This window comes from Elaeis guineensis, chromosome 5 (assembly GCF_000442705.2).
Source record: "Elaeis guineensis isolate ETL-2024a chromosome 5, EG11, whole genome shotgun sequence".
NCBI lineage: Eukaryota > Viridiplantae > Streptophyta > Magnoliopsida > Arecales > Arecaceae > Elaeis > Elaeis guineensis.
Genome location: NC_025997.2, coordinates 79,250,088 through 79,322,176, shown reverse-complemented (window position 1 = coordinate 79,322,176; position 72,089 = coordinate 79,250,088). Strand labels below are relative to the sequence as shown.

Here is a 72,089-nt window from a genome sequence, read left to right as displayed (position 1 = left end):
GGGACCCAACTTTGTTAATTAGTATCGAAAGTTGAATTTGGTTTAGCAGTACGAATGGGTTCATATTGGAGCTTCTTAGTCCAGTCAAAATAATTAATCCAAAATTGATCCAAATTAGGCATGTTGCTTCTACTGTAAGAAGTAGGGTCATAGGAAGAAGAATTGTCTTGCTTCTCTTGACCATAATAGGCTGAACAAGAGAAAAGAGTAAGAGTTGCTCATCAAGGATGTTATATAATAACACCTTGAAGTTTCTCTATGAAATTCTACTACCTAGGTATTAGATACCGATAGTCTTATGCAATTTATTACTAAGACTATAAGTAAGTGGAATGTTTGAAAATAGTGAGAAATTCTTGAATGTTAGGAATGGAAGTCTTATTCCAATCCTAACTTTAAGAATTGTAGAACTTATTTTCAAATATTATCATTTATAGTAATTGTTACTATTGTCCATTGTTTATGGTGAATGTAATTTTTATTGGCCTTTTGGCCAAAGATGATCATCATTCATTAATAAAGGAAGATTATTATGATATTATTATGAATAATGTTACAATAATACATGGACAATAAGAAAATGACATTTAACATTTACACAGCCTATTAAGTGTAATGTACACACCCAAGTTAGATAATGTCATGAATGTCTATCTTTGGCTTAGTCACCTTGACAAGAATAGGATAAATGGATTAGCTTGAGAGAAAAACCTCACATCAATGATTGTGAATCATTGATCGCCTGTGAGTCTTATCTTCTTGGAAAGATGACAAAGTCACCTTTTAATGGAAAAGGTGAAGGAGCTGATAAAGTTCTAAGCCTCATATATAGTGATGTATGTGGACCTGTGAACTTAAGTACCAGAAAAAGATATTAATATTTCATTACAGACGATCTATCTGGGCATGGGTGCATTTGGCTTGAATCATTTGAAATGTTCAAATGATTCAATAATGAAAGATTGAAACAAACTGGATAAGGTGTTAGAACTCTTCGATCAGATCGAGGAGGCGAATACTTATCCAGTGAGTTTATGACATATCTAGGAGAGAATTGGATTCTCTCTCAGTGGATTTCTTTTCGGAACAAAGTGTATCTGAAAGGAGAAGTTGAACTTTGTTAGACATGGTTCAATCCACGATAGGGTTCACTTCTCTGCCTGTTTCAAGATTATGCTCTTTATGATTACCTATTTTACTCTGAAAATATACTGAGTAAGTCTGTTGTATAGATTCTATATGAGATATGCATCGAACATAGACCTAGACTCTCTCACCTTTGGGTTTGGAGTTGATCGGCCTATTTCAAAGGTTTGCATACAAATAAACTTGGTTCTTAGTCCAATAAGTGTTTGAGGGTTACTAATTCTATCATGCTAAAGAACATAAGATGCTCATCAGCAGTAGGGCATTCTTTTTGAAAAGAAGTTCCTTAGAGAAAGAACTGATGCCTATCAAGTTGAACTTGGAAGTTTGATTGGCAGAAAATAAACCGACATAATCTAGTAAACCTATAGAACCGAATTTGATTAGATCAAACTCGGAGCTCATTAAAGTAACACCTTTAAGGAGATCTGGTAGAGTATCGCATTAGCTGGACAGACACTTTAGTGTCTAGGTCTGGGACGGCGATCCTATTGAGCTCGATGAGATTAACAAGGATCCGATCAGCTATAGGGATGCAATGCAGTGGCCTAACTCTGAGAAGTGGCTTGGAGCCATTAAATCCAAATTGAAGTCTATGAAAATCAATAGTGTATAGACACTAGATGATTCACCTGAAGGGATAAAACCCATTAGGTGTGAATGGATTTTTCAAAAGGATCAGAGTAGCGCAAACGGGAAGGTAGAGACCTATAAAGCCCGTTTTCGCTATTATCCCAGAGTTGGAACATACGTTTTGAACATATGTCTTTGTTATGAACAAAGAGGAACCCTGCATTTATAAGTCGGCAAAATGTTCTGTAGTGTTATTCCTTGTGTTGTCTATGGATGAAATTCTCTTAATCGAAAATGGCATTCTAGCATTGCAAAGAATAAAGATTTGGGTGTCATCTAATTTCTCCATGTTCAAGATCAGATATGGTATACTCACTAATGGTAGTGAGCAGATACCAGTCTGATCTAAGTAAGAACCACTGAAAGATTGTATGGACAATCTTTAAATATTTGAGAAATACTAAAGTCCAGTGACTCAATTATGGAAATACTGACTTTAAACATGTGGATGTTTCGATTTCAGTCAGATCAAGATGACAACAAGAAAATATCGGATCATACCCTAATTATAGGAGCAATCTACTGGAAAGGTTTCAAGTAAGATACTTTAGCCTACTAAGTTAGTGATGTAGAGTACATCATAGCATATGATGCTGCCATGTAATTGCTGAGCTTCATTAGCAGGTTGGGAGTGGCACCCTCCACCGATGGTCCAGTCCTATCGTAGTACTGGAGCCATAAATCTGGCTAAAGAACCGAAGGACCAGCATACTCTGTATTGCTATCACTTTTGATTTTAGATCAGGGTGACATCGATTTTTTGAAGATCGATGAAAAAGGAGAACTTGACCGACCCATTTGCTGAGGCCTCGAAACTAAGAAGTTCTACGAACTCAAGTAGAAGATAGGATATTTGATATCGTTCTGATTGGCTTTAGTACAAATGGAAGTTGTTAAGAAATATGTCCTAAAGCCTATCATCTAAGTGGTAGATGATTGAAATTAGTATATGAATTATCTAATAATAATAGTGTTACCCAGCTATACAACCCAAGAGGGAGAGTGAATTGGGTTTCTAAAAAATTTAAGCTTAACTTAAGACTTATGAAAAATGTTTGACAAAAGCTAAATAAATAGGGAGAGTAAAATTAACTCAAGGCTAATGGTTAAAAGCTAGAATGCAAGAGAATAATGAAGAGTTAAAGAAGAGCAATTAGGCACACCACAAACAAAAGGATTTATAGTGGTTCGGTGCCAACCTTGCACCTACATCCACTCCCCAAGCTCCTACTTGGGAATTCCAATCCACTAATCTTGTATTCAACCCGAATACAAACGTTGGAAACTCTGACTCTAGCTATCCCAAGCTAGTCCACTTATTTTTTGGGTACAAGCCAATCCAATACACTCCGATTCAAGGTTCGGATCAACCTTCCCTTGTTTTGAAACCCTTCCAAAACAAAAACAATAACTCAAGCAAAGTATAACAATGAATAGCACAAGTAAGTACAAAGAAAGCTCCTTTAATGAGCGAATGAGACTTTAAATACATTTACTCAAAGAGAAGAAGACCCTTTTTGATTTTCTCAAGGTGGTTGGAGACTTGAATGTGCACTTGAGGAGTTGGTGAGCTTGGATTAAAGGCTTCTTGAATACTTTGAGTGAGCTTTTGCTTAGGCCTGAAAAGTTTGCTTGAAATCTCTTTTTCAAAATCTCTCTTCTTTATTCTCCTTTTTGATTCCCACCTTTTTGTCCCTTTTATAGCTTTAAGAAATGGTAGAAAATATTCTGGACTGAAATAGAGCCGTTAGATCACATTAAATGAGTATTAAAAGCACTTAAAATGGGTTAAAAACTAGCCGTTGCGGAACAATCCCGTCATAGGGGTCGACTCATGCTTGGGGGTCGACTCATGGGTCGACCTCTGTGGAAAAATATCAGAAAACAACCAGAAGATAAGGTTTTGTGATTTTTGGCCTACAAACAGCAGGGGTCAACTCATGGGTCGACTCACAGGTTGTGCCAAGCCAAAAAATCTGCGTGCCAAACAGCTCATTGTGCCATGAGTTAACTCATGGGTCGACTCATGATTTTCAAACATACATATCTTTCAAAATATAAGTCCAAAAATAATAAAATTTTTATCAATGAATCACAAATATTTTGTTCTATTATTTGATGCTTTCAAATCAGGATTTTGGTAAAATTACAATTTTGCCCCTGAAGAGCAATAAGTCTTTTTCAAGCGAAAATTATTAGTACCCCTTCAAATGCTTTGTAATCATCAAAATCAATCCAAGGAGCAACAATCTCTCCCTTTTTGATGATGACAAAACACTTTGAACAAAAGCATATATATGAAACAATGAGCATGAATTTCAAAGGAATGAAATGCATTATAGGTAGTTTGAAGATAAATAAAAAATTTACAACCAACTTGAAAATTACTTATAAATGTATTTGCTTGAAAAGAAGATTGATTCTTTTGGCATGCGATATATGTACCCATAACAATTTGCCTATTGCTTAATAATTTGAAAATTTGCTCATTTGATTATGTGATTTTGGTATCAGAGCAGAAAATTTATTTTTGTTATCGGAGCAAAGCAGAATTTACCTAAGGATTTTGAAAATTGCTCATTTGAAAATATCTCATTTGCTCATTTGCTTGTTTTTCAAGTTGCTTAGTATCTTGAAAATTTGCTCATTCTCATTTGATTATTTAATTTTGGTACCAGAGCATGTCTAAAAATTAATTTTAAAGTTTGCTCATTTGCTTTTGCTTAGACAATTTACTCATTTTGCTTTTAATTCTTTTATTAATCTGCTTTTGATTCTTTCATCAATTTGCTTTTGATTCTTTCATTTTGGTATAGCATTTCTCCCCCTTTTTGACATCATCAACAAAAGATTGTTTACTCCCCCTTTTTCTTTGAATATATTTTCTCTTTTTCTTTCTTTTGATGGAAATAATTTTACTAATATTACTTTTGTTTACTCCCCCTGAATACAACAAACATAAAAGATATACCATTGGATATCATGGATAGCATATATTACAATTCATAATATCTTAAGCATGCACATAATTGAAAGCAACTAAATTTGAAGGTCATACATTAAAAGTCAAAGAGTAGATATATAATCAAAAAGTGACTGATACCACATAATGGTTCCAATACAAACACCAAAATATAAAAGTTAATCAGTCAACATCATTACATGGCCCAAAAGATAGATCCTAGAAAAAGATAAAAGACAAGACTAACTACAAGGATCTAGTAGAGCTCATGACTGGATGGATCGGAATCAGATGTATCGGAGATAGGGTGGGGAGATGAAGGATCACGACCAAGAACTCGTCCTCTACCCCGTCTGCCTCTGCCACGAGTGGAGGTGCTGGCACGAGTAGGTGGACGAGATGATCCTGAAGGCTGAGAAGCAATAGACTGAACTGCAAGAGAGAGCCTGATGGTGTCTAGAAGGTTCAGAGCTCTCGAAACAGACTGTAGCAGTGCAGTGAACTGGGTGGAAGCATGCTCACTAGAGCCTCTGATCTCTCTCCTCAGGAAATCAAATTCACTCTCCAATACTCCTCTAAGTCTGGCTGCCTCCATAGATAGGTCTGAGACCTTAGTAGTGCACTCCTGTGGCTGTGGATGGGTCAGAGCTAACACTTGCCCCTGCAAGTCAAGTACCCTCCCAGTCAGTCTCAAAATGTAACCCTCGAGCTGCTGAATCTGAACTGACTGATCTGAGGTCATCTGAAATACAGTGGAGATGTGAGGGATCAAAGTCTGATCAGATGCATCTAATGATGTGGATCCCCGAGCAAAAGCTGAAGTGCCCCACTATCGAGAAAGCAAGGAAGCCACACGCTGTGAGATCATCTCAATCTGGTCATCAGCCAATCTGATCTCTGAGGGAAATGCTCTGCTGTCTGGCTGCTGAACTGGAGTGTGCCTCCTAGTGGACTCTGAAGGGCCAGCCTCTGGATCTGAAACAAACTGGATGTCTGGAGATGCTACCCTGATGTCATGGAGAGGTGATGAAGGACCTTTTTCCTCAACTCTGTCCTCAGCTCTGTCCTCAACTCTGTCCTCAACTCTCTCTTCTGCACCCTTAATCCAACCACTATCAGTCCTAGTGAATCCCATGCGGTGCAAAGTGTGTTGGTTGATGGTGTCAGAGTGAGAGAGCCTAGCTGATGCCTCCCCCTCAAAACTAACTCCAAACCTCCTGAATACCAAGGTGAGGGCCATACCAAAAGGCAGATGAGCCTTGGATCTATTCAGGGTTTCCCTCATGGCTTCTAGTTTATTTAGGCTTCCCGAGTAGGTTCCTCCTAAAATCACATTGATTCCTTCTTCCTTCACTGGGAGTTCCATGTTTGAATATCCCTCACAGGGCAAATGAAGAATCTCTCCCAAAATAACAGGATCTAAACAGATATCAATACCCTTAACAGTGGATGTTACTGTTCCATTGCCATAGCATAGATTCAAATAAAACTCTCTAACCAAATCCACATATGTAACTTCTTTAAGTGAACAGTAAAATCTCCAACCCTGGTTTTTGATCTTTGAACCAATGGAGAACCCCTCTTTTTCAAAAAATCTGAAGTCAACATTTTTCCCGGGTTCTATCTTTCTGACAGATAGAGGAATTTTACTAGGGCTTAGAGGAGACTGAGAGAAACCTGAAGCAGATGCCGAAGCAGGAATGGAAGTAGAAGAGATCTGAGAAGCTTGTCTTTTCCTGCGCACGCCTTCTTCCAACTCACGGACCGATTTCCTTCTTTGAGGGAGTTTCATTTTTGGAGCCATACTCTCCACCAGAACAAGCAAGGAGACTTGGAAGATCAAATGTGTGAGGAGATAGAGGGTTATTAGGGGAAGGAAAAGGATTTTTGAAGGAGAGAAACCTCGATTTGGAGGAGAATGGAGGAAGCTAGGGCACGCTCCAACCGCTCCAATCAAGGGAGAAGAATGGGAATGGCTCCTTTCCCAAGGGGCGATTTGAGGTGGAGAGGTGATGGGAGAAAGATCTTGGGCTTAGACCTTGGATTTGGAGTGAAAGAAGAAGAGGACTATGGGTTTTGGAGGGAGGAAGACGAAGATGGAGAGGGTCGGCTCATGAACAGGGTTTTAACCAAAAAGAGAGGAATCCGTGCGATTTTGGCCGAAAATTACAAGTATGCCATTGGGTCGACCCTAGGGGGTCGACTCATGATTCACAAAATTTCAGGAAAAATATGAATAAATTTCGAAAAAATTCAGAATTCTGGGAGAAGAATTTTTGCTCTATGAAAAGTTGAGAGAATGATAATCTTGAGCTTTTAGATCCAAGAGAGATGATGGAAATTGAGCTCAAAGAAATTTTGACATTGATTCCTTGGAATTAGAGAGATATTTAAGCAAATGGATCAAGAATTCCTAGATCTCTCCTAATTTCACAGAATCTATCTTCACTTAGGGCCTTTATAAAAATATCAGCTAATTATTTTTCAGTACAAATATAGTCAAAAATTATATCTTTATTTTGAACATGTTCTCTTATAAAATGATGTCTGATTTCATTATGTTTAGACCTAGAATATTGAATTGAATTTTTAGTAAGATTTATGGCACTAGTGTTATCACATCTTATGGGTGTTTCATTAAGTTTGATATCAAAATCTTTGAGTTGTTGCTTAATCCACAAGATTTGAGCACAACAACTTCCAGCTGCAATATATTCAGCCTCGGCCGTAGACAGTGCTACCGAATTTTGTTTCTTGCTAAACCAAAAGGTTAGGTTAACTCCGAGAAATTGGCAAGTTTCACTAGTGCTTTTTCTATCTAATCTACATCCAGCAAAGTCAGCATCTGAATATCCTAATAAATCAATTAGTGAGTCCTTAGAGTACCATAATCCTAGAGTTTGAGTACCATTTAAATATCTAAGGATTCTTTTAACAGCATTCAAATGAGATTCTTTATGATTAGATTGAAATCTAGCACACAGACAAACACTAAACATGATATCAGGTCTACTTACAGTTAAATATAGTAGAGAGCCAATCATACCTCTATAATATTTTAAGTCTACACTTTTATCTTCTTCATCCTTGTCAAGCTTACATGAAGGGCTCATGGGTGTGCCAATTGCTTTGGAGTTCTCCATTCCAAATCTTTTGAGTAATTTTCTTTGTGTACTTGCTTTAGGTGATGGAGATTCCTTCTTTTGTTTGTTTGATTTGGAGTCTGAGGAAGAATGTAAGTTCTCCCATCATGCTCATCTCGAACTCCCCCTACATGAGCTTTGCAAAATCTTGACAAAGAGATTCATTAGTAGACCCAAAGATAATGTCATCTACATATATTTGTATAATTAACATATCATTTTGATTTCTTTTAATGAAAAGGGTTGTGTCTACATTACCTCTTGAAAAATCATTATTTAAAAAAAATTTGCTTAGCCTATCATACCAAGCCCTAGGTACTTGTTTCAAACCATATAGAGCTTTATTTAATTTAAAAACATGATTAGGAAAAGCATGATTTTCAAAACCTGGGGGTTGTTCTACATAGACTTCTTCAGCAATATATCCATTCAAAAATGCACTTTTGACATCCATTTGAAATAATTTAAATTTCATAAAGCAAGCATATGCAAGTAGAAGTCTGATGGCCTCTAATCTAGCAACAGGTGCAAAGGTCTCATCAAAATCAATTCCTTCTTCTTGATTATAGCCTTTAGCAACCAATCTTGCTTTATTTCTTATTACATTTTCATGTTCATCTAATTTATTCCTAAAGATCCATTCTGTGCCAATTATTGAATAATTTTTAGGTCTTGATACTAAAGTCCATACATTATTTCTTTCAAATTGATTAAGTTTCTCTTGCATTGCATTAATCCAATTATAATCATTTTCAGCTTCTTCAATAGTTTTTGGTTCAAGATGAGAGACAAAAGCACAATGATTAAATACATCTTTAAGTGAAGAACGAGTTTTTACCCCATACATAGGATCACCAATAATTAGCTCCTTAGGGTGATTGTGAACATACCTCCATTCTTTGGGTAGGTCATTTGTACCTTGAGGTTGTTCTTGATGTTCTTCACCTCCCTCATCCTGTTTGTCTTCATGTTCCTCATCATCTTGAATTGTTGAATCTTTCAGAGTGATCTCCTTCATTCCTTCTATAAGAGGATCTGCATCATCAACACCTTCATTCTTCCTTGAAGGAAGATCGTTAGATTCATCAAAGACAACATGTATCGACTCCTCTACTACTAAGGTTCTTTTGTTAAAAACTCTAAAAGCTTTACTAGTGGAGGAGTAACCAAGAAAAATTGCTTCATCTGATTTTGCATCAAATTTTTCAAGTCTTTTTTTACCATTATTTAATACAAAACATCGGCAACCAAAAATATGAAAATAAGCAATATTAGATTTTCTTTCTTTCCAAAGCTCATAAAGGGTTTTCTTTAAAATTTGTCTAATCAAAGCATGATTTAAAATGTAACATGCTGTGTTAATAGCTTCCGCCCAAAAGTATCTTGGAAGGTTGCTTTCACATAGCATGGTACGGACCATTTCTTCTAGGGTTCTATTTTTTCTTTCTACTATCCCATTTTGTTGGGGTGTCCTAGGTGCAGAAAAATTATGGCCTATTCCTTTTTCATCACAAAATTTTTCACAGTCTTGATTTTCAAATTCAGTTCCATGATCACTTCGAATATTTTGAATTGAAAATCTTTTCTCATTAGTGACTTTTCGGTAAAATTTAGTGAAAACTTGAAAAGTTTCATCTTTGTGTGCCAAAAAGAAAACCCAAGTAAAACGAGAGTAATCATCTATAATTACAAAACCATATCATTTTCCTCCCAGACTAGTAGTTCTAGTAGGTCCAAATAAGTCCATATGCAAAAGCTCTAAAGGTCTAGAGGTTAAAACAATATTTTTGGATTTAAATGAAACTTTTGTTTGTTTACCTAGTTGGCATGCATCACAAATTCTATCCTTTTCAAAATTCAATTTTGGCAAACCAAGAACTAATTCTTTCTTAATTAATTTTGAAAGTGAATGCATGCTAATATGTGCAAGCCTACGATGCCAAAGCCAACTAGTCTCATTAATTTTAGCATTCAAGGATACTAGACATTGCATGTTTATTTTGGATAGATCATTTAAATCTATCATATAAACATTACCATGTCTATATCCAATAAATTTAATGCCATCATTAATAGGACTAGTTACAATGCAAACAGAAGATTCAAAAACAACTTTATATCCTTTATCACAAAATTGACTAATGCTTAGTAAATTATACTTTAAACCATCTACTAACAAAATATTTTCAATGTATTTGGAGGGAGTGATACCAATGTTACCTATACCGATGATCTTTCCTTTGCCATTATCTCCAAAGGTGACCATCCCTCCATTCTTAGCATCAAAAGTGATGAATTGAGATTCATCACCAGTCATGTGTCTCGAGCATCCGCTGTCAAGATACCATTTTCTGTTTCCTTCTTGGGATGCTAGACACACCTGCAAGCAAAAGTCAAGTTTTTGTTTTAGGTACCCAAGCTCGCTTGGGTCCTTTTTGGTTAGTCATAATGGTTCCTTTTGAAACCCATATTTTCTTTATATTTGAGTTTGCAGATGTGTTAGAGAAGCAAGTGTATGACTTATGTCCTACTCTACCATATTTGAAATATGTAATATTAGAAGACTTGTTACTTAAAGAGTTTACATAGATGTTTTTCAGATACTTTTGTTTCTTCAAGGGGTTATAGCCAAGTCCAGCCTTATCATACATGGCTTTTTGATTTTCAAGAATCATATTAAGTTTATTTGAACTCAAGGTGAATTTTTCAACTAATGATTTTAACTTGGCAATTTCATTCTTTAAACTTTGATTTTCTTGAAGCAGGGTGGATTTTTCAATTGAAATACTTTCATTTTATTTTAATAAAGATTGATTTTTCAATTTTAGATCTTTGTTCTTTATCCCTAGTTTCTTTAGTTCATCAACTAAATCACAAAAAGCTTCATGCAGTTCTTCAAATGTAAAGTCACTAGGAGTTTCGAAAATTACCTCATTTTCATGTGCCATAAGGCACAGGTTGGCTTGTTCAGTCGAGTCTTCCTCTTCGGAGCTTGAGTCATCACTCCCACTCCAAGTGGCCATCATGGCCTTCTTCTTGTACTTCTTGGGACCCTTCTTCAGTTGTGGACATTCGGACTTGAAGTGTCCCGATTTTTTGCATTCGTAGCAGATAAGGGGTTGGTCTTTCTCCTTTTCTTTGCTCTGTTCCCCTTTTGTGAATGGTCTCTTCCTCATCCCTTGTTTCCTTTTTCTCAAAAATTTTTTGAATCTTCGGGTAATGAGTGCCATCTCTTCATTCCGTTCTTCATCTTCAGTGTCATCAGTTTCTTCATCTGGTGGAGCTATGGATTTGAGGGCAATTGTTCTCTTCTTTTTGACTTCTTCCTCTTAATGTTGCTTCATGCTCAGCTCATGAGTCATCAATGATCCAAGAAGCTCTTCCAAGGGTAGAATGTTCAAGTCTTTGGCTTCTTGGATGGCGGTCACTTTGGCTTCCCAAGTTCTTGGTAAGGATCTGAGAATCTTTCTTACAAGCTCACTGTTAGTATAGGACTTACCAAGACTCTTTAAACTATTTATAATATCAGTAAAGCGAGTAAACATTTCAGTTATGGACTCATCATGCTCCATTTTAAACAATTCATATTTATACACAAGCATGTTAATTTTGGACTCCTTTACTTGATTGGTTCCTTCATGGGTTACTTCTAACCTATCCCATATTTCTTTAGCAGACGAGCAAGTAGAAATGTGATTAAATTCGTTAGCATCAAGAGCACAATAAAGAATATTCATAGCTTTAGCATTTAATTGGGCCATTTTCTTATCAACCTCATCCCATTCTTTCTCGGATTTGGCTGATTCCACACCATCTATAATTTTAGTGGGTGTGTGAGGACCGTTCACTATGATACTCCACATATCATAGTCAAGTGCTTGAATGAATATTTTCATCCGAGCTTTCCAATAGGTATAATTAGACCCATTGAAAAGTGGAAGTCGGTTAGTGGATTGCCCATCGGCTAGAGAAGTGCCGACTTGAGTTGCCATAGATCTTTGGCTCTTTAATTGATTAGATCAAAGTAGGATTAGAGCACCGGGCTCTGATACCACTTGTTGCCCAGCTATGTAACCCAAGAGGGGGGTGAATTGGGTTTCTAAAAAATTTAAGCTTAACTTAAGACTTATGAAAAATATTTGACAAAAGCTAAATAAATAGGGAGAGTAAAATTAACTCAAAGCTAATGGCTAAAAGCTAGAATGTAAGAGAATAATGAAGAGTTAAAAAAGAGCAATTAGGCACACCACAAACAAAAGGATTTATAGTGGTTCGGTGCCAACCTTGCACCTACATCCACTCCCCAAGCTCCTACTTGGGAATTTCAATCCACTAATCTTGTATTCAATCCGAATACAAACGTCGAAAACTCTGACTCTAGCTATCCCAAGCTAGTCCACTTATTTCTCGGGTACAAGCCAACCCAATACACTCCGATTCAAGGTTCGGATCAACCTTTCCTTGTTTTGGAACCCTTCCAAAACAAAAACAATAACTCAAGCAAAGTATAACAATGAATAGCACAAGTAAGTACAAAGAAAGCTCCTTTAATAAGCGAATGTGACTTTAAATATACTTTACTCAAAGAGAAGAAGACCCTTTTTGATTTTCTCAAGGTGGTTGGAGACTTGAATATGCACTTGAAGAGTTGGTGAGCTTGGATTAAAGGCTTCTTGAATGCTTTGAGTGAGCTTTTGCTTAGGGCTGAAAAGTTTGCTTGAAATCTCTTTTTCAAAATCTCTCTTCTTTATTCTCTTTTTTGATTCCCACCTTTTTGTCCCTTTTATAGCTTTAAGAAATGGTGAAAAATATTCTGGACTGAAATAGAGCCGTTAGACCATATTAAATGAGCATTAAAAATACTTAAAACAGGTTAAAAACTAGCCGTTACGGAACATTCCCGTCACAGGGGTCGACTCATGGGTCGACTCATGCCTGGGGGTCGACTCATGGGTCGACCTCTGTGGAAAAACATCAGAAAATAACCAGAAGACAAGGTTCTGTGATTTTTGGCCTAAAAACAGCAGGGGTCGACTCATGGGTCGACTCATGCCTTGGGGGTCGACTCATGGGTCGACTCACAGGTTGTGCCAAGCCAAAAAATCAGCATGCCAAACAGCTCATTGTGCCATGAGTTGACTCATAGGTCGACTCATGATTTTCAAACATGCATATCTTTCAAAATACAAGTCCAAAAATAATATAATTTTCATCAATGAATCACAAATTTTTTGTTCTATTATTTGATGCTTTCAAATCAGAGTTTTGATAAAATTATAATTTTGCCCCTGAAGAGCAATAAGTCTTTTTCAAGCAAAAATCATTAGTACCCCTTCAAATGCTTTGTAATCATCAAAATCAATCCAAAGAGCAACAAATAGTTATTTGGCAAGTTCATCATAAAAGTTCTATCTTCCTTAAATGAACTCCTAAATTTTGTTGAAGTCCTTAGAACCACAATCAATCGATAAAGGAGGATTTATCGGATGGTTCTTAAATTATTCATGACCAAATGATAAGTTATTAACAATGATGATAACTTATCAAGTGTAGATCGTTGTATGCTATATGCGTTGGTTGTCCTCATAATCAAGTGGTGTAAAAATACTAGTATGGCATCCAGGTGAGATGTAGGAGTACATCTGCATTGAACGTGACCAATGTAACACTCTACTATCAAAAGTAGTTAGCTAAGGTCAATGGGTATAAGTGTCCCTCTGACCTGAGATCACCACGTGACTTGCAAGCAACTCACTGTGCTTTGGTGCCGGACTGTCTGTATTTTTAATATAGGTTGAAAAAATTTTTAGATACAGTTAAGTACTTATGAAGTCGGTGTGTGAGTCAAGATGGGATTGACCACTCCTGATTAACTTCAGGAAGAGAATGTCTCATTGTGTTTCAATTTAGCAAAACCTAGGCCTAGGTAATCCTCGTGAGGAGTCACGGGATTTATAAAATTTTAAGATACAATAGAGATGACTTGTATAAGTGATTGACAGCATACTCGAAGCTTTTTTGAGTATTATTGGTCAAAAAGATGAATTATACGGTAACCATGGGTCAAGGTTCTCAGAATGTTGCTTTGCATACATTCGACCTATCTGGACGTCGAGAACCATTGCTAGATAGTCACTTCGACTGGTATAAAAATTGATTCCTGTGCTACCAACTTAGGTTCGAACCTATAGGGTCATATACATAAGAGGTTGTAATCTAATCAGATGGTTAATCGACGATTAAGAATCGTTCTTAGGTTAAACGATCAATGTGATTGATGTTTGACCTAATGCAAGTGTTGCAAGAGGATCGATTAGCAATTGGATTGCTAATTGGCTCAATCTGATTGAATAATTGGGCTGAGATCAAGCCTAATTGAATTTGATTCAATTAGAATTAGTTTGGATTTAATTGGATTAAGTCTAATTGATTTATTGGATAAGCCAATTGTAAGGAAGAATAAGTCCCTGTTTGACTAGGACTTGTATGCACCTAATTTTAATTAAGTTAGGATTTAAATCAGAATTAAATATGATTTAATCTGATTTAATTGGACTCTTAGTTGGAGTAGGATCACCATTAATTAGGTTGTAATTAATTTGGATTGGGTTCAAAGTGTTTGACCTAATCTACATAAGAATCCTAGTTAGATTAGGACTCCATCTCTTCTCTTGCGCCACCTAAGAAATCTCAAGCCCACGCCCACTAATTAATTTTCAGATATTTTTCTATGATATCCACATCCAAGGAATATTATCTCACACCACTTATTTTAGAGATTTGAATCAGATTTGATTTGATTCAATATGGAAAGTGGTTTAGATTTATCCTTTTTTTGAAAGAGTCCCTCTTCACAAGAACTCTTCTCTCCTCTCTTGCACCAACTTTTCCCAAGCTTATCCCTTCTTTTTGTAGCCCCTTTTGTGAGTTATTTTATGCTCTCCACAAAATTTATGAGGGAGGGGGCATCCAAGAGTTGGACACCCCATGGACTCCTTGTTGATTAGGTCTTTTGACCTAATCTGCCATATATAAAGTTGCCGCCCCATATGAGATGAAATTGTTGGAGCACGATCCCGGCTCCTCCCACGGACCTTGGGTGCAGCGGAACCAGCAACGAACAGATTTGGAGACTTCTTGACTCGATTGAAGGCCCTTGACAAAATCAGCCTGGTTGCTATTTTCTTCGTCAACCTTTTGTTCCAGATGAAGAACACCTCTGAAAACACCTCTAAAAAATCCAAGATCTAGTACCCAACCAGATCAGGCCTGGACCGAGGTCCTCCAATTCATAGATCTCAAATCAGGATATTCTAGATAGGGAAGAAGGTAGATGGAGATAGACCTCGCAGATCTGTCCTGCTGCAGCCTTTCCTGTAGATCTGTTGATGGAGATCTCACCCATGCCTCAAACGACCTCAGATCAACTCCAGATCTGAGAGAGACTTGTACCAACCTCTTCTCAAGAGATTCCAAATCCTGGATCTGATGCATGGGTGACTGCAAGAGAGGGAGAGAGGGATCTGGTTGGCGGCTGCAAGAGAGGAGGGGCTAGCGCCTCCTTTGCTTTTCTTTCCTTTTATGGACTGGCGGCAAGAAACCCTGGGGTTTCTTGCTCCTGGGGCATGGAGAAGAGCTGGAGAGAGAGAGAGACTTGGGAGAAATGGTTCTTGTATTTCTTTTGGCTTAATCAACCTATACAAGTACATGTATATATAAACACAGGGACAAGTGACCCAAACCCAAAACTCCCTTGACCAACTCTATGGGAGATTAGGTTAACCCAAGTCCATGTACACCCATGACTCGACCTAATCTCACCTATCCTGGGCCCAGACCTGGCCCATAAAGAGTTGGTCCCTTGAGGCCCACATAACCTAGACCTCAAGAACCCGAAAGGCCCACAGCCTTTCAACCTAGGGCCCAACTAGCCCTAGAGCCTCCATGAAGCCCTCATGAATGATGGACCTTGGCCTTAGCCTTGGTCCCCTGGGCCTTGGGCACATCACTTGGATCACAACAATCTCCACCTTGGTGTCCCAAGGCCTCAACCAGCTCCACTCTGTCCATCAGCCGCATCAACTCAACACATCTCTGAAAGCTGTCCTGTGGAAGTACCTTCGTAAGTGCATCAGCTGGGTTCTCCTTGGTGTGTACCTTTACCAGCTCCACCTCGCCATCCTCCACAAGCTCCCTGATCCGATGATACCGAATGTCGATGTGCTTTGTCCTTGCATGATAGACTGAGTTCTGTGCTAATAGAAGTGCACTCTGGCTGTCACAGTGCACTCTAATGGCCTCCTGAGTAAGGCCCATCTCCGTCACCAAACCCTTCAGCCAAATTGCCTCCTTAGCTGCTTCTGTCAGTCCGATGTATTCCACCTCTGTAGTGGATAGGACTGTGATAGGCTGCAAAATCGATCTCCAAGAAATAGGACCTCCATACAGGCTAAAGATGAAGCCTGTCGTAGACCTCCGGGTATCCACATCTCCACCGAAGTCTGCATCTACATAACCGCCAATCAGCCCCTGAGCCTCTCTGGACATGTCAGAGTGTCCCACTGCACCTCCTTGCTGTCCGTAGCAGATGCCAACTCCAACTGAACCCACCAGGTATCTGAATATCCACTTCAGAGCTCTCCAGTGCTTTCTGCCAGGCTGCGCCATGAACCTGCTGACCTGACTCACTGCATGAGCGATGTCTGGCCTACAACAGACCATCACATACATCAAGCTCCCAACTCCTGAAGTATAAGGAACCTTCTCCATCTCCTGAGCCTCCACCTCAGTCTGTGGCACCATGGTCTTCGAGAGTCTGAAGTGACCGGCAAGTGGCAGCTCCACCGGCTTTGCTCCCTTCATCCCGAACCTCTCTAAGACCTTCTGTATGTAGCCCCCCTGAGATAGATGCAGCACCCTCCTGGCTCGGTCTCTGAAAATCTCCATGCCTAGGATCTTCCTTGCAGGGCCCAAATCCTTCATCTCAAACTCTCGAGAAAAGGATGCCTTCAGATCCTGCACAACCTTCCTACTCTTGCATGCTATAAGCATGTCATCCACATACAAGAGTAGGAACACCCTAGAACCATCCTCAAGAGACTGAACATAAACACAGGGATCAAACTCGTACCTAGAAAGTCCAATACTGCGCACATAAGAGTCAAACCGCTTGTACCATTGCCTCGGCGACTGCTTCAGCCCGTACAGCAACTTCTACAACAAACAAACCTTTCCCTCTGATCCTGGATCCCTGAAACCGGGTGGCTGCTCCATGTAAATCCTCTCCTCCAAATGCCCATGGAGGAACGCCTTCTTGACATCCATCTGCTCCAGCTCTAAATCCTGAGCTGCTACAATGCTCAGCAGCACTCTGATGGAAGTATGTCTGACGACGGGAGAGAAGACCTCGCTGAAGTCGATGCCTTCCTTCTGGGAGTATCCCATGGCCACTAACCTCGCCTTGAATCTGATACCTCCCTGCTCTGAAGGCCCTTCCTTGCGACTGTAGACCCATTTGCAGCCAATGGGCCTCTTCTCCTGTGGCAACTGCATCAATCGCCACGTCTGGTTCTGGTGGAGAGACTGCATCTCCTCGGACATTGCCTGAACCCACCGCTCTCTGTCCTGGCTCTCAATAGCCTTCTGATACATATATGGGTCTCCATTCACTGTCACCAGGGCATATGACAGCATCTCCTCGAAGCCATATCGGTCCAGTTGCCTGATGGTCCTCTTGGGCTTGTGTAGGCCAACACCGATATCAGTCCTCGATCTAGCTCGCTCCTGCTGGACCTCTCCACCTCGATCATCCATCCGAGTCCTCTCCACCTGTGGAGACACCTTAGTAGATTCTCCACCTGAATGTCATGTCCTCTCGTAGTACTTGCAAGAGGCAAAATCAAAGAGGTAAGCTGTCCAGCAGCGCCCTGCTAGACCTCCTCCTACTCCTGCTGCTCCTCCATGCCTGCTCGCCTCCGTAGGACTGACTCCTCATCAAAAGTCACATCCTGACTAATGATGACCTTCTTTTCTAAGGGATCCCACAACCTGTATCCCTTGACTCCTCGCGGATCGCTTAGAAACACCATCTTGCGTGATCTGGCGTCTAGCTTGCTCCGCTCACCAGCTCCAATATGCGCATAAGTCGTGCACCCAAATACCCATAGATGGCCCAGTCCAACTGTCCTCCCAGACCACACCTCCTCTAGAAGCCTGCCATCCAACCTGGTGTGAGGTGACCGATTGACCAAGTAACCTGCTGCGTCAACTGTGTCAACCCAGAACTCCTTTGGAAGCCCTGCCTGCAGCCTCATGCATCGTGCCTTTTCCAAAAGTGTTCTGTTCATCCTCTCGGCCACCCCATTCTGCTGTGGAGTCTCCTTAACTGAGAAGTGTCTCCTGATCTCACACTCCTCACAGTAGTCCTGAAACTCTCTGCTGGTGTACTCCCCGCCATTGTCTGACCTCAGACACTTCACGCTCCTCTCCTGCTCCTTCTCCACCTCAGCTCTCCAGATCTTGAACTTGGTGAAGACCTCTGACTTCTCTCTCATGAAGTAAATCTAGAGTTTTTTTGAGAAATTATCAATCAGGGTCATGATGTATCTGGCCCCATTCCTAGCTAAAACTGGGGCTGGTCCCCACACATCCGTGTGTACTAACTCCAGAGGGACCGCACTGCGGGCTGTACTGATGTTGAATTGAACTCTCCTCTGCTTTCCCATCTGATAAGACTCACAGATCTCTCCTGTAGCACCATCCTTCAGATCAGAGATGAGTCCTCTCCTGCTCAACTCCCTCAGTCCCTTGTCACCCATGTGGCCTAGGCGGTAGTGCCACATCCTGTAAGCCCCCTGCTGATCCTGTGCTGCAACTGCTACATCAGACTCTCCAGTCACCACAGATCCCTCCATGTGATAGAGATTATTGTCCAACCTCCTGCCTCTCATCACTACCATAGCTCCATTGGAGATGTCAGTACTCCACTTCTAGCCCTACTGCTGAAGCTGTATCCACTATGCTCCAAGTAGCCTAGTGACACCAGATTCTTTTCCAGCTCCGGGATGTGCTTTACATTTGTCAATGTCTTCACAATCCCATCAAACATCCTCACCCTGACTGTCCCTATCCCAGCCACCTTGCAAGGATGATTATCGCCTAGAGTCACTGATCTCTCATCTGTCTTGGTGTATGTCGCAAACCAAGACCTGTGTGGTGTGTAGTGATGTGAGCACGCAGAGTCTAGTGTCCACTCCTCTGTGTAATGCCTGTGACCATCTGATACCACAAGTAGATCATCCTCCACCTACTGCCCAGCAACTGCACTCACTGATTCTGAGCCACTTCTTTCTCCCTTCTTGCTCTTCCATAGTGGACATTCTCACTTGAAGTGCCCGATCTCGTTGTACTTGAAGCATTTCATCTCTTTCTTTCCCTTCCTGGACTTGGACCGCCCCTTGGACTTTCTTCTGCCTCTGCCTGTCCTCTCCCCTACTGCCAAACCCTCCTGGGGAGCTCGATCTCTGGTCAACTTTTCCCTTTGCTCATTAGACCTTAGCACCGAGACCATGTCCTCATATTCCAGAGTCTCCTTGCCGTAGAGCAGTGTAGTCACCAAAGAGACATATGATCCTGGCAGCGAACACAAAAGCAACAGGGACTTATCCTCCTCATCCAGCTTCACCCCGATATTCATCAACTCCATACACAACTAGTCGAACCTCTGAATGTGGCCAATCACATCAGATCCCTCCTGCATCCGAAGACTGTACAATTTCTTCTTCAGCATTAGCTTGTTGCACATATTCTTCCCCATATACATGGTGTGCAACTTCGACCAAAGGCCCTTCGGAGTCTTTTCTTCCAGCACCGAATACAACGCCGCATCCGCCAAACATCCTCTGATCACCGAGCATGCTTTCTTCTCCAACGATGCCCACTGTCTATCTGTCATTCCCTCAGGCTTCTCATCCAAAGCCTGATCCAGATCTGCTTGCACCAGAAGATCCTCCACCCGGATTTTTTACATGAAAAAATTCTCCTTGCCATCAAACTTCTCAAACTCAACCTTCATATTGCTGCTCATGACTGGATCCAAGCCAAACAAGCAATATAAAATCAAGAAGTGTAGAATATACCTTGATGGTACCTTGCTGAAAATTTTCAGCACTTGGGATCTTCAACTTCTCATGCTTGGAACCGCTTTCTCACCACTGTGGCTCTGATACCAACTATTGGAACATGATCCCGGCTCCTCCCATGGACCTTGGGTGCAGCGAAACCAGCAACGAACAGATCTGGAGACTTCTGGACTTGATTGAAGGCCCTTGATGAAATCAGCCTGGTTGCTCTCTTCTTCGTCAGCCTTTTGTTCCAGATGAAGAACGCCTCTGAAAATACCTCTAAAAAATCCAATATCTGGTACCCAACTAGATCAGGCCTGGACTGAGGTTTTTCAATTTGTAGATCTCAAATCAGGATATTCTAGAGAGGGAAGAAGGTAGATGGAGACAGACCTCGCAAATCTATCCTGCTGCAGCCTTTCCTGTAGATCTGTTGATGGAGATCTCACCCACACCTCAAACGACCTCAGATCAACTCCAGATCTGAGAGAGACTTGTACCAACCTCTTCTCAAGAGATTTCAAGTCCTGGACCTGATGCTTGGGTGGCTGAAAGAGAGGGAGACAGGGATCTGGTTGGCGGCTGCAAGAGAGGAGGGGCTAGCGCCTCCTTTGCTTTTCTTTCCTTTTATGGACTGGCGGCAAGAAACCCTAGGGTTTCTTGCTCTTGGGGCATGGAGAAGAGCTGGAGAGAGAGGGAGAAGAGAGAGAGAGACTTGGGAGAAATGGTTCTTGTATTCCTTTTGGCTTAATCAACCTATACAAGTACATGTATATATAAACACAGGGACAAGTGACCCAAACCCAAAACTCCCTTGACCAACTCTATGGGAGATTAGGTTAACCCAAGCTCATGTACACCCATGACTCAACCTAATCTCACCTATCCTGGGCCCAGACCTGGCCCATAAAGAGTTGGTCCCTTGAGGCCCACATAACCTAGACCTCAAGAACCCGAAAGGCCCACAGCCTTTCAACCTAGGGCCCAACTAACCCTAGAGCCTCCATGAAGCCCTCATGAATGATGGACCTTGGCCTTAGCCTTGGTCCCCTGGGCCTTGGGCACACCACCTGGATTACAATAGAAATAAGAGTCAAAAATTTGTGGCTTTTAGATAAAAATAGTAGAGAAGAAAGAGGAAGGCATGGGTGGTTTGAGGTGCCAAAATCCTTGGAGGAGAGTCTTCAATCAAGAGATCAAAGGTTGATATCTTGTAGAGAGAAAGGTAAGAGAAAAGATTGTCTTCTCTCATTATTTTTTTTTTATATTATTCTCTCTTAATTTTTTGTATTTTTTATGTGATAAAATTTGAGAGAGAAAGAGGATGGAATGATGGTTTGAGGCATCAAATTCCTTGGAGAAGAGTCTTCTATCAAGAGATCAAAAGTTGATGTCTTGTAGAAACAAAAGATAAGAGAGAAGATGTTTTTCTCTTATTATTATTTTTTTTAATTTATTTTCTCTTTATTTTGTATTTTCATGTGATAAAAATCTGAGAGAGAAAGAGGGATGGCATGGTGCATTCATGCTCTAATGAGTTAGGGCATGGTGATCTTATTTTGGACATGATCTGACCATGTTCTGATGAGAGAAGAAGAAGAAAAGAAGGTCTTCTAATAAGGTTTCTTTTAGAACCCTTCTTCTCCATAAATCATGAGATTTTTCTGTGAAAAAAATCAGATATCATGAGATCTGAAAGTTAGAAAAATATCTAGAGAAGAAAGTCTTCTCATATCCTAGCATAGAGATGTTCTCAGGACATCAATCGTTGATGTACTGAAAGAGAAGATCTGTCTTCTCTTCGGACCTTTTTTCTTTTACAGATTATTTTTGATTTTAGGGAGGTCAAAGAGTTTGACTTCTTATTTTTTTTCATATTCTTCATCTCTTGGAATATCGAAGAGATCCGAAGAATATTTTTTAGATTAACCATCCGAAGAGATCTGCAAGAACCTAGCACTTCGAGCAGATCTTCATTTGACGAACCTTCGATTTTGTTGCAACCTCGTGTGGATCACCTGTAAAGACCGGACGCTTGTGTGGCTCCAAAGATAACAAAAAAAATTAATCACGGAGTTTTCGACCCGCATGAAGGTAAGAGATCCGATCTCTTCTCTTATCTAGATGTGATCTAGGTTTAGATCTAAAACTATTTTAGATCTAGGGTATTGATTTGATCAATACCAAATCTTTTATTTTTCTGATTTATAAATGCAATATGACATGTTATAGGTCCTAATTGTAGGGTTTAGTAATTTGATTACATACATTTGTAGATTAAATTATTTAATATACATATTTCGCTGCGTTATATTTCAAAAATATTTTAAAATTCATGCATGAAATCCTGCACCTTTTTCAATAGTTTTCCCCTCGATTCTCGCAGTCCATGATGGACCGACGAGCATTTCCTATATTTCACACTCAGATGCGTGCGATCTAACAGTCGAAGTCGCTATCGGTGAAAATCCAACGGCCCAGAGCAATGGAGCACATGATCAGGACATTCGGGCACAATCAAAGGCTAAATCAAGCATGATCGTGTGGCTGAGAAGGTTTGCAGCATGGATCAGACGATGGCTGAGCTTCTGGAGTCTAATCTAGAGTCTAATTTTGATATAGTCTGGGTTTTGGGGCTATAAACAGCCCTATGGACGAAACAGAGAGTGGAACTGAGGTAACAGCAACCAATAGAGAATCCTATTCGGTAGCAGCAGCCTGAGGAGCACCAATAAAGAGAAAAGTACTGGGGTACCTCGGGCAGACTGTCAGACAGCAGTCGTTTCAAGAGTTTAGGGGGTCTCCTAGAGAGAGCTTTTGTGAGAGAGTGCTTCTTGTTGAAAAGAAAATTAGTGTATGAGGATTGAGGGTATGATCTTCTCTTGTATATTTTCTCTTTTCTCATAGTGAAGCTTGCATGCATCATAGAGGCGAGCCTTTTGGCTGATCCACATATTTGATTGTATTTCTTGTTTTAGTTCTTCTTTCTTCCTACTACAACAAGTGGTATCGAATCTTGCACAGCATGATTCGAGACTCCTCAAGATGAGGAGGGTGGCCATCGGACCTTCGATGAGGTGGCCACACGGAGGCTCCGAGATGGCCTCTACAGCCTCAAGCAATCTGCCATCAAGTATTTTGGTTTTCAGTCACCATCGGACTGGAGGTCCTACAGGGATCAATAGATGCGGGTGAACGTATGGGAGGCCCGTTGTGATCAGTGGAGCAGTGAGGAGTACTCCAGTAGATGGTAGAGGGCTCAACAGAATCAGACTGTCCAACAAGATCTGATCAGGCATACGGATGGCTCCGTCGGTACACATGTTATGACCGACAGACTGGTAAGAAATCTATACCAAAACTCTTCATTAGAACTGTAAAAACTCTTATATATATATTTTAATTAATTTAATTTTATTATTTACTTATTGTAGACATGGTAGCTGGGTTGTCCACCAAACCAGCTCCGGTTGTAGGAGGCCACACATCAGTCTAGGAGGACTGGTGATTACTTAGATTCTTGGTCATGATAAATCGTAATAAAAATTTTAAATTATATTTATTAAGTTGTTACAAGATCTTATATATATATTAAAATTAATATATTTCTGAATTGCATAGGTAGATTATGCGGAGTACGTCGTTGTGCGGCACGATAATGACCCGTTCACTCAACCTCTCCTTGACCTTGAGGGATGGCTCAGGATCATCGGAAGGGTGAGTAGGAGTCGGGTCATAAGACTCAATCACAGCTTCGACCCTCTAGTGGCTCGATACTCTTCGGTGTTCTCACAGGCCTCAACACCCCAGACTTGGAGTGATGCACACGTGGAGGTCGTGCAAAGGCTTCTGAGCCAGTGACCTCAGAGCTTCCGGGATGCCGTCTGTGATACGGTCATGAAGATTCTCCGAGATCCACAGCTGTATGACCAGCTGAGCTCGTTGTTCCAGCCATCACATCAGATAATTCTATTAGTAAACTCTTTTACTTATTTTAAGTTTTTATATTTAGAAGCTTTATATATTTAGGCTTGAGTCGAGAAAGGAGATTTAGAGGCTAAAAATTCAATATAATCATCAAATTGATGGGCCGGAAGTGTCTATAGCTCCGTATTATCGAATGGAACGTATAAAAATAATCTGTTTGAAAATTGAAGGAGTACATCGAAAGATATACCTCTATATCGAAACTTATTAATAATATTTTATTTTTTTTTCATTTCAGGATGCTGGGACATCCAGCTCTCATTCACCAACTACTGGAGAGGAGCAGGAGGACAATAAGGAGGATCTGTCATGATTTTTTTTATTTTGATGTATTGTATTTTTTTGATACTGCTTGTAAAATTATATAATTTATATTTTTAATATAATATAATTAGTTTTTTATTTATGATTATCATATTATCTTTGAATTTTAATTATAACAGATATTAGGAATCATAATTGATTATAATTAATTAAAATAGATTTTAAAAAATATTTTTATAAATATTTTTAAAAAATAAAATTAACTATCACTGACGACATTAACGACGGCATTAACGATAAAATAACCATTGCTAAGTTTTTTATTTTTTTTTAATTTGATTTAAAAATAAAAAAATTAAATAACAATCAAATTTGGCTGTCGCAAATGCCGTCACTAATAGTAATTATTAGTGACGATAAAAAATCCATCGCTAATAGGTGTAATTAGTGACTAGAGTTGTTTCGACCATCAATTAGCGATGGTGTTCCGTCGCTACTACTATTATTGACAACAAAATCACTATTAGTGATGGCAATTAACCGTCACTAATAGTCAAATTTCATGTAGTGGATTTTGTCTAACTTAAATGCTCACTTCAGTGCCTTAACTCTCTTTCCTTATTTTTCTCTTCACATCACTTCTCTTCTTCAATCTGCATCTTCTTCAATTAAATTTGAAAGTATTTATAGCTTGAAAAGATGTTGGAGAACCATTTTAGCCACTAAAGATGAAAAAAAATAGCCATTAGAAGCTTTTTTATACATTTTGTGCTCGTAAAAAAAATAGGTATTAGGGCTATTAATCACAAAGGAGTCAACTCATGAAATGTTGGAGTCGACTTTTGATACTGACAAGTCGACTCCTGAAATCCTTGGTCAACTTCTGAAACTAATGAGTCGACTCCTAAAATTCTAGGATCGACTCCTGAAGACCTGGACTCATTTCGTCTAGCTCACTGTCTGATTTGTGAAATCTACAGTTTTGATTGTCCTCTATCTTTTGCCTATGGCTATTTTGGGGTCAACTAGTGGATATCTGGGGTCGACTCCACTCTAGAAACTTTCAAAATACTTCAAATACTTCTTCAATTACTTTATTTTTTTCTCTAACTTAGGATTTATTCTGTCCAACTTCTCCATGCTTCTCTAACCTTTCAAACTTACTGAGCTTCTTACAAAATAAATTAACTGCTACAAGAATATAAAATTATTAGTATCATACTAAAATATTTTGTACTTACCAAAATCAATCCTTTGGATCAACATGAGTATTGTTAAGAAAGTGTCTTTAATTTCTCCCACCAAATTGTTCTACACGAGGCTAGCAAGAGTTAACTCCAAGCCTTCATCACATCTTTCCAAATATTGACTTGTTCTTCTACATCACCTATTATGTGACCTAGGATGAACTAAACCAAATAAAGGAAATTAAAAGAAACAAAAATTTATGTAGTTCAGTCTCTAGCCTACATCGAAGATAGAAAAAATGAGAGAAAATTTGACTCATGGTAGAAAAGTACAAAGATGAAGAGAAACTTTAATATGAATTCCTCAATCTCACCAAAAGTACACCTTAGGCCCTTCTAAATACAAGTTATAATATTACATCACTCAAAAGGATTTAATAGAGCTGGTTTACGTCTCACTGCAAAGGCTTTCAACAACATTATGTTGTTTGATAAATAGACAATAAAAACAGATGATCAATAGTTTCTGAAGAATTACCATTAAATGCACAATCCGAATTAGAGCTGCAAATCCCATCAAAACTTCAGAATTATAAGGTGAGAGTTAGAACAAATGAACCTCCGCTGATGTTCAGTATCTATCGGTTGAGTGGTTGAGTTAGTAGATTGTTCCTCGATAGGCCAAGTTCAACAGGCATAGGCTGACCATGGCCTTCTATACAACAAATGTTTAATGTTTCTTCCAGATACAAAATGATTAGAAAATAAACATCACCAGTACTTTTGAATGTTTATCATGTCTCCTGGCAATTTCCACTTAATAGGAATATTAACAAGAAATCCGGGAATGCACATTCTTGAAGCATTAAACTTGCATTCTTGTCACCAATGCAGGATTCATGCATTAACATGAAAGTGAGTGGTCATGCTCATGAGTAATTCATTGTCTTGGACCTTCTCAACATTGGAACTATCTTAATTTAGTCCCACATGTTCCCTTGTTATTGCCTATATATCAGCATACAACCACACTCAATCATATTTTAAGGGGACAATCCACCCAGACATCCAATTCAATCTTCCATGACGATGTGATTTTCTGTTTATTTGTTTGTCTTGAAAACTCCATTGATGCTTTGATCATCACATAATTCCTCGTGGTTTAAAAAATGTGGAAAAAAAAAAGAATGAAAGTGATCTTAAGAGGATGGTGTTGTAGGACAAATCCAAATACCAGATCCCAATGGTGAAAGCATCATAGGGCATAGGTATTAGTCAATAATTCCAAAGCAATGAAATGTGGATAGCCAATACAAGAATGTTCCCAATAATTTCCTTGCACTAACGAGATCAATGCTCTACCCTTCTAGAAATTTTTTACAGTTTTGGAAGTTTCATAATGGCATAGTTTAGACTTTGAAGAGCAAAGACAAGCAGATAAATGACCTAAGTGGCTCAAGTAACTGTTCATATTCATAAAACACAGTTGACAAGGATACATATTTGACAGTTAAATCACTGAAGTGATCTGCACACAAATCCAAATATTTACCATTTATGCACTCCCAGGATCAAAATTGATTAAGCAAAAAAAAAATCAATGACTAGGAATATGAATTCCATGGTAGATTTTATTTTATTTTGTTTTATACCATTTAGAATACACACAGGGTTCGCCACCTTCTGGGTTTAACATTGGAACCTCTTTGAGGGGATGGGTAGGTGTACCAATAATCAGACCCAAATCATATTAACTTATCGGTGGGTGTACCAACAATCAGACCCAAATCAAATTAACTTTTTCAAATGCTTACTGCAGGTTAGAACATCAGCACTACACCTTCCAATAACATGAGATTGAAGTTAACAGCCAAAAAAAAAAGGGGAGGATCATACCGCTTCTCAGGTGGGTAATGGTAACATAAAAGAAGAAGGTTGATTTAGGAATCAGATACTTCTGCAATGCATTTGGTTCGCAATCAGAATCGAAATCAGGGATTAGAATGAGAATCAAATTAGCTATATTCTCTAGTTCATGACTAGAATCAGAATTGGAATTGGAATGCGATTTAAATACTAGAGGAAAGTTGGGATTAGATTTTGAGAGAATTGGACTTCACCCAACCAAATAATTGTCATTCCCACTCCCATTCTACAGTCAAACTCCCCACAACCAAACGTGCCCCTAATGGAATGTTGATATTTAGTAAGTAGCATTTTCTTTTTTCAGATAACCAGGGAAATGCCACATGCCATGCTTGAAACCAGAATGTCTCACCAGTGCTTTGCTGAAGAAGCTGTGCTGAGTTTACCCTAATCAACTATTTTCGTGATAAAAATTGGAACTATTAATACCTTAGGAAATACCAAGTTTCAAAAAATGTGATCTAAAATACAACTGTCTCTAGTACAACAATAGAACACCCAGCGTATGCAGTCATAAACTACCAGTTGGGTGTCAAATTATTAAGATTTGTATTGAGCGCATACTGACGTAGCAGAAATCACTCATTAGGGACAAAGTGCCAGTTGATTCCTCAACAGAAAACTCTTATTGGTCATAGAAACTAGCGTTTAACTTTTGCATCCCATGAACGACATCAGAATCATGTACAGAAGGCCAACGATCAAAACAATAGTAACATCAAATCGTCGTGTAACTTTTGTGTGAGCAACATCACAGCCGCAGTGGAGCTTTTCTTTGTCAGGCCTCAAAGGAGTTTGCATTGAAGATGATTAAGGACAAAACTTTGGTAACCTACTCATGTAAGCAAATTCTTTTCTTTCACAGTAGTGCTATGGTGCTCAATCTTGGTAACAAAAAATTTTCACCTCCTAAATCAACATATCTAGTTGATTTAAAAAGCATTTTTCATATTCCACGAACTTCCTTGTTTCAGGTTTCCATCCTTGCTAAAAATCACCCATCCATTTGTCTCTCTGTTCGCTTGTCCTTGGTGGAAGTGATTGATTGAATCAGTAGATAAGAACTGTCGCCACCTACCTGCATCAATCCCTGATCACAAAGGATTGGCGAACCGAGTGGTGGACCGGCAGGTTATCTGTCACATTTTCTGAAAAAAAGCTATTGCAGGTATGATTGGGAACCATAAGGGAACTTTTATATAACATATTACAGGGCCCCCCACAGAATTTTTATTCCTTCTACAAGTGAGAAACATTCTCACCCTGCACACACTGCACCCGTAAATACCGTCCCCACAGTAATGATAGTATATGAGAAACAGATGCGTAGGAGCATTTAAGGAATTCAGGAAGGACGCTGCGAACCCACCATCCCCGTAATCCATGGATAAACACCCACCTTTTCATTCAGCTTTTTTGATCTCTTTATTCAGCTTGGCTATCCACTTTATAGAGTTCTTCCCTGTGAATTTGGATTTGATGCTAGAATTACTAGAACTTGGAATTCAGATAACTTATACGAGTGTCAGCCTCACCATGCAGGCCTGTAAAGATATGATTGATTAACATAAGCCTCACCATGCAGGCCTGTAAAGATATGATTGATTAACATAAGCATACTTCATTATGGAGAACAAATCAATTTTATCAAAAGAAACAAGAGACATGGAGATGATGCCAGACCAATTTAAGGTGGCATCCCAAATAATACTAAAATATAAGCCTCGCTGATTTTTCAGAAGGAACACTACTGATGGCGATTCAGAGCTAACAGCAGAATACAGACAAGCAAATTGCCTAAATAAGAGAAGCCTTGACTAAAATTGGATGATCTGCTATCTTACAACATTACCCACATGACGTTGGCGCACCCAAAGCGCTGATGTCGAGTATAAACCTAATATCGGCCATACCCTGGTGGTGGTGGAGGCCTTCGGTTTGAGCCTCTATCTAAAGCTGCAAAACGATTAGTACTTTGTTGGTTATGCGTATAACCTCTTCCAACTGCAGGTTGAGATGACAGGAGCCCCCTCCTGGGATCACGCCGTTGCTCCCACTGCTCTGCTCCATAATTTGGATAGCCCCCATAGCCACCATGATATACAGCCCCTGGATGACCATAGGGTCCTGGAATTGGTGGTGGTGCTGCAGATCTATTTACTGAATGATAAGGGTAACCTCCATTTTGAGGATAGCTTTGCACAGGAACTCTTCCTCTCACATCAGGTTGGCTGTGTCTTCCATTTGCGGTATAATGCGACCTAACCTGTTGATCTCTTTCATAGTGATGTGATACAGATCTTTCATATTGATGATGATTCGGCATCGAAGAAGCATACCACTGCCCATGACTGTTACCTAAATGGTTACCAGGACCATACCACTGTGCATTACTAACTTGATGGTCTACCCCAACAGCTGTTCGCCGGTCTATAAAATGGTCTCTGCCATTTGAATATAGTCCACCATTTGCCGCCATCTCATATGATGGTGGAGCATAACTTGCTTCACCACCATTACGGTCTGCACTAATCTGTAAACTGTTCATGACGAGCCGATGAGCTGCTGCTCCAAGTTGTCGGCCTGAAATAGTCCCTGGAGGATTTTGCCTGATCAAGAGAAGGTCGTGTCAGAAGAAACCAACAGCACCAAGTCTTTCTAATCTCTCTCTCTCTCTCTCTCTCACACACACACACACACACACATCATTAGATGAAGTTTCTTCTTAAGCCTTCAGTTTATCATTAGAATGGAAGCATATGCTTGACGAAACAGTACAGAAAATTAAGTTAGGTATAGCATTCCAAATACAGTTCACCAGCTACTCACCTTCCATTTTCAAATGGCTTCCTGCCAGTATCTTCGTGCCATAGGACAGGTGGTGGCTTCAAATCACCAGCCGTAACAGTCTGCAACCAGAAGACAATTAATACTTTAAATTGCAATTACTTGAAGGGAAGAGGAAAGTAAAAACACTGGAGTATCATTTCTCCCAATTACATGATGTGGCTCTGGTTAAGAAAACAGCAGAGACCATATTCAAATGAGCATATCAAAATAGACGCAACAACCCTTCAAACTCAGAACTCGTCAATCAAGTTGAAACAACTTAGGTTTGACCAATCATTGGCTAGCAATATGGAAAGGAGACACAAAAATAAGATTGCCTGGTTGCGCAAAGTGAACATTTAACTGCATTTGGGCCTGTTCAACAAGACTTCTTTCCAGTTCAGCAAACTATAACTAAAAACACACTTGGTGACTTCATAGAGGGAAGGCCCAAAGTGACCAGAGGTGGGCCTCAACTTTTGCCTCTTATCAAATAACCAAACATGCCCTCAGGTCAAATATTACTTATACACAAATATGACATCTCCCTCCACTACTCGCACGCACACACGCATATATAAATATATACATACATACATACACACATACATAGATATATACATTATATATACATATATATATATATATATATATATATATATATATATATATATATATAGACACACACACACACATATATATGTATATGTATGTGTGTGTGTGTACATATATGTATATGAAAGTATGTATGTATGTATATATGTATATATATACATACGCATGCGTGCGTGCGTGTGCACACATATATATAGCATACAGTTTGATAAATAAGCCCATTAAATTTCGTATTAAAAATATCAAATCACTGGAAAAAAAAATCTTAAGTAAAAATGCGTACCTTCTTTGGGAAAATGACACCTTGTGGTGGTTTAGTGATATGTTTATGTGCATCCGGAAGTTTGTATACAGAACATCTGAGAAAACGGAAAGGTCATGAATGCAAATTTGCAAATAGCATTAGTAAGGATTCTGTCATTTTACAGATTAGAGACATTGCTTACATGACTTGATTATCCATTATATCTTCCATTCCTTTAACAGGAGACCTGAAGACAGGAGGGCATGGATCTCCATCACAAAGGGACAAATATCCATTCATTCCACCGCTGCAGATATAAGTGGAGTCAACTATAAAGGAAACCAAATAGACTCATCTATTAACAATTCTGTTTTTATAAAAATAGCATAAATTTTCTTCAGAAGAAAAATCATTGCAAATTGACGAAGCTCGCTTGGTAACATGTATCACAAAATCTCCAAATAAACCAAGCCCTTTTCATTTTTCTCATCACAAGTGAGTCAACAGAGGATAAATGAGAAGGCATTCGGACATGACAACAGAAGACACAATGATGCAGATAGTACATCAGAAATGATGTAGCTCTAGGGTTAGGTCTACATAGTAGCAGATACAGAGGCCCTTTAAAAGGGAACACTAGGGTTCTAATTAATCTGAAATTTCAGGACTGACTTTCAGCAATAGGAAGCAAGAAACAAAGAATTATGCTGAACCAACAGATAGCAAATATTTTGATATATGTACAGCTGTGTGAAATCTGGACTTAATTAAACATTAACAGCAGTATTTGTGGGAATATTCAACAAAGTTATAAACAATTATGCTGCTTTTGGTTCACAGGAATGAAAAAAGAATTGCAATGGAATGGGAACACAAGGAGGGGAGTCAGAAACGCAATTCCTGTTCCACAGTTCAAAAATGAAACAAAGGAATGTATGAAAAAAGAATAGCGGTGGAGTTCCAATGTTCAATTTAACTAGCTATATTTTAAATTATAACAAATTTATATTACTTTTAAATAGATCGTTACCTAAGAGATAGAATCAATTTTATAATAATGATCCCTATAATTCCTTTGGAAGGCATCCTATTCCTTTGGTTTGTCCTTTGATTATTACGGCTTATAATTTATGCTCTTTGTTTTCTATATTTCTATTCTTAATAATTATTTTTTTATATCTTAGATTTAATATAATACTAAGGACTCGTTTGGTTCGCTGGTAGTCAATGGGGGAAGTGGCAACTCCTGAAAAGTCAGCGAGAGTCCCCTTGTTTGATTGGAGTTTTAAGAGAATAGAGAATATAAAAAGATTCTCATGGAAAGGCACTTCCCACATTTCTTGAAAAGTATAAACCCATGGAGGAGGTGGATTTTGGGACATCCCATGAGATGATAATTGATTGTCCTTTTTTTCTTTCCAAAATTATCTTTCTAATGCCATTGTTATAAAAAATTAATCTAATATTATATTAATGCTACGCTAATATTAATATAAATATTATAATATTTATAATACATTAATGCCGTATTAATATATATTTATAATATTATATTAATAAAAATATTATTTTAATATTTATAATATGTATTTAATATTTATACTAATGTGATATGTTTATTAATATTAACATATTAATATTTATATTAATATTATATGAATATCTATATTAATAAATTTGTTATATTAAAATATTAATATTATAATATTATATCAATGCATATATATTAATGTTGTATTAATATAATAAGTTATTATGATCTAATGTTATATTATATTATATTATATTTACATTTACATTTACATTTACATTTACATTTACATTTACATTTACATTTACATTTATATTTATATTTATATTTATATTTATATTTATATTTATATTTATATTTATATTTATATTTATATTTATATTTATATTTATACAGAGTTTGTGAGAAAAAAAATATGGTCTTATATCTATTAATGGTAATAATAGATATTTTATACAGTTTTTCTAGAAAAATATATGCTCAATCAAATATAAACCACTCTGGAATAAGCCAATTTTTCATGATCAATCAAACATACCAAAACTGTATTCTCTAACATTATATTTTCAGGAAGTAACTTCTCAAAAAAAAAATCGTCCTGCGAACCAAACAAGTCCTAAAATGCATGCTACTTGATATTTTCACTATTTTGTAATTTAATGAAATACTTATTAATTACTTATTTTTATTTTATATCATAATCATCTATGACTAACTCATATTGAACATAATATTTGTTACTATTTTTACCATAAATATTGTTAGTTCGTTTGTTACCAACAATATTGTTTACTTCCATCTTGGGAATGACCATTCCTCCCTTGTACAAGTGGAATCATCATTCTTTCACGACTCCAAAGAAGATGTGATTCCATTCTATGTTGTCATACCAAATATTTGAATGGAACCAAAGTTGAAAATCATCGTTCCATTCCAATGCACATTCCAATGAATAAAACAAAGTTAATAAAACAAGCAAAGATGTAAAGACATAACAAAATACAAAAACGGGGGAAAGAGAAAAAGAGCAGTAAGTGAGGGCAATAACACCCAGCGATAGCTGAACCATCTCGAATTAGGCAGCTCAGCCTATACCAAACCAAAATGACATCAAGTCAAAATGATTCAGCAGATCGGATTGGTTCGGTTATAGATCCCTCTCAACGATCCACATTCAAAGGTTTGAGCACTCAAAGGCTCTCTTGTTCGATGAACATCTCTTTGACGCCTCCTCCCCCACCCCCTGCCAAATCTATCTCACTCACTCTCTACAAAGCACACAAAAATGTTGATCCACGGCACATCGGAACATAATAGTTTCTCATTGTCTTCTTCCTCTCCACAAGCCAGAAGAAAGCAAAGAAAACCCTAGATTTGGTCTCCTTTGATGGAGTCTTTCTTGAAGAGAAAAGCTACTGTATTCATAGTGTGACTTCGGAGATCGCTGAAATATTGAGATTTGGTGCTCCAATGAGTTTGTTGTTCTTGTTTTGATTGATCATTTTTCTTTGCCATGTCAAAAGATGGTTGTCAAGGATAGACATAGGCAACGGGCTGGGCCGCCCATTACACGGCCTAGCCCAGTCCCTTCTAATGGGCCGGCCTGTTGCCCGAAACGGGTCGTGCCAGGCACGGCCCCTTTAAAGGGGCCGGGCTAGACTGAGGATTTGCGGCCCGCGGTCCAAGCCCGGCACAGCCCATAAGGGCCTGGGCTGGCACGGCCCGCGGGCCAGGCATGGCACGCGTGCTGGCCCGACCCTTTTTTTTAATTAAAAAAATATAATTTTTTTATAAATTATAAAAGTGTTGAGTAAAATTAAAAATAGAAGTGGGATTTTTTTTGCAAAAACAAAAAATCACCTTGTAATGATGGGAGGTTTGGCGTGGACCCCTATCGGTTTATTAATAACAATCAAAACGGTATAAAAGAGGGAGGGAGGGAGGCTAGACCTGACCTCCGAATATAATGAGAAAGAGAGAAGAAATTGAGGTGACTCACCTCAATAATTAAAAAGTAAATCTAAAAAGTTACAAAGATAAATCTAATTACGAGGATGCCTCTCCTTGCCCACCCCTACAAGGGATTTGTTTGCATAATTTATTGAGCCTCAATCAACCAACACACAATCCCGAGATTTTAACAACTTTAGTACTAACCCCGATGATTTCTTGCCAGCCCATAAACCTTTTAAATTCATCTGTTTGGTTATAGAAAATTTTGATGGTCTCGAGAGAATAAGCCACGACAAGTTAATCTCACATTGAACTCAACTCAATTCATCTATAACTATACTTGGCCTCTTTCAAGATGTCAGGTAAATCTAATAACATATAATTTTCTTTCCTTAACATACAATTTAAGCAATAGAAGAATTCATCAAACTCATAGGAAAGTTTATAAATGACACGTGGGCAGATCTGCTCATTATTAGCCGTTGGAACCGTCATCGAACATTTGAAGAACGCCTAACGGCTAGTTAGGACATAACAGCTAGTACGGAATCCGCACAACAATTTATATGTGCACGTTGGCGCACCTAAAAGTAGAGGCCGATGCCATATTGGAGAGACTTTTCTATTTTTTCTTTTAATATAAAAGTAATGCTTGCTCTAAATTCATACAGCTCATTTACCAATCATATCTTACTATATATATGTGTGTGTGTGTGTAAAGAGAGAGAAGAAATTAAGGACTCCTGGACTAAAGAAAACAAAAAATGTAAAACTGTGGAATCCTAACATTTTTATTTTCCCAAATTATCCCTAAAACTAGCCATTTTATGGCTGTTAGAGGGATTAAAATGATAAAAAACCAAAAAACTAGCCATTATCCAATCCAAAAAATAAAAAAAAAAATTGAATTAGCCGTTACGAGCTGTGCTTGGCCCGTAACATCCTTAAATGGGCCGTGCTAGGCACGGCCCATAACGGCCTTAAACGGGCCGACCCATTTGGGTATCTTTTTAAAAAAAAAAAAAAGAAAAGAAAAAAATGGGCCACCCATCAAGCCCGTGTGCCGCCTGATGGCCACCAGCTGTGCCTGGCACGGCCCGTCAGACCCCAAGCCTAGGACCGTGCCAGGCCGAGGTTCAGGGTAAACAGATCGTGCCTAGCACAGCCCGTTTACTTGATGGACCATGCCTGGTATGACCCGTTTGGACCTTGGCCTGATGGGCCTGGGCCAAGCTGTGCCAAGCACGGCCCAATGCTCATGTATAGTCAAAAATTGTCAGGTCATGTCATTGGAGGCAGATCAAGTTGGTAGGATTGGTTTACTCTAAGAAAGACAATATGGATGCAGGTTTGTTTCGATCTTGCTAGTCTCCCTCTTCACTCGTAAGCCTCCTCCCCCCTCTCTCTTCCTCTCCCTCCTCCCTCTCCCCCTTTGTGTATGTATGTCTAAGAACAGCATGATACAAACCCATACCATACTGACCTAGTCATTGGCCAATATGAGCCCTAGTACCACTTCGGCAAACCTTGGTACCACCTGTACCATTTGAGCAACCACTCAATTGAGGGGCTAATGTGGCTTATTAATTAAATGTTATAATAATCCAACTTGAGGATGTTTAAATCCCAGCCATGGAATCTAATCAAAAACAAAGGTAAAAGACAGCAATATTTAAAATTATACTAGATTTAAATTAGGTTTCAACAAACAAAAGAACTTTCAAGGTTTTAAATCCCATGGGACAGAGGTGTCCTGGTATCTCCATTGAACGGAATGTCCTACGGTCCCGTCCTGACATAGCCCCAATCATGCATCCCGATAGATATCCCGTCTCTCTCCCCTTCTTTCCTTTATTTTTCTATTTTCTCTCTCTTTTTCTTTCTTTTTCTTCACCTTTCTTTCCTTCCTTTTTCTTTTTCTTATTCCCTTTTTCTTCTTCTTTCTCTTTCCTTTCTTCCTTCTTCTCTTTTTCTTCTCCCTTTCTTTCTTTCATTTTTCTTCTTTCCTTTTCACCTTTTTTCCTTTATTCATCTTCCTTTCTTTCTTTCCTCTTCTCTCTCCGTATAGATGGATTTTGGAGTCCAGACCCCATCCGGTCCTATTTTCTCATAGAAACATGATAGGATGGCTAAGATGCCCCCCATTCCACCAGGACGTAAAACCTTAGAAACTTCATCATCCAGCACATCAGCACTCATCATAAATCCCAACCGCACACTAAATGCTGAATACGTAATCTCACTATATCTCAATAAGGAGATTAACAGGAACACCAGAAATAGTGTATCTTCACCAAATCATCAAATCAGAATGTCCATCCAGCAGTTCAGGTGATACAATCCAGCATATAAGCAGAGGATTATATTGCTCAAATTAGTCATTCTATGATTCCCCTTCTTACTGGAACAACCTAGAGTGAAAAATAGTGAGAGAGAGAGAGGGGTGGGGTTCCAAAATCCAACAATAGAAAAACCAGAGCACCTTAATAACAACTTATTTTCAATACCACAACTATAACTTGAAGAATGAAGTACATTTCTGCACGAGGAATGGTCTTTCCTTTTCTCCCTTCTCTCATTCCTGATAAATAATATTGCTGAACCCATATAGCATCAAAACTTGAAAGGGGAATCTGAGTACTTGGCCCAAGAGATTTGTTGTTCAAAAGCTAGAATACCACCAACTATCCGCTGAAAGGAGAGGTCGCACAACCTGGACATACAGAAAATTTGATTTATGCTGCTCATATGAAGACTCATAGTCCACATCTCAACTAGTAACTGATGTTTGGAATCTACACTGTAAGAAGAATGACTGCAAATTTTTGTTCAATGCAAAACCTTAGTTCAAGCTTTCCCTGTCATTGCAGAACCAATTACATACTTGATTAGCATGACTGCCTAAGCTATTGCAGGAAGGCAGTCCATCAAGCATACTAATGACTATAATATAGGATGTGAACCAGTCAATGGGTCATGTCAGGACCGGAGCTGACCCAAAAGCCAACCCAACTGGCACCTGCCCTTACCTGAGAACCCAACTCAAAATCGAGATGTCATTGCAAAGAGAGACATGCTGCAACATCTTCTCTCTATTCTCCCAGCTCCCTCATCTCCTCCACCTCTGCCGCCCATGGAAACATGCGCCACTCTCTTCTCCACTGCCTCTGGTCTCCCATGGAGGTTGTGCTACCACCACCACCTCCTCACTACATGGACACCATCTCCAGACACCTCCCTGCCCTCAACCACCTCAGGGAGTCACTCCTTGGTCACACCCACGTCCCCACAGTTTCCTTGTCCCCTTGCCACCCTCTTCCAATACCTCGCCAGACTCCACTCCACCACCCTTCACCCTTTCCCTCTTCACTCCTACCCATCCCGCTTCACTGCCACCACCACTGTCCACGACTCCACCACTCACACCAACCTCTCCACCGTTTACTCCTACCTCAGCCTCAAATCGAAGTTTGCAGTAACCCCAATCATGTAGAAGAGAGGAGATGATGTTTGTCAAATTGGATTAAAGGTCGGGTAATTAGGTCCTCATCTTGGGTCAAGTCAACTCAGGTAATGGGTCGGGTTACAGGTCGAGTCAGGTTGAACCCTAACCATTGACAGATAGAGTAGGATGCTTTCACATCCCAAAAACAGTGACATAAGACTCTCCTGCACCAATCTCATTGTTGAAATGTTTGTCCTGAGGAGTAAAGGTGATTCTTTTGGAGTTGAAGTCATTTAGATGTGAACTCTAACATTGGTAATCATGAATGAAATCGAAAAAACTGATGATTGTTGCACTCATCGACAGAACAAACTTTCTAATATGGTCTCAAGTTCTCATTTAACAAGTATTCACTAGAACAATGATTTATATAGAATACATCAATCAAAAGTTTGATGAGTTTGGCTGTCAATCCCTGATTATGAAAGTGCCTGTCAGAAATCATTTTGAGGGGTCCTGGTTGTCATCTTTCAAAAAGATCTTCTAGTGCCTGGACTAATTATTTCCTAGGCTGCAAAGTCAACATGTCAAAGGATTCCTTGAACTAACTTGCATAACTAATACTTTGCTAAATATATTGGTGGCTTAGAGTCCTATTACAAGATTATCCAATCTAAGTCTGACTTTTCAATATGGATCCCAAAACCATATTAGAACAAGTTTTAGTAACCCAATGTAATTCTGATCTTGCAGGATCTAAATTGGATAACCAATATATCACACATAAGGAGGGTCCAGACATGCACCTACACCGAGCATGGCACAAATGAGACTACTGAAGAGCAATTGATCTTAGTTAGTTGATAGAATGGAATGTATAACAGTACGTATTCAGCCTGAACATGTATCAGATGAATTTATTTCAAAATCAATAGAACCATACATGTCTTTTTATTTTAATAGGTTCATAAGTAAAAAATTGAAAATAGTATAAAAAGCAAAAATGGCAAATACAAAGTGCATTCTCTATTTTCTACCAAACTTCTTAAATTAATTATTATTCTTTTTTCAAAATAACTCAACATGTACCAAAATGGTACCAACATCAGTTGACATGAATTTAACCTTAAAACTTCTCTTGCAAGTATTCAACACTCTTTTCCATTTTCCTTGAGTTGGGGCATAATTTAAGCTTGGCAGACTTACCTGGCTCCAGGGTCAAGTTTTTCTTTCACTTCAGCACGCTCTTTCTCTGACAGTTGTCCAGAATTGCTACTAAGAGAAAATATATATGGAGAGAGAGGGTGAGAAACATTTACAAAAAGCATGTCAGACATGATACTGTTTCGACGCACTTCCTCCTCCTACACAAGGGGAAAAAGCAACAATATTTAGATTATTTTGAAAAAGTAGTTTTTTTCTTCTCATGAACTAAGTTGTATCTAGTACAATAGCAGGTGTCAGTTATACCGTTAAAGTATGCTCCACTTTTTCAATCTCAGCAAGTAACCGACCCTCATCAATAAAAGGCAGTTTTACAACACCCTGAAAATAGAAAGCATCAACATTACCCCAACAACATAATTAAATGAGAGAGAGAGGGGGTGAAAAAAAGTTAACTCAAGAAAAATACAGATCAATGCAACAATGCTATAGTTCTACCTGCCAAGAATATCTCTTCCCATTCATATCTACCTCAAAATCTGGCCAACAGAGTAAAAGCACAAGAAATGTCTTAGATCTTAAACAAGAGTAAAGACCACGATGTGAATATAAAACATTACCAGTTGGATAGAAATCAACTATGGGAGAGTTTGGATCAGTCATCAATCGCCTATAGTGCAAAGGAAGAGCATGGGAACTGCAAATGTCTGGACCACTTCAGCCAGCCTTCAACATGATATAATTTGAAACTCAAAACAAAAATATTTGATGAACTTAACCTTGCAGATGGAAACACCCCCATTAGCTGATTGAAAGGTTTAAAAGGTGCACCAAGTTGAAAGCTTATATTCAATTGACCTAAATCCTTCAGGTCAGATGCAAAAGGTGCATAATGGTAAGGATAAAACCTGGATGACAAGGGAGAAAAAAATAAGTGCTGAGTTACAACAGTAAAATGTAAAAATGCAGTTTGGAAAGTTACATAATTTTTTAAACACAAAAGAAAACTTGATATGGTCTTTCTTGGTTTGTGACATAAACACGAAATATGTACCCAAAGTTTTATTAGTCATGCTCTCTAGATTCACCCACATGTTTGCTAAAGAAGCCAGATCTTGTCAAACAAATTACTGTAGCACATTACGCAAAACAACCAGGAAGGCAAACTTATCTATTTTAAAATTTACTATTTAAAATGCAAATACATAGTCCAAATACTGCACATCCGAGTCAAAACCTAGCCGAGTTGGTCAGATAAGCAAAAAAGCTTTCAGTATATCTTGATACATTAGATGAACCAAAAATTTTCTGATATTGGCTTGTTTTTGTATCAGATGGCTTTGACCAATACTCAGTTCAGATCACAACTAAAACTCTGTGTCATATCCAAATCTTATAACCATACATCTTGAAAACTTGCTACCTAGAATTTCTGCTAAAGCACAATACCAAAACAAGCTTGTTCCCTTGTTCTTTCCTTATTGTGATCTCACCCTCTCTCACTCGCTTGCGCTGTCCACACACCCTCCCCCCAACACAAAACCCAGCACCCAAAAAAAAAAGAGAAAAGAAAAGCTGATGCAGTGTCTGCAAAAGCAGGAGCCTACTGCTTTTGACTGTGTTATTACATGCTACAAGAACAAAATGTAATGTATTTGATATTTAATAGTCAAAGTATGGAATATATAAAGCACATAATTTTTTTGAACAATTCGGAAGTCCATAATATATCATAAAATGAGAGGAATATGATGAGTAGATTCTGCCTATCAAATTTTTTTTACCAAAATATCCTTGGTCTTTCCAGAAAAACACTATCTCAAAAATAAATTAAGGTGCTATTTTAAGTAAACATTCAAAAAATGTCTTATTTTTATCCCTCAATTGCATAATTATCTCCTTCACTTGGCCATTATTTGACCTGATTTAGTTTATATCTTCAGTGGCATGCTCCCCCCCCCCCCCCCAAAAAAGAAAAAACACCCCAAAACTACTCTTCCCAACCCATCCCCCTGGTCTCTCTACCCACCAGCCACAGCCCTCCTCTCTGGCCCCTCTCCCTTGGTTTCCCACTCCCACAGTCTCTCCTCCTTGCCCATCAATTTGAATATCCATGTCTCATTCATAAAGTTCCTACATATTCTTCAAATTTTAAGTTTAAGTTTATTTTATTTTATTTATTTTTTGTTTTTAGTTGATTACTTGATTTGTCATTTATTTTATATTTCATATTTTTATTTTATTTTCTCTAACAATATTTTTACTTTCTGTCTTGTTTTAATTTAATTATTTGGTGCTCAATAAATTTCAATAATTTGTACTTCTTGTATTCTTCTTATGTTCATTACATCTTTCACATGCATTTCACATCTACCTCCAAGCCTTAACGAGAAAACAGCAAAGGATTCTCATGCAACAGAAATGTAGCGATCATCAGCAGACACTATCATCAAACGAATTATAACTTCTTAGCTTTCACAACTATAGGACATCATGAATAATCATAGAAGCTGAAACAAACCATTATGAGACAGCAGGAAAACGATGGCTTCAAGTGCATGAGACAGTTGTGACCATAAAAAATTATACAAAATGAATAGCAAATGTGTAACAATATTTTGTGAAAACGAATAGAAGGACTCTTGTGACAGCTCAAGAACGACATAAATATGATTATTGGACTTGTGAATTGTTTAGGTAGAACCAGCAATAAAAAGTGGCATCTAACAAAACTCAGAGACTTCCAATATTAGGAGATGGAGCAAGTTTTTGAAGCCAATGAAGCAAAAAAGGTAAAGAGTTTTCACATGAAGATTTTAACCCACACAGATAGGAATATGTAAACATGTAGCTTCTGAATACTACAAGTCAGGTTTAAAAAAATTATCACTTCCTAGAGTTATCAGAAGTGATGTTTTGTTAAAAAAAGGAATCTCATAATGCAGATCTGTTTAAATCTCAAGGCAGGACAATTAACAAACTTAAATAATGGTTGAACATGCTCACCATTGCCATGAGCAAACCCCTTCATAGTAATAGTGCATAACCCAACACAAGCCTTCTGTGTACTTTATGACCTAATAAAGATAGCCAATGTATTCAACATATTAGATACATTCTTTAAGTTATCAACTCAACACAAGAAATTGAGACATACATTTATGAGATTTATTACCCCACAATATATAAAATTAAAGAAAAAAAAGGTGCTTCGTAGATGAGAATTAGCAGTTGAAGCAATAAGAACATGATATTCCTGTGCAATGCGAGTGGGTAGACGAAAATGATTGCTTGTCTGCATGAAAAATACATTAAAAATTTCAGAGTGATTTAGAATAAGGATCTAGGGCTCTAAATGGGTCAGATGGGGGTGCATTCCATGCTATATCCACATCCAAACTCGATAAGACAAATTGAGTTCGGATTCAGATTCAGATCCACAAAAAATGAGGAAGCTCTGAACTTAAATCCAAGCCCAATAAATAGTCGGATTCGAGTTTGCATTCAAGCTTTTTTTAGATTCAATTCAGCACATGATTTTATCTTATGTTTCTTCATGTTATTATTTTCACATTTTAATACTTAATTAGGTGGTGACCTGAAAAATATTAAGTACAACAAGCATCGAAATACAGGAAGTAACTTATTGGTTTCAAAAAATCAAATCACTTCAGGAACAGACTTAGGTTTCCATTTATATTCGATCTGCCTCAAACAAAATCAAAATCTAAGTGTTAGCATTTGGGAATTGAAATAGCAATGCAGAAGAGTTAAGAAAACCATGCATGAGATTAAAAACATAGATTCAGATGTGGAGAAAAGGAATTAATGGATGTCATACAGCTAATCCTCTTTATATTCTCATATTACATATATTTCATAGATATCCAAGTCAGATCTGATAAGAAATCAGATCCTATATATAAAAATCCAATTTGGAAGCAATAAGGTTATTTTGGACCAATACCTGATTATTAAAAAATAATCAGATCAAGTTATCAGGTTTTTTGGTACCATTTACACCTCATTGCTCTACTTCATTTTATCAACAATTAAATAAAATTCAGTACGGATCCAGCTATATAAAGTCCATTAGAGATAACAAAATAATCAATAATGGCTTGTGCCTCTCCTTCCTTTTTTATTTTTGCCTTTTTGGTTTTGAAGGAAAGGATGTAGAATTTAAAATATTCTCCACTATGCAACCCTTCTCAATAGCCATAAATACATAATCATCAATGAAAAATCCAAAAATGCTTGGATCAATGATGATGGCACATCTTTTAGTTTCTAAAGTATACTAATCTTGGGTTGCTGTATAACCAGGATTCAAGAGGGCCACAATTGGCCAATGCCAAACAATAGATAATATATGATAGTACGGTCAATCTCAAGGGATGGCCTAAATAGATCGCTTACTTTTTTAGGATCTGGCATACAACGTACAACTTTTATCTTCTATGAGAACACTCCCAATATGAGGAGTAATTCCCATGATGCAATTTGTTTAAATATTATTGTTAATTTGTTAGAGCATTTTGTTTCTCAATATTTGACACACAGCCATGTTTACATCTTGAAACACTCCAATAAATATGTGAACTAGTGTTTTCTGTTTCAAATGAAAAGCAATCTACATTCAACCAACTCATAACAAGATTCAAGTCTCAATATATGCTATATAAATTTAGCAGGTTTTATCCTAATTAATTATCATGAAATTTAACACCCTTTCTAGAGAATTGATCTCATCTAGCCATGGAGACAATCCCCAAAAGATAGGCTTGCACAAAGATTTCTCCATTCATATGGTTTAAACAGTGAAAAAGATAAATTACTCTCAAGGATTTATCATTATGATCATAGCAATTGGGTGAAATAAGGTCAAAAGATCCTGAAATTATTCAGGATCAGATCCAACCAGATTAGCTCCCCCAACAGCACCCCATATACAAGGCTGCTGAAAATAGAAAAATAAAGCAGAATGAAGGGAATAAATGTGAATGGAGAAAGTGAACCTAGAGAAGGAACAAAATGAAGGAAAAGAGAGTAATATGATAAAGGAATAATAACTGCACAACTCTATATGTAACCATACCATGCTTTTCATTTTTATTTTTACATCATGATACAGATTCTTTTTTTTCACTTATTTTAAACCAACATGCTTCATGCCACTGATAGATTTCAAATCATCTATAAAGAGGAAGACAAAACTATGCAATAGAAGTATTGATCTAGCTCTACAGTCCAAGGTTTACAATTAAAACAAATCCAATTCTTCAAGGGCTCAGTTTGGCTGCAGTATTGCTGCTCTAATGGTATCAACAGCTATCATCAAGTGAAACTGTTACCCTGGCATCTCCTGACTTTCCACATGGCCTGTTGATCAATCCAATTAATCCAGAAATGATTACTTGGAATTGCAAATTAAACTCACTGACTGAGGGGTAGTATAGGAGGGATAATGGGAAAAGGCAGGAAAAATGTAACTTGGTAATATGATAAAAAAATGCCTGCCACCAAAAAAAAAACTTTTCCCGTAGTCTCTTCGATGGATGCACCACCACCTCATGAAGTTGGCCAGGTAACATGGGTTAACACTTGTCCCTCTCAACAACCACTAGCCATGAGTTCATGTGTGCTGGGCCGATATCATTTGATGCTGACCACCTACTAAGGCCCCATTCAGGATTGCTTTTGAGGGGCCAAAAGTGCTCTGGAGCCCAAAACGCACTTCTAGGCAACATATGGGTGTTTGGTAAAAACCCTGAAACAACTTCCTGGTCCCCCTAGAAGCTGAAAAAATTCTACTTGGAAAAAGCTCCAATTTGGAGCTTCTCCCCAAATCACCTTCTGAAGCTTATCGGGAAATAGTTTGTGCTACCGAAATACTCCAATTTGTAGTTACTACATTTAAATTAAAATACTTTAAACTAGATGGAAATAAATATCAAAATATTTAGATTAAAACAAAACATATAAACTATAGATTAACAATACTTTACTGCATTATATTAACATGAAAATAATACTATAATATAATACTATTACTAGTATTATACTAATATAATAATATCACATTCATATATTATAACAATATTATACTATATAATAATATTTGAATATGTTGTAATAATAATAATTACTATAGTATTTTATCAAAATATTGTATTATAATTATTAATTAATAATAGATACATTATATTATACTATATTTACTATTGTATGATTATAATATATTATTTAATTCTGTTATATTTACTATACCTTACAACATTATATTACATTATATTCTAGTATATCATATCATATTATAGTATATTATAATAAATTATACTAATATTATGATAATACTATATTGCTATCATTATTGTATCATAACAATCATATTTTAATAGTATAACGTCATTACATTCCTATAATATTATACGATTATATTACAATATTATGGTATTATAATATTATACTATTCAAAATAAATAATTCGTAAATTAAGAATATTGAATAATAACATTTCTTAATAGTAAAAAGAGTTAAAAAAATTGAAAGCACTATAAAATGTCCATCACTTTCTCATATTAACAGCACTTTCTCAATTTGGTTACCTAACAGATGATAAAGTTTCATGTAACTTGTGAATGGAATTACCAAATAGCAAACAACTTTTCATTAAAAGCTCTATCAGCAAAAGTTCTACTCCACAATCTCTACTACCAACATCAATCCAAAACAAGGTGTAAAACCTAGACCGATCAGAACCACCAATGAAGACATTGGAGGCAACAATGAACCTGATGGCAACCAAAGGCAAAGCATGCATTTGGTGTCAGTAAAATCCATCAATCAAGGTGGATAATAACTATAGACAAGAGAAGATTTTTTTTTTTTTTTTTTTGTTGGGGTGGGGGGGGGGTGCACAAGGACTAGTATTGGCCCATAACGGATTGGGTATGATGCACATTTCCACAATTCTCCTTTGGGAATAAGAGACCTCACAGGGATGGGTATGTTTTAGCACTTGCCCGGAAAAAAATAAATAACTTGGTTACTCAAAGCTAGAGCCATTGACTGAAATTACTCCTACTAACCTGCACACATGGTAGGATAGCAAGGACAATATTCCCCAAACCAAACTGGACAAAAAGAAGAAAAAACATTTTTTCTCTAGCAAGTTTTCAGGATATTTTGTAAGATCCAACTTACAATTCTTTCTTGGCACATTGATAGCCACATCCATCTGACCATCTCTATGCTACACAAATAACTTGCTCAAATGTAGTTACTAGTTCATTATGGTCCATTTGTCTGTCTGATAAAGAACCATATCACTATCTAAAAAAGTTTCAAGCTTTTTTACATCGCATTACGTTCAACTTCATGCAGACATGCTTTGTTATTTGCGCTATGAAACTTAAGATAGTAGATGAACCACAAGATTTGGTCTTTCAAATTGTCTTCTTACCAGAGCAACAGAGAAAGAACTTTTCAAAGTCAAGACTCAGGTCACTATAGTTACTACTGTATAACATTACACAGTTTAATCTCCTGGCTTTGTAACCTATCAAGGATGTTCAAAGAACTAAACAAAGCTTAGTTTCCATGAAAGCAGAAATAACCTCAGGAAATCACCTATATTTTACCAGAAAATATTTACTTCAAATCGAGCATGTCTGTGGTTACCATCAAAATAATTCACTCTTACAACAACCAATTAAAACTCCAGCTCAAAGACTTTTCCATGAAATTAGATAATAAGCACTTCCTACTATCTAGAATAACTTCCAATGAATAATCTTCTGGGAATTAAATGAGAAATGTTGAATGTATAGTCAGGTGTATTCTATATAAGCGTACACTTCATGCCATTGCCATGAGACATTACAAGGCTATTATTTTAAGAGAAGTAGATAAAGTAGACAATTTTTTCCATTTGCAGAATAATAACTGCCGTATGCTGAACTCTCACCGAGACAATAGAATCAGAACTCACATGTCATGATGATGCGATACAAAATAAGCTAGTAACACTTCCCTCACTTAAACTAACTGATAGAACCAATAACTACATAAAAATCCAAGCCATGAATGCCACATGCAGCCAAACTCAATAAGATTCCATAGGAGCAAGTGCAGCATTTATTTAAGATATATTAAGATGCAAAACCTGCAAGTGCTATAAAAAAAATACACTCATAGGCAAGGTTTTAAACACCGGTATCACACCCCGTGCTGGTTGCCGGCCGGTACGGTACCGTACTGTATCGGTCCGTACCAACAATAAAAAAATCTAAAAAAATCTACCCAACGGCCAAAAAAAAAAAAGAAAGAGAAAACCAAACTGTACCGGTGTCGTACCGCACCATACCGTATGATTCGGGCCCATACCGTACCGAACTGACCGGTACAGTCCGATTCAGACCATTTACCGAAAAATCAACCTGAACCGTGCCGGTTCTCCACCGGTACAGTACGGTATGGAATGTACCGACTGATTCGGGCTGGTACGGAATACCATACTCATAGAAAACATTTAAAACATGTCAGGTCATAAAGGTAACATCATTGAACCTTTAAAATAATGTGTTCAAGTAACTTTGTTGAAAATTACTTACAATATCTCTTCGCACTGCTTCAATTTCTTCAGGAGTTTTTGCAGAAAATTTTTCTTCATAATATCTTTCTTTCCATCCTGGCTCTCCCAGTTTTACCTGAGAGTGAACATTGGATTATAGCTTTCACAAAATAAATAGTAGAAGGCAAATAACATGCATGTATGGCAATCAAGAACATTAATTGAGAGAGTTTCCTGGTTCAAGTTTCCAAACCACATGCCCAACAATTTACACCATAACGGAGTTGACTACCATTACGTTGAATACCAATAATGCCTGGTTTATACTAATTTGTAACTTCAGTCCTCCAATTTTTTTTGGAAAGAAGTAAATTGAGTAGATTCATGGATATGATATGACTTATTCTAACAGAAACTTTGTTGTTGGAAACTGAGAGTTCAAATGAGACCGGCGCAACCACAAAAATAGATTCACATCCATATTTATTTTTTAAGCATATCTATAAAACGACAATGAGGTCATTGCTTGTGACTATCCCAAATGACCAAAAAAAAATCCCTATAGATATGGAAAGAAAACGTAGCCCCAAACCTTGTCCTCATCTGGAGTTTCAGAGTTAAAAACATCCGATTTCTCACGAAGCATTTCCTTAAGTTTTGTTTTCAACTCCTCCTTATTTTCCCGTATCTGGAAGTAACAATATAATTTAGCGTCAGAATTCCATGAAAATTTACAGAAGCAATTAAAATAGCTACCAGAGAACAAAAGCTACAGTCGAAAAGAGATTTCATCGAGACTGAATTATCCACCTTGAACAAACAAACTTACTTCTATTTCAAGACTATTCTCAGCCTCCACAATAGCAGCACCAACAGTTGCTCCTTCAGATGAAATGCGTGCTACCTTTTGGGCTCGAAAATTTGTTCCCTTACTATGATACGTATTATACTGATTAGACTTAATATTAAGCACTTGCATGGCAGTAGTAGCTTGTCTAACTTGGTTATCCTTTTTTGTCTTTTCTGACCTGTTTGAAGATCCACTCTGGTCATATGGTGAAGGCAAAGCACCAGATGCAAGACGTGAACCTTGAAAACGAGCAACAGGCACTATAAGCTCAGGTTTGACTTGTGGCTCTACATCATCTCCTCGTTTAGCTTGTTCCTTTTCACGTTTTATTCTTTCAGCTTGGCGCTGGAATGGATTGTTATTCATTATTCAAAAAGACACGGAAAGAAAGACATCTTTAAGTAAGAGATTTAACTGCAAATTTGCAACCATGAAGATACAGTTAAATGTCAACATAAAAGCAGCAATGAATTTAACTATAGGCCATTTAAGCTACTAAATATCAATCTAGCAAAAGCATTTATGACAACTAATGTCTATGAGAATTCTATAAGTGATTAAAGTCTAGGCACACTATTTTGCAGCTAATATATGCATTTAAAGGCCATTCATGACAGCATCATTACATTTAAAAAAAAAAAAAAAAAGGGGTCTCCAACAACACTCACTTGCCATAAACCATGAATATCAGAACATCACCATTCATAACATTTAATGCATTAGAAAATAAAACAAGTAAGTTCAACATGGCCATTGAAAATAGGAATGAGTTCTTAAAAACCTCCTCCCAATGGCATCATCAACCAAAGTGTTCAGAAAGTGTGAAGAAGCATCATAACATCTAATATATTAGACAACAAATCAAATAAGTTCAACATGGCCATTGAAAACAAGAATGAATCCCTAAAAACCTCGTCCCGATGGAATAAACCAAAGTGTTCAGAAAGTGTTACACTGCTCATAAGCATCAAATCTTTCTATGCACACATTATGTTCACTCAAGACCTCATGGTTGCAGAATAAAGAGTCAAAGATGTTCGTAATTTCTAAAAAATTATTATTTGAATTTTGAATGAAACAGTAAAAGTAGAGTGAGCAAGTAATTTAGGGCAAAATCTCTAAGAATCAAAGATCTGCCTAGAGGGTTAAACAAAACTTTTCACAAGCTTGAATTCCTTGTGAATGGAGTAGATCCTCAACAAAGTCCATTCCACATCCAACTACTCAAATAATAACCAAAACAAATGAAGATGAGGACAAATACTCTAATTCAAACAAATTATCTTATAACCGTAAAACAATAGAACCAAATATTGTAAAGCCCAATTTAGCTGTATTATAGTAAATTCAACCAATTAATCTTATAAATATAAAATAAGATGAAAAATACAGTGTGCAAATATTATTATATAAATCACATTCAATTATAAAACAGATGGTGGTCCCAGGCTACTTACCCCCATCTCTGACTTCATCCTTCTTCCTGTCCATCCCCCCAAAACAAAACACAACCACAGTTCATCACCACAAACCACTCTCGCTAGCTTGATTTTGCTCTATGATTTGTCCAACCTCACAATCCATGGCTCCCTCTGTCTCGACACTAACTAATGACTACCCACTGTTTCAGTGCAATGTGTTTATTCTCCCCACCCGTCCCCCTCCCTACCTCCACTGTCCAAAGCCCATCTGCCCCCGCATTCATTCCTCTCCTCTGCCCTTCACCTTGCTGTGCCTCCACACTCCTTTGACCACAGCCCTGACACATTTCATCCTTCTTTTCAACTGGGGTCCCTGAACCTTCCCTTCCCTCCCTCTGCCTTTCTCTAACCCAGACAGAACCATATCCATAAGACAAGGAAACTAGATTGTCTGATAACCATATATTAAAGTTTTAACCAGATTCAGAATAACTGAGGATTTACTGATCAACTGGATTATCAAATTTGGTGAGGACATATTTACTTCCCATATGCAGTTACTGTGTGATTATACTGCATATGGGCCAAAAAGACACCACTTAGTATGAATCAGCTGCACATGTAGCCCACTTGGCATTGTGAAGCTGCATATACAAGCCTGCTTAGCATTTTAGAGAAACATATGTAAACCACTGTTATGGGGCTCCGTACAGATGAAGTGAGTTCAAGCTGATTGTTAGATTTGATATGGTTTCAGGTGGGCCGAATGTGAAAATATCGATCATGTTCTAACTATTGCTATCAGCTATTAAGTTGCAAGTATTAAGCACTAATACTTATTATTATCAATAGTTTTATCAGTTATCATCCATCCAAAAAGTATTATCATTATTATTATTGCTATTGTTGTATTTAATGTATTATATTATCTTAAATTTTAGAAAACAACCATATATGCCTCCCACACATAGCACATGCACTATGCAGTCTCCCGACAACCTAAATATCACAACTGCTTCTTAAAACACTGGTTAATGGTAGGCCAGGATACTTCTTAATGAATAGCACTTATTCAGCTAATTATTTCGAAAGAGTCATATGAACTAAATTCACCGTACTTCTTTTTTGAACCACATGGTTTCCTGTTGATGTACATTCAAATATTAGCCAAAGAGATATTACTGATTAACAAATCCTCAGTGCTAAATTAAGTGTTCATTGCCATTAATTAAGGAAAAACCTTCCTAAATACTTGGGTAGATAGATCAAGTGAATTTCTAGACCGAGTCCAGAAATAAAGTAGTTTCAAAAAGCAAAGAGATCTAGAATCACGTAAAACATGATTCCATTCATATGAAGAAACAAGCATGAACTCAAGAACCTAATACATGCATTGATTGAGCTCATTACACCACTGCTTTATTAAAATGCCAATCCAGGTGGATGTGGCCTGGTGACCACAGCACATTATTAAAAAGCAAGCCACATATATGCATGCAAATGCACCCACATACTGTGTATGCACCATGGTGCCTTACCTGCCACTCAAGCCCACTTTTTATGACCTTGCATTACATAACTGAAACTACTTTAACCCACATGTGTTGCAATACAAGCAATCAATAAACAAAAGAAGCAAAAAGTAGTCATTTAATTTTGACTTTGCAACTGAAAATACAGTTATTGCAACCTCTTTATAGAACATTTTACATGTGAATGCCATGAAAAACAAACATAAATAGTGGAAGGCACCAACAAATTTTCGATCTACAACTAGGACTATATTATAAAGAAATCACCCGTATGCTTTTGCAAAAAGCTAAACCCATTCCTACCCATTCCACTTATTTATGAATGTACAAAGGTAAACACATTTGTTATCTATTATAAACAGCATTTAAAGAAATAAGATAACCACTACAGTATGCAAGCACGCATGCATTTATGCCCATATATGTGTGAAAGAATTTTTTGTTTGATAAGAAAAATCACTAAGCTAGTACATAAGAGTATAAGTAACGATATCCTGGTTTAGTTTTCATGAAGTTTTTTGGAATCAAAAAAAGGCTTAGAATCCACATCCTTTATATTTTATTGAAAGAAGATCTTTTATCCATGACCTTAGAATTTAACTATACACATCTGGGTACAAATAAGTGTCATTTTGCAGTTTTATTACATACTCACAATGGTAAGAGTCTTCAGTGACATATTCTATTGTTTCAGGAATGAGTATTAAGTTAAATATTTAGAGGTAATAATGCGAAACTTTGTGTAGGTTAATGCCAATTAGCACATGTACATGTACTTTGATCTAACTAATGAGTTGTACCTCTTTATACCTACAAATATAGAATACTCCACTTCTGCAACTACTTAAAATAGATACAAAATGACAGAAAAGAAATGTCAATCATCTATAAAACATACCTGATGCAACCGAGCTCTTTTCTGAAATATCTTATCCTCATATGATCCAACTGCCTGAATAAAATGCTCTACTATGCCCAAATTTGGCTGGAACAATATAGATGAAAGCACGTTAGTTATGATACAAAATCATGTAGAAGTAAAGAAGAACAGAAAGAAATAAAGCCAGATACCTTGCTTGAGTCTGTCAAATAGCCACCCATTGCCCTAAACTCTTTCTTATAGACAGCCATTAATAAATTTATTGCACCCTGTAAATAATTCCATAAGGCATTCACTTTAAAGAACAAATAAATGAGAAACTATGTGACGAAAATACAGGGTTACCTGAAAACATAAACTAATCTTTAACATCATTGAGCTTACATCATTGATTACAAAAACAAATGTAAATCCACAAGGCAAGAAGTAAACTTCAACATATCCTAGTCAGAATTACCTATAGCTAAATCAATTGATATGATGCAATTTACTCTCTATTGAAGTTAGCAAAATCATAAAGACAAAAACAAGAAACAAGGAACAACCTCACGAATTTCTAAAGTTGGCATGTGTGGCAGAAAGTCATTGCCCACAAAGAAGCACATGAAGATAAAATCATCAACTATGCGCTCAAAGTCAATCTCAAAAGGAGCATTAGGAATTCTGAATTCATAGTCTAAATACTCCCGAAGAGTCCAGATTTGAAGAAACTGCAATCATTCAAAAATTAGATCATGAACAAGCAGAAGTAAAATTATCACTGACACAACAAGTTCCCAGAATGCAAAGACTATAAAGCAAAGTCGACACTCAAAAGCAGACCTGGAAAGGCTTTTTTGCAGCAGCCACATCTTCATTCTTCTCATCAAATTCTCCAACTTTTCTTTTTGCATTTCCCTGGCAATCTGCAGCCAAATGGCCCATTTGACCACACAAGAAGCACTTGTCTTGCTGTCCAGGAGTGAACACGACCTGGTAATTACCATTTAAAGAGATCATACATCTGAGAAATTCATCCCATTTCTGCAACATATCATAAGACACAGATAACAGTACAAAATAATAAAAAATCATGTAAAAAAAAAAAAAGAAAGAAAGAAAATTGCTGATGGAAGCTCAACCCTTGCTCACAAAAGAAAGGGCTTAAAAGGTACCAAACAATGCATGCAAACTTCATCCTACAATCTGATAGGACAAGGAAACAACTGGGACAGCAAAGAGTTGAACTGAGACAAAACTGCAGATTTGACTTCAATGCAGAGAAGTTACAAGCAAAAGATTAATTTTCTTCAGGTAAAATGCATACAAATCATTTAATTATCCAAGCCAGATTATCTAAACTTTCAGAAATCAACAAAACTCCCGGTTCATGAAGACACTAACCTCTCTCAAGATTGAAAAATGCACTTCATGCGTTGCCAAAGCTAACATAATCAGATCTGCATCCTGTATATACAATGTAGACAAAACAAAATACTTAAACACTTCACAAAATTAAAGACAAATAAAGAATCTAGGTTAAATTTAAACCATGAGTCTTACAGAAGGGACCATGTCAACATATACACATAATTTCAAAAGGTAGATCCAACTACCATGAGGTTAATAGTCAACAAACTTAACAGTATCAAAAATGAACCTAATGAGTAATATTAGTCATTGTGTAGAGTGTGGAAAACAAAATGAACACCATATAGTACAAAATCATGATGAAAGTAGAAGAGAATGGAAAATAACAAGACAAACAATGTTATAACAAGAATAAAAACAGAAATCAATCAGTATTAGAACTGTTGACAGGAAAACATATAATTCAACAGATTCAATAAAAAAAAAAAGGGCAGAAGCAAGATAATGGAGTGCACTCAGATGTAAGAGCTATCAGACAGTCAAGGATGACAACCAGGCAAAGTGAGCAGAAATATCACAACACATGATTACTCCTTACTCATCACAGTTATCAGAATTTCATTACCATTTTTTCATAAGGTGAGCACATACATATCTTTGAAAGATGCAAAATTTATTATAAAGAAGAAACCAAAAAAAAAAATTTGTGCTACCAGTGCCTCAAAATAAGCAATTGACTAAGTAATGGTAGCAATATCTAATGATTTAAGAGAGAATATGTGCAACCTATGAGCACCCAAAAGCAAAAGTTGGGAGTAGAACAAGCAGCCATCTTGATATCTCGGACTCAATGTCCATGCACTGAACGGGGAAAGTACTAGTATATATAATGGCAGCATGAAAGAAAAGAATGCATAAAGTGTCCAATATGAAAAGCAGCTCTTAAGTGCCATCGGTGAAAAGAGATGCATATTGATATCTAACAACAAAAAAGATATTTTAGAATCTAAAAACAGGAGCACAAGTGGAAGCAAGCTCTGAAATCAAGTAAAAAAAGCTACAAGGAAAATAAACACGACTATGAGTATACAATAAAAAGGGCATAAGCAAAACAGACACAGATTCTGCATCCTATGTGAGATTTTGCAGTAACAGAGTTTCACTTCATAAGAAAGGGATCCGTATTGATGGATGACCACGACCAGCTTATAAGACTTTTAAAAAAATTAACATAAAATGGGCTGAATGGAAAGACTTCACGACAAAATAAGAACTTAAAGAAAAAAAGAAGACGTACCAAACCATATAAACAGTGCCGAGTATTTGGATTGTGACCAGGTAGATTTCGTTGCAGGCGAATATATGACATAATTTTGTGTTCCCCTTCGCCAGGAACATTTGCATCAGAAAGGATAACCTTCAAGAAAATAAAATATAAGCAAAATATCTACTTTGAACATGCATCGTTGACACTAAATGACAAAAAGATGTGAAAAATATGAATGATAATTAGTTTTTAATAGTTTGCAAGATATATAAAAGAACAGGCTGGAACCAATTAATACAAAATTCCACAATGCGTACTTTGATCTGTTTCCATCCAGGGTCATAATTTAGTCTCAAATGAATATAATACTGTAGTGCAATCGATAAAACATCCATAAATTCAGTCCCAGGAGTGATAACATTGGAATCAAAAAGTTGTGATTCCAGTTTTGGAGGAAGCTTTCTGCCTTCCTTCTCAAACTCTTGACGTAACCGATCTTCTTCAGCTGCCTGCAAAGCCCAAAATGGCCATATGCATTAAAAATTATGATGAGCTGCAGATAATACAACCATTTAATATGTGCATGTGAATAGCATTTAAATTGATTGAAAGGGAAAATACGGTGCAAAAGTAGAATCTACAGATAAACCCACCGCATCTGCTGCATCTTTTGCTGCCTTAAATCGCCTGGAGCGCTGCTGGTTCATCTTAGCTCTCGGTGCAACACCATCTACAATTTTACTTTGGTGTTATTGCATTTGATGGGAAAACATACAGCATAGCACCAATATAATATTACAAATACACAAACATATGTACATGCATGCATATATATACGATTGCACACGTGCATATACACATGGATGTAAATGTATACATGCATGCGTGCATGCATGGATGTATATGTATGTACATGCATGTCTGCATGGTATGTTGGCAGGCATGCATACATAACGTATACATATGTACACATATACTTGAAAAATATTAAGATAAATACAACTATTAAAATTAACCACAAAAGGCAACAAACCTTAAACATGAGCTCAAGAACACTATCAAGAAACCAATGCTTTGTTAGTAAACATAAGCCTTGGAATATTTAAGTATCTCAATAATAACAGGAAGAAAGAACGAGAGAATGAACACCCGACAAATTGAATGCTTGACAGAAAGCTTTTTATACACTCACCAATTGCCATGTATAGAAGTTTCCGAGGGCGAACCATAACAAAAAGTCTGTCAATGTAATCAAACATACACTGGAATACCTCATCAAAGGTAGTTGGAGCAGGCTGTTGATAACCATTTGCAAAAACATCAGATGAAATATCTTGGACATGATATCAAGATACATACCTAATCATGCTCTGAGCTATATTTATTAAGTCACTCCACAAAGGACTTCATAGACATTATAATGATAATCCAATGTGAATCTAAGAAACAAGTACATAAAATCTGCAAAAAAGGCATAAAGATTACAACCTAAAGCATGACATGGATTATAGTCAATCAACAATCACCAGCACTATAAAACAATGGTAAACCAAAACTCCACCTACCGTCCCCATCTGTCTTTTGTGTGAATAGGAACATATACTATCAAGAATAAACCACTCAGACAGCTCTTCTAGATGGGGGGATTGTGGAAACAAATAGTCAAATCAGGAAACAGAAAAAGATAGGAGCAATTTTTTCTCTTCCAAGAAAATGCACTAGGAATATAACTCCAGAACTTACATACTTTCATTGTTTTAAGATGAAATTTGTTTGAAGCGTCTCAAAACAAAATTATGGGTAATGAAGAGTGATTAGAGATTCACTCTTGCAAGCCTGTTAACTTCCTTGACCCATCATCAAGACCCCTAAAGACCTAAAAAACTAACATATGACCCATGTACAAGCCCATTTGTTAAAACCTATGCCACCTGCATGCAAATCCCTTACTAATATGTCAATGTCAGAGGCATCAAATAAACAAAGATAAAGATAAAAATCCTTCTTATACCATAATCATAATCACCAAACTGTTTCCCAACTATTGGAGTCAGCTTTATGGATCCTCATTCGCCAAAGTAGTCCTATTAAGGGCCGGCTCTGATGTTATTCCAAATTTCTCCGCATCCTTCCACAAAACCTCCATCCATGTTACCCCAAGCCTTCTCCTTTTCCTATATGATGTTGAATTTTTATAACACTGCCATGATCAGCCATGGCAGTGGTTACAAATATCCTTCTTGTATCTGCTACATAATTTTTGGAGATCACAACTAACTCTAACCATTGAACAAGCACTATATCCATCAAGATTGTGATCCTCACAGTATTATCCTCATAGCACACCCACTGCCCAGTAGCCATTGCTCCAACATCCCCCACCATGGATGGTGGAACCATCCGGTTCAAGGCATGCCAAGAAATACCGGCACCGGACTAGGAAGGTTCCAACAAGAAAAATGAGAAACTAGCAACGAAGGGGGAGAGGGAGAAAGAAAGAGAGGAAAAGAGAGAAGAAGAGAGAGAGAGGGAGAGGGAGGGGGAGAGAGAGATGCCGGGAGCGGGAGGGAAGCATGTGCTGATTTCACTTAAATAAGTGAAAAAAAATTTTAGAAAAATAGGTTGAGCCCATGTTTCGTTCAAAACAAGGCTCAGCTGCACGCAATGGACCGCCGGCGGAGAGAAGGGCTTCCAATCCCCATCTCTCTCTCCCTCCCTCCCTCCCTCTCTTTTCCTCTCTCCCTTCCTCCCTCTCCCTAGGTTTTCCTTTCTCAATTTGCAGAAGGATGGGATGGCATGGTATCATACCGTATCATGCAACTTGCCTATTAGTGCGAGTACCGGTCCCAGTGCTACGGACCTTACCCCCCACCCCCACCAAAAAAAAAAAAAGAAAGGAAGAAAAGGAGTAATCATTGCCTAGAATACAGTAATACAGTTAAAAAAAATTTAATTGATTCATAATCCCCCAATTACTTACATGAAAGGGCCCTCATTATGTTATCCAAACTATTGGTATGTAATCCATCCTCTTTTTGAGTTACATGAATTGCCATCCAAACTATGAACCACCACCACGATCATCACCCCACAAAATCCTTCTAACTTTTGTTCCATTTAGAAAACCCACATGGCTACTACAACAAAGATTAAAACAAACAGCTTTTAAGATAATAGCTTGAACCTAGAATGAGAGAATTTTTTATTGTCAATCTGTCATATTCAAGAAGTGACCACCCAATGACTCCACTGGTTTTTATGGATTTCCTTGATTTAAAAATTGTCGAGAAATATGTTCCACACACGATCATGTTTATGTACCAATCAATCAAATTTAAACCATACTTATGACAAATCCAATTAAAACTTCTAAGAATAACCCATGGTTAGTCCATTAATCGCTACAAGAAAATAAACAACATTCTGACCTTACCTAATGCCTTCAACATGTTAATATTAATCAACACCTTCAACTGATTTAGGGGAGAAAATGCCATTGCATATCAAAGACAAGCAACAACATCCAAAATTCGTTTCCCATTCCAACCCTAGGGCTTCAGGGTTGGTGAAAATCCTCCTATGAATTTACTAGTTAACATTGATGTAAAAAAATTGAAATGAATAGTCCCCTTTCCTCAGTCATCCATTTCTACAAAGGGCCAATCTATAGGTGGTCCTCCTTGTTAATTAATTGATAGCAAAACGAAAAGAGAAAAGAAAGAAAAAACAAGGCAAACCTAAGAAAAATAGATGATTTAACAATTTTGAAAAATTATGTACCATGCTACCTAATTCACACACAAAACACCTACTACTAGACCCATCCTTTTTTTCAATACTAAGTTCACCATCATAAAATACCATTTGAACTGTAATAGCGCTTCTGCAGATAAATAATTTAGTATGTGGAATGCATGTGCAATGAATATGTGGCTGTGATTCTTTTGAAAAGCACTTAAAATAGTCAAGCAAGCACGGAATTTTTTTTTTTTTTTTTTGGGTTCCCTCTAGTGTGGTAGATTTAAGGCAAGAAACAACATTTTTCCATTATTTACAATTTGATAAACCAATCCTTATTTTTAGACAGTAGATTTCTTTTATGTGTTAAAGGAGAGAGAAGCAAACAGGTCAAGTCAAACCGGGGCATGCTTAACGCCAATCCGACCCAGTTTAATGTTAAGGTCTTCATATTGTACCTGAATCCAACCCATTGGCTGATTGCAGCAGGTTGGATCTTGTCCACAGAAAGACTTTATACCCAACAGGTCGTTCGGGTTGCATCAGGGTCAATTATGACTTGGGCCCAAACTGAAATGTTTGGATCCAAGTCAAGTCCACAATTCCGATCAAGCATTTAACTAATCCTTTATATCTAAAAAAGTAACAGTTGATAATTAAATATAAAATTACTGAAATTTTTAAAAAAACTAGAAAAAAAAGCCAACTTAAACATAAATTCTCATTAAGAAAATTTGATTTAATCCAAGAAAGTGTTCTTTTTGAGAAACAAGTTTACAAACTACAATTTTAAAAAATAAATATTGATATATATAAGAATCCACCACAAGAAACATGAATTTTTAAATATAATTAAGTGAAAGTAGGTGGAGGAGATGAGGTGGTCAGGATGAAGAGAGAGGGATGAGTTTAAATGAGAGTTTATTCAATAATTTGAAAAAGACATTTACAGTGATGGAAAATCAGTCTTATATAATTTGAGTTTTTAGGTCGATTCACATTAGATCCTGGTTGGGTCAAGTCGGGCCCATTTTTTATTGATCTAAATTAGATCTGGACGATATCCAAGTAGGGTCAGGTTGGAAAACACAATCCATAGCTGACCCTATTTTCAAATTGGGTCCGATTTTTGACCTTGACATAACCTATGACTCTTCAAATTGGAATAGAGTCCAGATCAAGTAGGATCATGCATTGACCCAACCCATTTGTAGCCCTAAATGAACTCTTTCACTTCTGTTCAAAATAAAGCTAACTAACAAGTATTAAAGGCTGGGCCATGTAAAATCCCTCAGCTTCATTTTTCTCAGTGTGTTCAAGCAAACCAAGCAGTTTCCAGGGGTCGTATGGTTTGGGCGCACCCTTTTTGGGATGAAGCTTTTGCAGCTTCAAACACTGAGCCCCCACAAAAAAAAAAAAGGGTTTCACCGCTTTATGTTTCATAGCTCGAGCTTGTGAAGGGAACCATAGTTTTTTGGTGCAATGGGTTTAAAGAACCCATTTTTCTCCAGAAACCAATACACGAGGAAAAATAAAGCCTATGCAAGGGAAACAAAGCCATAGTAGCTTGATGCTTTGATGTAGTGGGCTTTAATGTCGTTTGCATAATATATTAGTAGGTAGAAGATCCAACTTAAATGAAACTACTCTTAAAAGAAAGCAATATTTAATTTTTCTTTGTTCCCTCCTAAAAATCCACAAAGATTCCTCTCAAGAATAAGCTATAAACTATGTTATAATTGAATCAATAATACATTTCAAGTAACCATAACCATAAAGCATTGTTAAAGTCACATGCCTTAAATTTAATAGAACTCTATTCCACCAATCATTTCTACTGAGAGATACCTCTTGCAAGCTTTCCTTAGACGGGCAAGCCTTAGCACAACTAGAAGGTTGCTCCATCTCAGCATGTCTATTACAAATTCAAAATGCAAGGCGATGAGGCTGCATGCACCTGACCCTCTACAAACCCCACAGTGGCAGGAGCCTCGTGCACTGGGATGCCCTTATGCTTTCTTTATTCTTTCTCAAACCTCTCATCCATGTTAGCTTAGATCTTACCTCCTCTTTAAATGCTTCTCAAGAATTTTAATTCAAGAACCTAGCTTACCAAGGCCTCTTTATATCATCATTTCACATGCAAATACCATCTTAATCAGTTTCCCATCACTTTAACCTCAATAATTTCCACACTCCCTCTAATGTACTCATTCATCAAGTCATTCTAGTCTTATCACATATAAACATCAACATTCTCATTCTTATCATGTTCATCTCATTGGCTTAGATCCTCTCTGCTTGCAACCTCTTGAACCACACAAGCTAGACTTATTGCCATTCCATCAAATTTTCACTAAGTCACCAAATAATGGGCCATAGACAACATCTCAAAAGTGCAACACTTCTCCATTTTATCTACCAATCACCCTTTCTATTGCACATATCATCATCTATCACTCCATTATTTATAAAATCGATCAAGATAACAACAACAATTACAACATGGTATTTGTTATCCATCAATTCTCACTTGAACTTTATTTGTTAAAGAATAATTATGGGGCACATGGACTCGGAGCAAAACAAGAAGGAAAGTCTTGCTTTAGCACTTGAACTACAAGCATTCTAACAATCATTAATGTGAGACATAAGAGTTATCTTTCATCTCTAGAAAATACGATAGTACAGATTTACATTGTGCATACATGATATGTATTTCTCAAACATTTGAACAAAGAAATTTCTTTTTTCTTGATAGGTTCATTCTAGTAAAAAAAATAAAATGCAACATGAGGTAGTTAAACAAAGTTCTTTTTGGATTGGGCCTACAACAGTATTAAGATGTCAAAAGGAGGTATATAATTTTTAACCATCATATAATAGATTACAAACGGAGGTATATAATTCAATTGCCATAATAATATCATATATGATCAGCCTAATACATCAACAGAAACAACCAGCAGAAGCCAGAAAAAAAAAAACATGCATATTATAGGAAAATTCTTATTTGACATTAGCACCTCAACTACCTAAAACAACCTTATCAAAGTGCCGGCCCGTAATTATGTTATGCAGATCACTTTTATATCCTAGACTTTCAAACAAAAAAGAAAAAAAAATTTGCTAACTTTATAATGTTTCCTAAGTGCTTGGCCACATAATAAAACTCATGATAAACAAAATAAAAAGGTAAGTAATAAAACATGTCTATAACTCTATCCATTAAAAAAATTTCTACGTTTTGTGATTATAAATTCTCGGAATTCAAATTTCTTTCTATGAAAAGAAAAAAGTGATTTTGCAAGCAAATTTCGTCACCAAATCTTGAACATGGCAAAATCCAGTCAGATAACCGCTTCTCTTACATCATCCTCGTAACTGTTCCCCGCCCCAACACCCAAGAAAAAGCAAAAAAAAAGGGGAAGAGGGGAAGAGGATAGCTGGGGCTTACTCGATCCTCAGGGTGGAAGCAGGGATGGATGATACCATTCATATCAAGGTAGAGGTTATCGTATTCCATGCCATTAGGGTTGGGCTTGGAGGTATCGACGGGAATCTTGACGCCATCGATCTCCACCGCCTCCTCCTCCACCACGTCCACCACCACCATCGGGTACTTCTCCGCCAGCCACCGGTAGAACGCCGGAACCCCCATGCCTCCCTATCTCGCTCTCGTTCTGCACCCTTCTCGCTCGCTCTCTCCTCCAAGCGCCGAGCTCACGATCGAGACAAAAGACGAGGAAGTGAAACCCTAGAGAGAGGACGGCATGAGAGAAGAAAAAAAGGGAAATCTTATTTCCACGGAAAAGTTATACCGCACAAACGGAGACCTGGAAAGTGGGTCGGATGAATACGGATCCGAAACGTAGCTGACCCGATTTGAATCGGATAAGTATTCAGAGACTCTTATACGTGATATGTCGGTGGGTCGGGTATGGTTAAGTAGATGGAGTAGGCTCCGAATTCCAGTTGGGTTGGGGCGAGATCGGGAGAAATTACCGAATGAACCAGGTCCAATTGACGAGGGCAAATCTCAGAGCATATGCACGGTGGATAACGCGCAATCGGGGAATTGGTGTATACAAGGGGTGAGGTGGCGTGCTATCCACCGTGGGATTTGGCGTGGTCCATTGGACCTGGTCTAACTAACAATTAGACCTCGATTGCCCGGTGTAGAATGTTGTCCTACCAGATCGGAGCTTCGGTCATGCTTCGGTCATGACTCATGAGCTGAGCTGGACCATCGGATTTGAGCCTGGAACGTGATCGAGCTGAGGGGTTATGCCTGGCTCGCTGAGTTTTGGTTTGATGTCTCGCATCGCCTCCCATTGCAGGGAACCGGCGGGGAACACCTAACGAATGAATTTTATTTTATTTCGATAAAATAAAAAATTAAAATTAAAAGAAGACGGGGTCGGTTTTTGTTTGACGCAAATATAAAAATTTAAAAAATATTTTATTTAAAAATTAAAGAATTTTATTTTTACTTGAACTCTATAATTAGAATTTATGGGATTTCAATATTTTATTTCATATGGACTCTTATTTTATTAGCAAAGTTGGCCTTTGGCCGCCACCTTGCCTCATGCCACTCTAGAAATTATTGCCCGGACCACGCCAGGAAGACCAGCCACAAACCCGATAACATGCCACATTAATCCATGTATTTCATGAATCTCCGATTACACGTGTCCATCATGCATGTACTTCACGATTTGTGCTGGTCTATCAAAACGTGGTCCAGGCATTAATTTCTCTTTGCCACTCTCACGATTTCGACCAAGTTCACCAATACTTGATCGAGGCTCTCCATCGCGCATCCAGGACTTTGAAATGAAGCTTCATGAGGAAGAAAGAGTGGCCATGTAAATCCAAATCTAATTCTATCTAACCTACTTTGGCATGACCCGAACTATCAACCTAAACCTCGATCAATATCCAGATCCAACCTAAATCTAGATCAAATTAATTAACAGATGATTTAGTGCCACACCATTAACATCTGCCATAAAGCAGCCAGTGAACAGGAATGTCACTTATTAACATCGGTAGCCACATCATGCTATACTAACCCCCGTAGAATTTTACAAAAGCATGATCCTGGCTAATTTTGACACATTGATTCTATTTTTAGCATCCATTTATACTAATCCTATCCATACAGTAGGTTTTCTTTTGCTAAAATGTGAAGTAGTAGTTTAAAATGCTCCTTTGATTCCACCAAAAAATAAAAAACTCTTTTGAGACAATATCTTTCTCTTTAAAAACTTGATTGATATTTATTTGATTGGATAACAAATAAATTATTTTAGCTCTGAGTGTAATTTTATTTTCTTTCTTACAAAAATAAATTTATATTCTTATTCAAAGATACCCCAAACCCAAATTGACCCAACCCAATTTCAAAGAGTAGCTCTGCATAAATTTTAAAGCACCCTAAAAAAAGAACAAAAGGGAGGAAGAAAACTCCCGAACCATAAGGCTCTTCTCTGATGGAATTGGAGTCAGAGCCGAACTCCAGGGCTCCTCTCAATAAGAGGAGACCCTCTTTCCCTCCATGAGCACCCACCACCAAGAATCACTCTCTCCCTCGTTATCTTTCTCCTTCGTTTTACCCTTTCTTTCTTTAGAATGATCTTCTTCGTGCCCGCCGGAATCAAGGCCGTGCTCATTGGAAAAATAGGTAAGAATCTTTCTAATCTTTCTCCTCATCTTCCACAGCCTATGGGTGTTGGGACTCCAACTGACAATCGCCAAAAAAAATTTTGAAAATTTAACCTATGATTTCTCCTATTTTCTTTGATGATTTTTGTTGGATATCCGACGCCGTCTGACGCCATTGATTACCAGACAGGCGACCCATGGCTCTGCTGCCGTGGGCTACACCTCTATTCACCTTTTTCGGGCAAGACTCCGTTGGAGTCGGGGAAGAAGAAAGGGATTCAAGAATCCCTTGTTTCGCACAGACGCAAGGGAGAAGAAGGAAAGAAAAAAATAGAATAAGAAAAAAAAGACAAAAAAAAGAAAATAAGATAAGAAGAAAAAAAAGACTTTCTCTCTCTTCCCCATCTCCTCTCTTTCTCTCCCTAATTTCTCTCTCTAGATTGTTACTATCTCCTAGGGTTTCCTAGATCTTTGAGAAGATTGATGAAGCATTTGAACTATCCTAGTAAATAGATCCCAATCTATGATCCCTAGGCAGCATGTCGGCACCCATCTCGACCAGATTGGATACCATTAAATTTTATCAATCAGAATTTTATTGAACTATCTATGTAGTAATTCCATCATGATTTGATTAAATTATCTTGATTAGACGATCGGATTGTCGGATAGTATCGTGTTCTTAGTCTTATTCCATCTTATTAGTTTCTTTCTTCTCTGACTTTCTCTCTTCATTTGATTCATGAACTTTATAAAGGATTCTCAGTTCTATCATTTTGAATCCAAATTAATCCAGATAGCTAAATTTTGAATCACTTTGTTGATCAGACAGTCTATCGTATCATCTGAATCTTGTTGAGCATCGTAAGATCTAGTTTTTGTTGATCTTGTTGCGATCAATCCCCTGTTACGCCTATTGCCGGTGAAAAGCACCTGCAAAATTAAGTCTACACTGATCGAAATTCCAGTAGAGACCCTCCGATGCTTACGTCAGTAAAAAATGATGAACAACAAATAAGTATTTAGAGAAGCATAATTTCAGCTCTCAGGAGACCATACCAAATGCTGTTCATTTACCTCCTTTCATAGACAAGTAGTTCGTAACTATCTGTAATGGTTAGATACGTGGGTCTCACTTGTTCCGATATTATGTTATCGTGTGATAGATGGTTATACCCGTCACTGATCATATTTTGGCCATTACGCACTTTCTATGCTGGCAGTTCTAATAAGCCGACTATATATCGATAATCAAAATATATCGACCGTATGTCGGCAATTGTAAAAGTTCAAATGATCATTGATCGATAACTATGATATGTCGATGGTCATTGGTCTAAAATTAGTCGAGTCATCATAGTTGGAGTTTGTTGATGGCTGAGGATAGCCGACTGTTGGTCAGCGAGCCAATTGATAGTCGGAATCAAAGAGTCGGCTGAATTATTCTAATAGTTGTCCCCCACTCCCAAATCTAAGGTAGTCTGACATGTGAATTATCACGTGGTCTGGCATGTTGGACAAAGAAAGTTGCCACATGTTATCTCAAACTCTGATTCGACTGTAGATGTTAATGATTTTTCGAAATACGAAGGATCTCTAATCATTTTGTCGTTTCGATTTCTGTGAGATCATCATTGAGATATCGCTTCGAGAAGATAATCTGACGTCCGACGAATTCAGACGATTCGATTCTAACTAGTCAATTTTGATCACGTGTCCAGATATCATTGGCTCTATGCAGTTCACGTGGATAGTGGTGAGGTGGCGTGATCTAAGGGTAGATGCATCGAATCGTTCGATCAATGATCGATTTTGATGTAACCACGTGTCGAAATCTGGGAGAATCCTGATTTGAATAACTTCATCCGGACCGTTGAGGGGTCCTATGTATATAAAGTCACTTTCATTTGGACTTTTTACTTTTGTATTTGTCATTTTCCTCTGCAATAGAAGGTTCTGGCCCAGGTGTCGAGAGCTTTCCTCGTTCATGTCATTTCTTAGCTCCAGGTCGAGTTCTCCTTTCTTCCTCTTAGGTTTTTCTTTTCTTCTTCTAGGTTCTTTCATTTTCAATGGTAAGTAGGAGGAAGAAAGCGAAAGCTTCATCGTCTCGCGACGATTCTCCTTCGGGTCTGGAGATGGAGGTTTCTTCCTTGTCTGGACCCAATGTCGATCAGCTCCGAAAATAGTATCGTATCCTGGAGCAATTTCAACTCTTTGCTCCTGGTCCAGATGGTCAAGTGAACTCCCCTCCTCTGGATCAGATTGCCTTTTATGTCGAGGACCTTCGGGCTAGTCTTCGATTTTCGATTCTAGAGTTTGTCCGAAATCTTCTTGATTATTACCGACTTTCTCCTACTCAGTTGGCTCTGAACTCTATTCAGCTGATTATCAACTTTACTTTGTTGTGTCATCTCATCCCGACCAACCCTCATTCTTCTCTTTTTCAAATCTTTTTTGTCCTTCATCCTCACCCAAAAGCCAAGGATTGGTGGTTTTTCAATCCGAAGAAGAGTCTTTCTTTCATTTTCGATCTTCCATCGTACATTTATGAATAGAAGAATCAATTTTTCTTCATTTCTTCTTCGTTTCCTTGGGGCTTTCCTTCATGCTGGGGGGATCCAAGAACCGACCCCAATGAGTATAGTCAGGTTGACATCATCGATCGTGAAGATTTTCTCTGACTTAAAGATATGGAAGTCCCAACGCAACGAGAGCTGATGATAAAGCAGGCTCTCTACAATGCCGGATTTAGTTCGGTAACCTCTTTAGGTATAGCATAATCGGTCACTTTATTTTTTGTTTGCTTTTGAACTTTGTACTGAACTTTTGTCTTTTGATTACAGCTATGTGGTCGATAGTGCGCATTTCAGCTGCCGACATTCATCTACATGCTGCTAAGAAAAGAGCAACGATCGATGCTGGACCGTTCCGACCGCTGAAGAGAAGTCGGGATGACTCTGGGTCGGTACCGATGAGGGAATCTAACCTTCTATCGGTGGTAGCTCCCGACATCGAGCTAGTTATAGCGTTGTCGGTCTCGACAATGCTTCCTCCAATTGAAGTGCTGTCGATCGAAGTTGAGATGGCAAGAGGTGAAGACATCGCACCAGAACCATCAGTGGCACCATCTGTGGGGGTTCGATCGAATTTGCAGCTAAACCAGAACTATCTGCGACTGCACAAGCCATTCCGCAAGTGATGCGGTCTCGGGCGCAGTCGAGCACCGATTTTATGGTGGTTTCAAGCAAACGACTGCCGACTATGGAGCGGAGAAAGGTGCTGGCTACCTCTGCCGACAATGGGTCATCGACGGGTCTCCCCACTCTTTTCGATATTCGGATCCCGATTGGTGAGTCAGCTTTGGCCAACCTGATGTTGGCCAAATGACTCATCGAAGCTGCACTTCTCCTAACTGATAGGGAGAACAGGAAAGATCGGAACTTCTTTTTATCTGATGATGCTTGGGGTAAGTTTTCCTTTTACTCAACTCATTTCTTCTTTTTCTTCTTTTTTTTTGACTTATTTTTTTCTTTCGATGGCCACACGATATGTACGCTCTAGAGAGCAGATATTGAAAATTTATCGAGCTTCATCAGGTATGGATGGATAAGGTGGTGGTCGCCAATGCCGAAAAAGCTACTGCCATCGAATAACTTCAAGCAGTAGCTGAATGGGAGAAGATGCTTCAGGAAAAGATCTCTCGCGTGATGGTTGAACTACAGTCCTCCAAAGCCGAATTAGGGTCGGCTCAACAGAGCATCATGTCTCTTGAATCCTAAATCAAAAGTAAGAAGCATTCCATCAATCGACTCCAGAGAGAGAGAGACGGATGCATAGAAAAGCTTGAGGTGGAGCATGGAAGGCATCGGACCACCATGGAGAGGTTGGCACTAGCTGATGCAGAGTCAGCCTCTGCTAAGGAAGAAGCTGAATCAGCAAAAGGTGCTCTGAGTTTGACCATCAAGAATTTCAAAGAATCACAAAAATTCAAGAATGAAATTCTTAAGGGCGGATTCACCTCCTACCGTGTCGGATATGAGGACGGCAGAGATGCAGTCGAAAAATTATATCCGAACTTGGACCTGAGCAGCATCGTCTCCTCTAGTTCAGGAGAAGAGGTTGCTAAGAAGACCACCACACTGAATGAAGAAGATGCATCGGCTGCATCAGAACTTGCTTCAACCATCGAAGTTATATCGGAGCAAGGTGAAGAAGAAATTGATTGGTGACCAGTGTAATACTTTTTCTTTTTTCTTTTTGTAATCGGATTAGGTCCAATTTTGTACTCAGACCTTGGGTCCAATTTTGTAATCTCTTCTTTAATGAATAAAAAAAAAAATTCTGAGTATGAAATCCCTTTTTAAACTTGTACTGTCAATATCGTTGAATAACAGTCAGATTATCGATCATTCATCGGTGAATTGAATGTCGACTAATAATAGTAGTATAATTTGTCTACTAGTCGAATGTCAGTCAACTTAGCTTCTATACCTTTTACGTATTTGATAAACGATGATAAGTTGAATATCCTTCGACTGACTGTAGTCAAGTCGGTATATTTCCAACTCGATCAAGATTGAGTCAGCATAATATTTCGCTTAGCTAAAATTAAGTTAGCATGAGTAGTCATTTGACTTAAATTGATTTTTGTAATAAAAAATCGAGATATAATCAGTATAAACTAACTGATTATTTGTCGATTCGATGTTGTCATTCAACTTAAGTCAGTTTTTACAGTAAAAATTGAGATACAGTCGATACAAGTTAACTGATTACTTATCGGTCTGATGCCATTTTGTAGATAACTTGTAGTTGATTGAAGATTTCAAGATTTAGAACTCCAATATTTTATTTCGAATAGTATACATGTGAACAACTTTATTGATAGTACATCTTCAAATGATCGACATTTTAAGTCCGTGGAATAGTCATTCCATCGAGAGTTTCTAGCCGATATGGGTCCGATCGAAATGTCTCGATTACTTTGTAGGGTCCTTTCCAATTTGGAGATAATTTTTTTTGATCCAGAAGTTTTGAAATTTCTGCTTTTCTTAGGATCAGATCTCTTGAACGAAAGATCTTTGGCTTGACTTTTGCATTGTAATACCGGACTACTCTTTGCCGATATGCTGTCATTCGAACTTGAGCTTGCTGTTGGATTTTCAAAATAAATCTAGATCGGCTCTCCAATATTCTGAATTGCTTGGATCATTATATTGTTTCAATCTTACTGATGGTAATCCTATCTCCAGTGAAATCATCGCCTCCATTTGATAGACTAGGTTGAATGATGATTCTCCTGTCAATATATGGGTTATCCGATATGCCCATAAGATCAGATATAATTCTTCCACCCAGAGGTCTTTAGCTTCATTCAGTCTGGTCCTGAGACCATGTAAGATTGTTCAGTTTGTTACTTCTACTTCACCTTGGATTGCAAATGGTCGACTGATGTGAGCTTATGCGTAATATGGTATTTCACACAAAACTCTTTGAAATTTTGATTGTCGAATTATCGACCATTATCGGTGATGATGGTGTGTGGTAGATTGAATCTATATATGATTGATTTATGAATGAAGTCTTCCATCTTACTTTTAATGATTTGTGCCAAGAATTCAGCTTCTATCCATTTGGTGAAGTAATCAATGGTAACCATTATAAATTTTCTCTAATCAGATGTCGGAAGAAAAAGACCAAATATATCGATTCTCCATTGTGCGAAGGACTATGGTGCAATAATCGATATCAGCTGGCTGGCTGGTTGATATTGTATATTCATATATTTCTGACATAGTTCACATCTTCAAACAAATTCAGCTGCATCTTTCTTCATGATAGGCCAATAATATCCTTATCGTAGGACTTTATAAGTCAGTGATTTGCCTTCCAAGTGATTTTCACAAATCTCTTCATAAACTTTTCAGAGTGTATAGTTAATAATCGTATATTTTTATATTTATTGAAGATAATTTTAATAATTTATAGTGTTAACATCTTCTAAAAAACTTAATTTCATAAGTAAATTAGATTTTCTTACAAAAATAGATAATTTTAAAAAAATATAAAATTAAAGCATCTTTATAAAAAATATATGTCTATTTAATTGAGCAATTTAAGCACCAAAATAATAAAAAATTAATAAAAAATTTAATATATATATATATATTTTTTTTTTTATTTTTTAGGTATAAAATCAAAGCAAAAATCAAGCCAAAATATCCTAAAAAATATTTAAAATAGTCTTCGATGCACGGTGGACCGACCGCTCGGTCCACATATTCGATGGTGTGATCCATCGCAAATAGTTCATGGTGCACGACGCGGTCTATGACGGGCGGAAGCGATCCATCAAAAATAGTTCACGATGCACAACACGGTCTACAACGGGCGAAAGAAACTTTGTGTGATCCGATAGCTAATATTGATTCTAAATGAGATTGGACGATTGCTGTTCGTTGTCAGTTGAAAACTAAGTGAAGAAGGATTTTAGTGCGTGATCCAACGGCCGAAATTCCATCCATCACTTGATCCGACGATTGGTGTTCATCCCGATTGAGAATAGAAAGTTTTGAGCACGATCCAACGATCAAAAACACATCAAGAGCGTGATCAGATGGCTAACAGAGTTTTCGATCATGATAAAGATATGAACTGAGATATTTGGGCTGATCTGGACGGTCCAATGAAGATCTGATGGTCAGAAATTAATGATACGGGTATACTACGAAATCTAAAGATTTTAGGACTCCTTTTGTTACCAGAAAAAGATAAAAAATTTACTTATAAATAGGAGGTCCGAAAATAAGAGAAAAGAAAAAAAAAAGTTAGTAAAAGAATAAAAAAAATAGAAAATAAAATTAAAAAAATTTAGGGATCCAAAGAGAAGAAGAAGAGAAGCCGATTTACTCTACGAAGTACGAAGGAAGAAGAAGAAATCATTAACCATTTTTCTGATGAGACTGTGCCGATTAACTTCAGATTCTTATTATAGTTTTATTTTATTTTATTATTATTTTAAATTTTTTTATAATTAAATTTTAATTTTAATTAATCCAAAATTTATTTTCTTGCACTTTAAATTTCTATCTTTTATTTTTATTGCAAGTAGATGCTAGGATCTAGTTAGTAAATCTTAATATCAATTTATTTTATGCTCTTTAAATTTTTATTATTTATTTTTATTGTAAGTAGAAACTATGATCTAAATAGTAGATCTTAGTACCTGATTTATTTTTCGTGCTTTTAATTTCTATTTTTCAACTTAAAATTATTTTTTTTAAAACTTTAATTTCTTTTTATAAAATCAAATATTTCAAATAAAAATTCTATCTTCTCTGTGGATTCGATTCGACTCGCTACTTTCTACGTATTTTTTTAATTTTTATTGAAGTAAAAATTAATTTGATAAGTATGGTGTCCTAACGACAACATCATGATCCTATCAATTTTTGACACTATTATCGGAGAAGGCATCAATTTTAATGTTTGATTTCTTTGATTTTCTTGTGAATATAACTTACTAATTTTTTTGATTTTTTTATCTTTTTGTAGAAAAAAAAAGAGAAGAAAAGAAGGGTGAAACACTTCAATTTGGTGAGATCAATCCTAATCCTAACCCTAACTATTTTTTTTAGTATTAATTGCTATTTTTT

General features: G+C 37.4%; 1 protein-coding gene across 2 annotated transcripts; it reads right to left on the bottom strand.

Moving 5' to 3' along the window:
• Positions 1-29,036: 29,036 nt before the first annotated feature.
• On the bottom strand, positions 29,037-62,551 carry LOC105035524 (5'-3' exoribonuclease 3). 2 transcript variants are annotated; one of them, XM_010911107.4, is made up of 24 exons: positions 62,222-62,550; positions 56,219-56,321; positions 55,680-55,756; positions 55,344-55,535; positions 55,057-55,176; positions 53,793-53,855; positions 53,232-53,381; positions 52,955-53,119; positions 52,601-52,678; positions 52,428-52,514; positions 48,755-48,921; positions 48,556-48,658; positions 48,319-48,414; positions 47,767-47,862; positions 42,158-42,228; positions 39,931-40,059; positions 39,772-39,848; positions 39,650-39,690; positions 39,458-39,532; positions 39,194-39,351; positions 31,261-31,365; positions 31,098-31,173; positions 30,200-30,279; positions 29,037-29,979 (listed from the first exon to the last, which is right to left on the bottom strand). In XM_010911107.4, the coding sequence occupies exons 1-24, from the start codon at positions 62,423-62,425 to the stop codon at positions 29,268-29,270; spliced, it is 3,225 nt and encodes a 1,074-aa protein (XP_010909409.1). In that variant the 5' UTR covers positions 62,426-62,550; the 3' UTR covers positions 29,037-29,267. The 2 variants fall into 2 exon arrangements, with proteins under 2 accessions (XP_010909409.1, XP_010909408.1); XM_010911106.4 differs by having other exon boundaries at positions 48,556-48,921; positions 62,222-62,551.
• Positions 62,552-72,089: the final 9,538 nt, after the last annotated feature.

What these genes read in the sequence shown, in the direction of transcription:
- LOC105035524 (XM_010911106.4), bottom strand. Translation starts at nt 62,425, where the DNA reads ATGGGGGTTCCGGCGTTCTACCGGTGGCTGGCGGAGAAGTACCCGATG. An exon ending in CTGGATGGAAACAGATCAAA is followed by an intron (nt 55,177 to 55,343) that starts GTACGCATTGTG and finishes ATTTTCTTGAAG; the next exon opens with GTTATCCTTTCTGATGCAAA. An exon ending in ATAATGGATAATCAAGTCAT is followed by an intron (nt 31,174 to 31,260) that starts GTAAGCAATGTC and finishes CCGTTTTCTCAG; the next exon opens with ATGTTCTGTATACAAACTTC.